This window comes from Nicotiana tabacum, chromosome 5, assembly GCF_000715075.1.
Source record: "Nicotiana tabacum cultivar K326 chromosome 5, ASM71507v2, whole genome shotgun sequence".
Taxonomy (NCBI): Eukaryota; Viridiplantae; Streptophyta; class Magnoliopsida; order Solanales; family Solanaceae; genus Nicotiana; species Nicotiana tabacum.
This window is the reverse complement of record NC_134084.1, coordinates 106,426,589-106,498,677: the sequence shown is the minus strand read 5'-3', so window position 1 is coordinate 106,498,677 and position 72,089 is coordinate 106,426,589. Positions and strand designations below refer to the sequence as shown.

General features: G+C 39.0%; 2 protein-coding genes across 2 annotated transcripts; one reads left to right on the top strand and one right to left on the bottom strand.

Annotated features, from left to right (window-relative positions):
- Positions 1-24,390: 24,390 nt before the first annotated feature.
- Positions 24,391-25,222, top strand: LOC107784437 (small ribosomal subunit protein eS17-like). The gene has a single exon (XM_016605570.2). It carries the CDS (start codon positions 24,593-24,595, stop codon positions 25,031-25,033), a length of 441 nt encoding a protein of 146 aa, XP_016461056.2. The 5' UTR covers positions 24,391-24,592; the 3' UTR covers positions 25,034-25,222.
- A 625-nt stretch (positions 25,223-25,847) lies between these two features.
- LOC107784438 (uncharacterized) lies at positions 25,848-44,340 on the bottom strand. The gene is made up of 8 exons (XM_016605571.2): positions 44,019-44,340; positions 43,825-43,927; positions 43,634-43,738; positions 41,167-41,252; positions 30,435-30,676; positions 28,694-28,874; positions 27,492-27,675; positions 25,848-26,446 (listed from the first exon to the last, which is right to left on the bottom strand). The coding sequence occupies exons 1-8, from the start codon at positions 44,069-44,071 to the stop codon at positions 26,141-26,143; spliced, it is 1,260 nt and encodes a 419-aa protein (XP_016461057.1). The 5' UTR covers positions 44,072-44,340; the 3' UTR covers positions 25,848-26,140.
- Between the last annotated feature and the right edge of the window lie 27,749 nt (positions 44,341-72,089).

Sequence of the window (72,089 nt, the reverse complement as noted above, 5' to 3'; positions counted from 1 at the left end):
TGCGGAATTTGAAAGTACTATTTGATGGGAAAGCAATAAATGAATACTTGGGCTTCGATGAAGAGGATGAAACACTGTAGATGGAATTAGGTGAGGAGATCAGTCCTTGGTTGGCACAGTATCTGGCAATCCCAGGTACCACCCCCGATTGGTTAAATGCGGGAGTGAAAATCTTAAGGAGAAGTTTAAATTTTGAGGCTAAGGGGTGGGAAACATTCGTGTGCAGCAGACTGGACCCCACTACCCATGAAAACTCACTCCCTCTTCACCGGGCAGTACTGGTAGCATCAATTATGGTGGGGTACCCGATTAACGTCGGGAATGTGATGTCTCGGGTGATTACGCAGGTAATCAGTGAAGGTGACAGAAACTACCCCTTCCCCAGCTTCTTAACCATGTACTTCAGGGACCTAAAGGTAGAGAAATGGCCATTTGATATCAAAGTGAAAGCAAAGGCCCCGTTCTCATGGTACAGCATGCAGGGTGATGACAACCCTAAAAGCAAGAACTACAAAGGAACAGTCACTGCTTCAACTAGCCAGTCTGAAGAGCCAGTAGTGGTAGTGGCTCCTACTCAGCCTTCTTCCATCTCAGCGGACATGCCCCCTAGTCCATCCACTTCAGCAGTTCCAGACATACCCTCCACCCCGGCCTACCCAGTGACTGCCCACCGTTTGAGCCAGGCCCTTCTCAGCATCAACAACTGGATACAGATAGCTTCCTCTAAGTTGTCTATCCTTACTTCTACAGTGGCAGCTCAGCCGGTACCTCCGCCTCCACAGGTCCCACAGTCTATTGAGGACGCCTTCAAGAATATTCTGGACAACCAAAAGAAAATCCTTAACACTTAGAAAGTTCTTACCGACGTTGTGGATTCTCATGGGAAAGCTCTCAAGGAGCTTGCTAGGGAGGCCAAGAAGATGAGGAAGACGCGGGCTTCCAAGGAGTCTGTGAAGGAGTTGCGGGTTGAGGTTGACAGGTTGAAGGAAGATCACTTGCCTTTGGATTTATTGTTAGATGACCTGGTGCTAGCAGCCTACCCCCAGCCAGTGCAGTCGGAGAGGCCTCCCAAGAAGAAGAGAGTGATTCCCCGTGCAGATGATGCAGTCATACAGTTGGAGGACCCGCAGGGAGAGTCCTCCAGCCAGCCCCAAGAGTTAGCCCAGGCCTCGGTCCAGGTCCCAACAGCAGAGCAACAGGTCATAGGGAGCCAGTCTCAGGTTCTCGAGCTTACAAAGGACCCAGGGACCACTCAAGATCCCATGCAGACAGACGGGCCATAGGGAGTTTCTGTATCCTCTTCCCTTTTATTTTTGGTGCTTATTTTTCTTAGTTGGCATTAAGGACAACGCTAGCCTTCATTTGAGGGGGCAGGCCCTACTTTGATTTGATTAGATGAATGTATTTATTTGTCAGATTTTATGCTTTCTTTATTTTTCATCTTTGGTATGTATATAATTTTAGCACTTCATTATATTTTTTGCACTTTTTATCTCGGGTCTGTATATAAAAGTATGTTCCATTGTATATATTCATCTCCCTTATTGTATATTCGATTAAACCCCCCTCTTGTAAATATTCATTTTACTTTCCGCAATTTTTCTTTCTTAGCTTCTTATTTGTGTTCGTAGCTTCTTGTTTTTGATTTTTGCAATAAGCCTTTAGTTTTCTTAATGCCACAATTCTTTCCAAAAGTGGAATTTGTGTGAACCGGGTGGCTCTTCCTGATGATGGATGGCATGACTACCTTCTTAAGGGTTTGAGTCTGTTTTTCTTTTCTCTTTGCTTTTTATTAGTTAGTGGTTAAGGGTGCCTTAAGCAAAGCTTCACTTGGGCCTAGCATATTTGTCTTTGATCTCATGGTCAAAAGTAAAAATTGTTGTGTTTAGGATGGTGAAAGTCGTGACTTTGAGACTCTTGTGTTGACCGATAATCATCAAGTGGTTTTTCGGGACCATTGTGTGCTCAAATCTTATCTAAGGTTGTTGTGGGCCCCCGACTCTGTGTATTTAGCGATCCCATAGCTTGTGTGGTGAGAAATTTGCATTGCACATCCAAGTCCCGAGCCATTGGTCTAGAACTTGCCCTGAATGTTAGTTGAGGCGAAATCCTAAGTGAATTTTGACTTGATACATGATTATAGGTTCTCTTTAATCCAAATGATAGCTTGAACACTTCCATAGTCCACCAATGATAAAAATGTCTAGTCAACCCTTTTGAGCCTTAGACCTTTTCCTTCAAGAACCATAATACAAGCCTTTACCCATTCTAAAAGATACCGTCTCTTGGCACCCGATCTTTCCTTAGCACATGGCAAAAGTATAAATTTGGAGGGAGAGACAAGGATTGCGACAAAGTGGTAAAAAGGTGCAAAATGAAGAAAAGGAAGGGCAATGAAAAAGAAAGAAAAGCAAAAAACAAAAAGAATGTTCAATGTAGAAATGAATAAAAGGGATTCAAGAAAAGTAAAGAATGAACGGTGTGGAAAATTGAGAAAGGAGAAAAGATTTGAAATGAACAAGAAAGAGTGACAGTGTGTCTCTCTAACCCCTTAGAAAGAAGTGAAATGACTTAAAAAGTCAAATGAATGTGTGCCAAAATGAAACAAAAGAAGTGCTTAAGGGAATATGGAACCTACTTAGACCAAATATTTCCTACCCTGAACCAAAAGCCTTCACTATGTCTCCACAAAAGCCCTATATGATCTTGAGTTGAATGAAGCTTACATTAGTGGTGACTCACATAAGGGGCAAGCATATGGTACTTAGATCCGGACTTGTGACTTTTCCTTGAGAAAGATGAGTGTGATTCTATTAACCTCGTTCTGAGTGCCAATATCCTAAAGGTGAGGTTTGCTTAGGGAAAGTAGAGGATGTGTGAGTTTGGGTTCCACAATGACCAAAGTAATAGAAAGAGTTCTTTGATGTGTAGAGTCAACTCTTGATGCTCTTGTGTCCCACTTAATCCATGGTGTTTAAAAGAGTAAATGTTGTTAATGATTCATTAGTATTGAGGGCAATTGTCAGTCCCAATTGATGCTAGATGAGGTCACTTTAGGACAGCTGAATTTTCTTGGATTTTCTCTTAAGGGGTGGGTCTTATTTTGTTTGCTTGAGGACAAGCAAAAGCTTAAGTTTGGAGGAGTTGATAACTAGGAATTATAATGCATTTTACACTCCTTCATGCTCAAGTTTTGATTAGAAATGTGTACAAAATAGTCCCAAAGGCTCACAAGTTGTGCTTGATTGCAGGTTTGATCAACAAGGTGACAAGGTGTCAAAAACCAGCTCAAAAGGGGGTGAAACTTGAACAAGTACCAAAACAAGGCAAAGCTCAGTCAAACAGGGCCAGTGCGTCCGCACACCATTCTGTGTGGTTCGCACAAGTGAAGTTTAGAGAGTGTGCATCTCAGGACAAAAGGCAATGCGGCCGCAAAGGATTTTCTATGATCCGCATTGGGTTCACTGCGGCCGCATTCGATTTAGTGCGGTCCACAGAGCCAAGGTTCAGAGAGTTGACAGTTTGAAGATTGAAGCCCAATGCGGTCCACGCTCCATTTCATGCGGACCGCACTAGAAGCCACCGTGGCTGCACTCGATTTTGTATAGTCTGCATAGCCCAAGTTTAGAGAGCTGGATATTCAAGTCAAGAGCCTTAGTGCGGCCGCACTTGATTTTGTGCGGGCCGCACTAGCCCCGCAGGGGTATCTTTGTCCAGAATTGTCAGCTTAGTATAAATAGCTTCTTTTTCCATTTTTAGGTCATCAGATAGTTTTTGGACAGAGCTGCGCTCGTGACTTCACTTCTTTTATCTGTTTTGAGTAATTTTAGCTTCATTTCAACATTGAATCTTCAAGTTTAATTTAGCAATTAATTAATATAAGTTTTTCTTCATATATTTCTTTGTTTTCTTCTCTAATTATGAGTAGCTAGACCCATAAGCTAGGGTTGTGGCTCAACCCTAGCGTGGGTAATTGACGGGTCTTATGTTTTGATGCTTGATTGTCTATGGGTGTTTGATATTTGGACTAATTTCATGTTTAATTGTTGAATTAGTGGTTGTAAACACTAGTTTGCGTTTAGTTGACTTTGGCTCTTCTTGAGAAAGAGAGCCTAAATCTCTGAAATTGGTCCAACAAGGAATTGGGGCGTACTCAAGAGATTGATAGCCCTAATTAAAGGGTTAAACTTAGAGATAGTAATACCCGACTTGAACCTTGATTGCTTGTGCAAATTTGCATACTCAATTGGTCTTGAGAAAGTCAATTCGGGCAAAATCACTCGAACTACCGAGAGGTATAGAGTGAGTAGAATCGTGCAATGGTTATATCATACTCCCCAAATATGACAATCTAACTTTAGACTCTAGAATCCGTCAATTGACCACCTAGGCGAAAGTCACTACCCTAGTGCCTTTTTAATCATTTGAACAACTCGCAATAGTTTAACCTTAGCTTATTTTAGTTTCATTGAGCATTGTAGTTTTATAAAATTAGAATCATAATCAAACTAAAAATGTGTAGAAGTGCAATTTGGAGCAAATACACAACTCCACTTTAGATAGACACCCGACTCCAATATCTAGCTTCCTGTGGAAATTGATCCCGACCTTAATCGGGTAAAATCTGTTTCGACCTCTCTCGCTACTCAATAGTAGTGCAGGGTTGGCCTCGATCAGCGGCTCCTTATCCATTCTGCATCGCTGAGTTCAACTTCCTGTATGATTCTTAAAGGAGGAATCTCTACCTTGACTGGGATGACAGCCTCAGTACCATAAACCAGCATGTAGGGAGTTGCCCCGGTTGATGTGCGAACTGTGGTGCGGTATCCCAACAGAGCGAAAGGCAGCTTCTCATTCCATTGTTTGTGGTTTTCTACCATCTTCATTAGTATCTTCTTGATGTTTTTGTTGGCGGCTTCTACGGCTCCATTCATCTGAGGTCTATAGGCTATGGAATTCTTGTGCTTGATTTTGAAAGTCTCGCACATGGATTTCATCATATCACTGTTGAGATTGGCTGCATTATCAGTAACAATGGACTCGGGAACTCCGAATCGACAAACGAGATATGGTCTTTGACAAAGTCTGTGATGACTTTTTTGGTTACCGCTTTGTAAGAAGTAGCCTCTACCCATTTTGTGAAGTAATCAATGGCTACGAAAATAAACATGTGCCCGTTTGAAGCAATGGGCTCAATCGGACCAATGACATCCATTCCCCAGGCGACGAACAGCCAAGGTGAGCTTGTGGCATTGAGCTCATTTGGCGGCACCTTTATCATATCGGCATGCACTTGTCATTGGTAGCATTTGCGGACATACTGGACGTAGTCTGTCTCCATGGTCATCCAAAAGTAACCGGCCCTGAGTATCTTCTTGTCTAGGACAAAACCATTCATGTGCGGGCCACAGGTCCCAGCATGAACGTCCTCAAGTAATTTAGAAGCCTCTTTTGCGTCGACACATCTTAGCAATCCCAAATTGGGAGTTCTCCTGTACAAGTTTCCTCCATTGTGGAAGAAGTGATTGGACAATCTCCGGAGTGTGCGTTTCTGAGTGTCGTTCTCATGCTTCGGATATTCCCCTTTTGCCAAATACTCCTTGATGTCATGGAACCAAGGTTTTCCATTTGTTTCTTCTTAAATATGGGCATAATATGCTGGCTGGTTATGAATTTTCACCAGAATAGGATCAATATAATTCTTGTTTGGATGTTGTATCATGGATGATAAAGTGGTCAACGCATCGGCAAACTCATTCTGAATTCTGAGCACATGTCGGAACTCTATCTTCGTGAATCTCTTTCTCAATTCCTACATATGGTGCAGATATGGCAATATCTTGGAATTCTTGGTGGACCACTCTCCTTGTACTTGGTGCACAAGCAAATCTGAATCACCGATTACCAGTAGCTACGGATAATGTTGACCCATTTCTGATACCAAAACTGCTCCAATGCCCACTCCTTTGAAATTTGCAGCTCTGTCAAAGAACATCCTCCAACCTTCGTACGCTTCGGTAATATCCTCTCCTACGAATGATACTTCTTCATCAGGAAAATATGTTTTCAAGGGTTCGTATTCTCCTCCCACCGGATTTTCAGCAAGAAGATCTGCCAATGCTTGCCCTTTTACCGCCTTTTGAGTTACGTAGATGATATCAAACTCACTCAACAGTATCTGCCACTTGGCTAGCTTCCCAATTGGCACGGGTTCTGAAATATGTATTTCAAAGGGTCCATCCTAGATATGAGATATGTAGTATAGGCATAGAAGTAATGCCTCAACTTCTGAGCTGTCCAGGTTAAAGCATAGCAAGTGCGCTCTAGTAGAGAGTACCGTGCTTTGTAAGGTGTGAATTTCTTACTTAGGTAGTATATGGCTTGCTCCTTCCTCCATGTCTCGTCATGTTGTCCTAGAACACATCCGAAGGCTCCATCCAATATAGATAGATAGGGTAACAGAGGCTGTCTTGGCTCTGGCGGGACCAAAACTGGTGGTGTGGATAGGTACTCCTTGATTTTGTCAAAAGCTTTCTGACAATCCTCGGTTCGCTTGTCTCGGCATCTTTACTCAGCATCTTGAAAATGGGTTCACATATGACTGTGGACTATGCTATGAAGCGACTGATATAGTTGAGACATCCCAGGAAGTTCATCACGTTCTTTTTGCTCCTAGGTGGAGGTAACTCCTGAATAGCCTTAACTTTGGGATGGGTCCAACTTGATCCTTCAGCTGCTGACAATGAATCCTAACAACTTCCTTGCGGAAACCCCGAATGCACATTTTGCGGGGTTCAGTTTTAGATTGTACCTCCTTAACCTGTCAAAGAACTTCTTCAGGTCTGATATGTGATCTGCGCCCCTCTTGGATTTGATAATGACATCGTCCACGTACACCTCTATTTCTTTGTGTATCATATCATAGAAGATAGTTGTCCTGGCTCTCATGTAAGTAGCCTCAGTGTTCTTTAGACCAAATGGCGTCATCTTATAGCAGTACACCCCCCATGGTGTATGTAATAAAGGCTGTTTTCTCTATATCTTCTTCGTCCATCCAAATCTGGTGGTAACCTGCAAAGTAATCCACAAAAGATTAGAGTTCATGTTTGGCGCAATTATCGATCAGGATGTGTATATTTGGTAGTGGGAAGTCGTCCTTGGGACTTTCTCTGTTTAAGTCCCGATAGTCAACACATACTCTAACTTTCCCATCTTTCTTCGGTACTGGCACAATGTTAGCTAACCATGTTGGGTACTCAACTACCCTGAGGACTTTGTCTTTAATTTGCTTTGTAACTTCCTCCTTGATTTTTAGGCTCATGTCTGGTTTGAATTTTCTAAGTTTCTGCTTCACTGGCGGACACATGGGATTAGTAGGCAACTTGTGAGCCACTATAGATGTGCTCAAACCGGTCATGTCATCATATGACCATGCGAAAATGCCCTCATATTCCTTTAGAAAATGGATGTATTCTTCTTTCTCTGCCGGCGAAAAGTGAATGTTGATGCGAGTATCCTTGATGATCTCGGCATTCCCCAAATTTACTGCTTCGGTTTCATCCAGGTTAGACTAAGGCTTATTTTCAAAGTTTTCGGCTTCCCTGACAACTTCCTCAGGTATCTCATCTTCTTCATCCGAATCACTATCCTCAGGTTGCATTGCCTCATTACATGTCACAGTCACCGGTTCATCAGGAAAAGCAACAATAACGCTTAGGGGATGGGAATAAAGAATAAAGAAAAATAAAAAGGTAGACAAGTCAGTAAGGATTCTGAAATGTTTGCAGTATTTAAACACATATTGCGGGAATGTGAATTCACGTCCTAATTTGGGAACCTCGTTGTGCCCGAGGTAGGCCTAGCGACACATAAATTTGGAGAAATTTATTGCCAATGATTGCCTCATTTCATTAATGTAAAAGTAAACAGCCCAAAACAAAACTAAATAAGATAATGTAGCTAATGGCACTTGGCCTTATTACATTTAAAAAGAAAGCAAGTAAATCTAATCTACTTGGTCCCAGAAGGACCCCCCCCAGACTGGACGCTCTTGTCGATCAACTCTCCCAGCTCGTGCAGGTTCAGCAACAGGAATGCCCTTGCCAGATGCCCTTCTTCATTTCCTTCAGCGTTCTGGCAGTCAGTGACCCTCTTCCTCATCTCTTAGCTTCAGATTCTCGAACTCTATTCCGCAGCTTGTTGTACTTCACCTCTACCTCAGCAACCTCATCTATGACCCGATTTCCTGGCCCAGCCCTTGGCTCGGAGATCCCAGCTATGTTGTCCTCCAACCATGAAGGTTAAAGGTATGAGTGGCCCGCATGGTATCGGTCTAGCTCGATGGTATCCTTCTCTACAATAATCTTCAAGGTCCACATATGTTGTGCTTCATTCTTGTACGGGATGGCGTCCCCTTGGAAATCAGCCCTAAAGTGACACATCTTTGCGACCCGTGATATGATTTGTCTCATGCATGCTTGCCTCATAACCCTGAGAGGAGCGTAAGGGTATATGCCCCTCAACCCAATCAGCACCAAGTGTGGAAAATCTCTGGACCTGATGATGAACTCATTGGTAGGGAACCACTCGAACATCCACTGGACTTGCTCTTCGGTCAAATTTTCGAAAAGCCGTACCCATCCCACAACATCCTCCGGTTGAGCAAACATGTCTGGAATGTTGTTCATTCTTTTGGGATTGTGGAAGGCTATGTGGTCATTCCACGGCCTTGGAAACTCTTGATGGTACTGTCCCTTTTAGAGATGTTCCAACAACCAGACCTATAGCAGCAAGTTGCAACCCTCGAAGAACCTAAACCCCTTCTGACATCGCTCCAAAGCCGGGTACATGTCTGCAATGATCATAGGGATGATAGTGTATGTCTCCCCCTTGATCCCGTCCATCAAAGTTTTGGTTACCATGGCCAGCCTAGTATGGATTCTATCCCCTTGGATTGGGAATACCAGCATGCCCAAGAAACACATAATAAACACGAAGACCCTACAATGAATCCAACCCAGGGAGGTGATTGAGAACTCATCGTCAAAGATACGATAACAGCTGTTGTGACCATATCTTTCATAAAGGAACTCAAAAGGTATGTATGAGTCCTTTAGGCATTTCAAGTTGTCATTCTTCTTCAGCCCCATCATTTTCAGAAATCCCCTAGTAGTGTGATTTTCAGGTGCTAACAGATTAGGGCTATCCCAAGACAACCCAGCAAATCCTCCTATTTCTTCTAGGATGAGAGTCATTTCTATATTCCCAAAACGGAACACAACCCTTTCCATGTCCCAAAACATAGTTGCAGCCTCGATCAGCATTTTGTTGAGCTGAAGATCCATCAGAGAAGGCAAGTTTCCTAAGACTCGTTTCACATGGTTTTGATCACATGAAGGAATATCCCTCCACCAGTCTAGCAAGAGTGAGGGTGTGCTAACCATGCCGAATTTGGGGACCTCGTGCCTCATTTTCTACAAAACAAAGAGAGTTAGGACCTTTCCCCCTCCAGGTTGGTCTATTTATACAGTAATGATTAGCATATTAGCACTTATTTCTCCAAATTAATGCACATAATCATGGTTACGTCCGTTGGGATTATGAAAAACCCGATGGACTTTTGGACAAGGCTTGTCTTAAAGGGTTATTATGCAGACAACATATTAACCCGACTAGGTTTGACCAGGATGCATGTACAATTAACCAAAGTAAGGCTGCTATAGAGGTCTAGACTAGGACCCTCAAGTGGACAACTTGAGGGGGAAAGGCACGGAACCGTTGAACGCACCACTGATCAACTAGTTTTACCACAAATACGCCTTTCCGTAATTAAAGGGTGATATATAGGAATAGCGCAAACACTCATCAAATGTTTCTATAGGATTAATTACGCACGAGTAGAATATGATGTTGAGCATGATTTATGCAGCAGTAAATAGCATGTTTTCAAGTATTTGCACGTAAGAAATGATAAGTGCGGTATTTAAATAATTGAAAGATGGTTACAGAAAGGAAAACAAAGAGACAAGTCAGTTTCAGGAATAAAAGAACCATAAATGCTTGAAAATAGACAGTTAAATCCAAATAAGGGGAAAGGGTACGTGGGATAGAACATGCTTGGACTAATTCACAAAAGATAAGTTCGTTATGGTAAGAGCTTAAAAATATCCCCAGCAGAGTCGTCATGTTGTCGTGCTCCCTTTTTTCCCTTTTTGACGGGAAAGTCTGGGTTTCGACATTCATGGGGGGAGATAACTCGTTTTCTTTTGGGAATTGGGTATTTGAAGAGTCGCCACCTAATAGATTATGGTGCATTAGGGCACCTAGATCAATTAGCTCTTGGACTAGTTTGCATTACCAGAGATTAGGGTAAAGGCTCGAAATAACCTTGAGGGGAAGGTGTTAGGCACCTCTCGCGGTCCACAACGGTGGGTCCCGGCCGTACTTAAACTATGTGAATTAGTCCTTTTAGTAAATAAACAGTTTTAACACATACTTGCAAATAAAGACATGTCTTGACATTCTAAGCACATGTATGATTCAAGTAATGAAACAAGGGAAAAGGTTTGAACAAGTTGCACATATATAAAGAAAAGTAAATTCATTTAAACAACGAGAGTTGGGGAAAAGGGGTCCTAGGTTAGTTAGCCTACAGGATCATACCCACACAATGCCTGGTAATCACTCCTCAATGAGGGGCTACACGTGACATTAGCGCGTAGTCATCATATCCTTACTACTCAATTCTCTCCCCTTGGTCATAGCCTAAAGCGTTCTAGCAACCGTGAGAGACATCCTATGCATGCACTACCCGTTCCTTCCTTGTGGCCCTGGAGGTATTTAGGACCTCTAATTTAGGTAGTTCTAGACCATCCTAAGGTATTTAAAGGAGAAAAGTCTAAGCGTCAACCGAAACAATTAGGACTGCATTTAAAGAGGGAACAACTAAAGGCTCACATTTTCCTCCATAAACAGAACAAGTAAGTACACGTCTCAAACAACGATTTCAGGTATTTAAAAGAAAACTTAGAGCATGATATCTAGGTGAGCAGAGAATATGCAGTCCTGAATTTGGACTAAAGTGTCAAATACCTATTCAGCTTGCCTACTGATTTTAGACCTGTTGATTATGAGCAGTCACAGATAACATAACACAGTTTTACAATTGCGGGATTTTTAATCGTCCTATAGACTTGCCTAGACGTATACCAGTGATGTCTTATGAGCAGAATATCTATTATTGATTAAGAATGTAACTAAACAGCAAACAGTTTTAGACGGCAGTTTAGATCCTATAGGCATGCTTTCTAGCAATATTATTTAGGCAGCATCGAAACCTATTAAAGAAGTGGACAGATTAGTGAAGTAAACCAATTCAGGATAAACAAACATGAATTAAACTGATTTTCCTTACTAAACTGGTTTTAGTCCTATAGGCATGGTTTCTAATTAAATAAAATGTGAAACAAACAGAATTCATTTGACCTAAGTGAAACCCCTATAGGCATGATTTCTATTAAAGCTGATTTTAACTCTTATAGGCATGGTATCTAGTTATTAAAAGCTAATTTAGATCCTATAGGCATCGCTTCTAATTGTGTGGAAGTAAAGCTAACAGAACTTATTTTAAACCAAAGCATATCCTATAGGCATGTTATCTAACAAACACATTTGAATCAACATGGACCCTATAGGCATGGTATCTACCCAATTTTACCCACAATATATAACTACCCTCCCTTTTCACTAATCACCCCACTGTTTGTTTACAATAATTATTACATACCAATGAATACATAAGTAGAACAGAAATTAATCTATAGGGAGCCTGAAGTAGGCCCAAATGATTTCCAAGCCTCCAGTAGTCTCAAATGCAAAAGTTTCATAGCCAAATTCGTGTCTAGGTGTGTCAGAGTTCCCTAAGTACCTCAAGGATCCCGGGAAGTGCTCTAAACCTTTCTCAAATAACAACTGATTTAGGTGTATTGTGGAAATGTCAGCCCTAACATGCCAGAGTTTAGAGAGATCTCAAGGGTCTCAAGGCAGTACACATATCAGAGGGGCAGGACCTAGTATTCTAAGAGTAAGTAGAAGTGCATAACAGTTTGAAAGAGTTTAATAGACAGTATAAAGAAAGGTCTAAGGATTGAAAAGAATTTCTAAAAAAACAGTGTTGATTTTAGTGATAAAATAGTTTGAGGAAAGTGTAAAAAAATAATTTGCAATCAGAACACAAGTCATAGAATAAACAGTTTTAGGGAGCACTTTGGCAAACAGCTTTCACATAAGGGAAGAGGGGTTGGGAACACAGAGAGTACACCTTAATGGAACACAGAAACAAAAGAATACATAGAGATTTGAAGGGTTTTATAGAACTAGTAGGTCAGATAGAATGCAGCAAAGATTACAGCTGAAACATGTTGACAACACAGCTAGAATCACTTTATGGAGATTGACTAACTTATTAGAAGGGGGACAGAATAGGAAAAGGACTTAAATGAGCATGTTGGGTAGGTATTAACAAGTGAAGGCATGCTAATTACATAGAAGCAGAGTTTAGGCATCCCAGATAAACAGTATTTAATCAAATAGCTTAGTTACATATGTAGACATGTTAAACAAGATAGCAAACAAGCAGGTAAAGTGGAAACATACTAATCACGGGCTTGAATAGGCAGTAATAGGCATGCTGAGTAAGCAGTAAACAGAGGCAAGAATGGACCTAGGCTATATGAACTAAGACAGTAAATAAACACATAGGTTTAGATTCTTAAAAATTAATCAGAAGCAGACCTAGTTGAAGAAAGAAAACACAAGATGTGAGAAAGGTATTGTGCAATTCCCAGCCTTGGCTTGCAGCCGGCTAGAATAACAGGGATCACAAGTAGTAAAGAGAGCAGAGAGAGAGCCTTTTAGAGTGTAAAGTGATAGTTTTTGAACTATTGTTCGTGTGTAGTAGTTAAAATAAAAGGGAGTTTATATAGTAATCAAGAGTTAAACAAAATAAGGTAAGGGATCAATTAAGTAACAATTAGGGAAATTCATGGAATTAATCATATGTAAAATCAGTAAGTCTTTTCTTTAATCAAGGGATAATCAATCAACGGTAAAAGCAGGACAGATATTTTAAGGAAGGAAATCAAGTAAGGTAATTAGGGGTGAATGAACAGGGGTCCAATTAAGGAAATAGTTAGCAAGAATCAGTAAATAACAAATAAGGCAAGAGAAAACTAATTAAGGCAAGAAGTTCAATCAAACCGAGTAGAGTAGTGAGAATTAAGGACTTTGTTAGGGAAAAGGGCTCAATTCAAACCGAAAATAAGAACTTCAGAATAATCAAGGGTTTAACTAAGGAGAAAATCACGTAAAGAGTCAGCAAATATCACAAACAACTTAAATAAAGCAAGAAAAGAATAGTCAGAATGAACATAGACATATAGAATCAGTGGAAAAGTTGAACCTTAGTAGAGGCATATTAGGATAGGAAAATCACGAGACATCTAAATGGCTAAAGAGAAATCATAAGAACCAAGGCAAGAACAAAGGCAGTACACAAGTAACTCAGAAACCAAACAAAAGAGTCAAAACAATTAGGGTTTTTGGTGTAAATGAGTTGAGGTTAGAGAAAACCTAAAGAAATCTGTTAAAACATATAGGAAACAGAAGATTAAACACCCAAATCATCAAATGTTTTGGAAAAAGAAATTTCCGGAAAACCTAGTTTAAAGAAAGATGAAAAATCATTCAAAAATCAGACGATTATTGTAAAGAATCAAAAGGTTATTGTAAAACTCATATTAAATAGGTCCAAACCATCTCAGATCTGTAGAGATCTAAGAAGTTCAGAATGAAGAAATTAGGGTTTCGAATCACATAGATGAAGAAGCACGCTTAGAAACCCCTAGATTCATGACGATATAGGGAGATCTTACTCGGAACCAAATCGGAACAGCCTGAAACAGGCGAGAAAGGGCCAGAGATGCAAGTGGACTTACCCTGGTCCATCGAGGACCTCAGAGATGGCAATACCAGCGTGAGGGAGGCCATTAGAGGCCTGATGGTGGTGGGGAAACACCATGAAAGGCAGCGGATAACCGGCGATGTGGGTAAATTAGGGCTAGAGTTTGAGACCTTTTGAGAGGAAAGGGATTTCAGGGCAACGGTTGGTGAGAAAATGAGAGGGTTTGGGGGGTCGTTTGGGACTAAAAAGGAAGGGGGCAATTGTGGCCGTTGATCTCTATGATCAACGGCCGAGATTAAATGAGATTGGGGATGGGTCGGGCATTTAGTCTTGGGCTGGGTAGGCTTAGGTTGAGATTGGGCTGGGTAATGGGTCAAAAGTAAGGTCAAAAGTGAAATAAAATAAGGCCAGATTTTAAATAGCCACTTTTAATAACTAAATAATTTATAAAAAATAATAAATGAGTACCAAAAATACCTTTGTGTACAAAAATGATTTAAAATAGTTATTTAATGTTTAAAAAATATAAAAGACCATTTTATGCATAAATAATGTAATTATACATTAGTAAGGGCTATTATTGCAAAGATGTGCAATTTAGCTTTAAAATATAAATATAATTACAAAAGATACACTAAAATATTTAAGCATTATGTTGGCATAAATAATGAAATTTAATTGTGAAATCATCACAAAAGTAATTTGAAGGATAATTATGGGACATTTATATAATAAAAAGAGAAGAAATAAATTGATTTGGAGTTTTTATAACTATAGAGAAAAATTATAAAAATACTTATGCATGTTTATAACTGCATATGTACTATTTTGAAAGTATATATACGTGTTTAAAATATAAGAGAAAAAATTGGGTATCAATAGTGGTCACTATGCTTTGCTCACCAGTATGGATAAAGACAACGACCATGGATGGATGGAGCGGTTCGTTATATTTGCCACCAGGGATATCATCCCGGCCACAACTCCATCCTTCCCTAAGTTATGGACTCATACACGTAAGTTCAACGTCTGTCTTTCCTCTGATTAAATGTTGTCTCATGTTGTTACTGATCCTTCTATTTTCATTATTTCATCATCTCGGTGGACACTACCAAGGGTCCAGAAGATTTTGCACATTACCATGCCTGAGACCCGCCTATGGAAAGAAATGGCCCTCAAATACGGGTGGAAGTCCAAAAATCATAGTAAGTTGATTCTCGAACTAATCTTGTTTTTACCTCACGTATAAGAAAATTGGCTAACACCTTTTTCCATTGAATTTAGGTCTTCCGCGAGGCTCTGTTACCGTCCCCGATGAGGACGTTTTGGCTGATCCCGTAGATGCAACGAGGTTGCTACAGGAGGCTTTCACCTGAAGGGGCGCCATTGGACCTGCTCCCGGTTTAGGTGATTCCTTTCGGAGTCCCCAGCTGGAGAACAAGCAACAAAAAAGCGATGTTCCTCTACGGCTAAGGGTAAAAATAAAAGGATGAAGAACGTCATGCCCGACCCAGCCGCAGCCACTGTGGTAATTGATGACGATGGGGGAGCCAGTGATGAAGGGGCTTCCCTACAGAGGAGACGACAACCTTTATCAGCTCAACAGAATGCTCAATCTGAAGAGCTAATAACAACGATCGATGACGACGTCCAAGCGCTTTAAGGAGAGTGTGATATAGTGTAGGATGTCAATTCTCACTTTCGAGCCCCAGTCGCTGCTCCCGGTATTGTGAGGCTGGGTATTGGGCCTCTTCCGTCTTCAGTTGATGAGCAACTAATAATAAACACTTCTTTTGCCGCAGCTGCTTCTCAACGTACAACGTCATCAGCTTCATCTCCTTGTTCAGCCATGTCTTCACCATTAGCAATTGCTACATCATCTCCACCGGCCGCAGACACCCGGGAGGAGGATGTCCCCCCTCCCCAATCCTCGAACCATGGGAATTTGGGGTATAACTGTTTGCCCCCCTTTGTAGATCCTCAGAGGAGGAGGATCGTCTTCCTCTCTACCGAGTGCCATCTACTGTCCCGGGCAGTGGAACTTGCCAATTATCTGAAGCTGCTGGCTTCAGAGAAAGATAAGAAGAAAATACATTTTCTTTCGGGGGAGTGTATGGCAAATAATGTCATGTATAAAGCAGTTGTGGTATGATTTTTGTTCTTTTTATTGCTTTTTATCTTGTTCTGACAGGATTTCTAATTTGAGTTTTTGCTTTGCAGGCTAACTTCATTGCTTTCGAGGGCTTTCAGAAGTTGATCCTCAACAAAGAAAAACTCACGTCCGAGCGGGATCAAGTTTTGGTCGAGTGGGATCAAATTGTTGCTCGCCTCCCGACACTAGAAGCACAAGTTGTCGAAGCCGTTGAGTTGGAGGCTCGATTACAGCAGAGTGAGCAGGAGGTGGTGACCCTCAGCCAAGAAGACACCCTGTTAAAGTTACAATTTCAAGAGGCCAAGGCAAAATGGTCTGAGGTCCAAAATGTTGTTCTTGTTGCTGCCGAGTGCAATGCTGCCTCTACTAAGAGGTTGAATAATCTAGAGGCAGCCTTGAACTCCAAGACTGAAGAAGTTGTTGCTACTGAGGAGAAGCATGCCTAGATGGAAGAGAAGTATAAGAGGGTCATGGAGCACAATAAAGTTTATAACTCCACTATCTGTGATATTGATCTCAGCCTTCAGGCCTCAAGATCCAAGCGGAATAGCCTTTTGACCGAGGTTGATCAACTTAAGTCAGAGCTTCAGCACCGAGCGGATCCCTCATTGTTGAAAAAACATATTTTATGTATAGCATGAGGAGAAAAACCTTGGAAGAGGCCAAAGCGGGCGTCATTGATTTTGATGCCGAGATCGCCAAGGCCCGTGAGCTAGAGTCAACTGCCTGAAAAGGCCTCCCGGTTCAACCTGATGCAATTGACTCTTTTGGTTCCGGTTCCAACTTTTCGGGAACTGAGGAAGAACTTGAAGGGTATGATGATGAAGGTCAATATCTCGAGTCGGCAGTAGATCCGCCTACTTCTCCTAGGGGCGCAGACGTTTCTCTTCCCCTAGGTTCTAGGGACGCAATAGTTTAGTTTCTTTCTTTCTTTCTTTCCCCTTTATTTTTTGTTTCATACTTTTGTACTTGTACTGCTTGGCACATTTGTTATATAAAAGTGTTTTTTCGTTTAAGCATCGCGCAAATTATTCTTTTTGCGTCAAGTTATGCAAGGCTTCGGGTGTATTTTTTTCCCCGGTAGTATTTGGATTTCAAGCATAAATTCTTTCAGAACCAACCCTTTACTGTGAGGGTTTCATAAGATAGGTCCCTCTTATGTTTACGGTGCTCTTGAAGAGGACGTCTCATGTTCATTCTGGCACTAGCATTTGAAGTACTTGATTAACTTTCAAATGATAAATTTAATTCATCGTTTGGACAAGAAACAAGATAAAAATAAAAAGATTTTACTTTATTCCTTCCATTTTCAAAAGTACATAAGCATACGTTATGATGAAATGAAAATTGCCATTACTTGTGGCTAATTTGTAAAACTTATTTCTACGGGGCTGGTTGCGCAGTCCCCAATCCCGATGATGCATCTTTGTTCTTGGTTTCTCGTAGTCCCAGTTTGTGTGGCAATCAGGCTATCGTATTCTCACATCATCCCCCCAGTGTTTGAATGCGAAGAATTCGAATTGGAACAGTGGAAGTCTTACTCCTTTGATGATTCCACTAGTGAATGGTTGCATAATCTTTGGTCCGATATCAAGCTTTATTTCCCGTTAGGAACTTTGCTATAGAGCCAAAGATTATCTAATTACCCCCCAATGGCTTGTAGTGAAGGGGCACTCGTGAACGGTCAGGTAACCTTTGGTTGGATAACAAGCTTTATTTCCCGTTAGGAACCTTGCTATTGAGCAAAAGATTATCTAATCGTCCCGCAGTGGTTTAATGTTTCCATGCCTTGTCATTTAAAGGTCTTATTTCTGCTGATAATGCTTCCTTCGTAGTATGTTTTCCATTTCTTCATCGTTAAAATCTTGCCAGAAAACCCCAATTAGGACAAAAACTAGCCGAAGGGAAAAAGAGTGCAGCACATACATTCAGTATAGGTGGTGCTCATCAGCAATAGTATCTTTTGAGGTGTACCACATTCCAGTTGCTCGCCAATTTTACTCCGTCTTGATTTTCCAGTTCATACGATCCTTTCCCAGTGAAGCTCTAACCCAGTAGGGGCCTTCCCATGTCGCACCCAACTTCCCTTCATTGAGCTTTCGGGTATTTTGAGACACTTTGCTTAAAAACAAGTCTCCCACTTTGAAATTACGAAAATTGGTTCTTCGATTATAATATCTTTTCATTCTTTGTTTCTGGGCCGCCATCCTTAGATGCGTCAAGTCCTTGTGTTCGTCAAGCAATTCCAATCTAACCAAAAACGCTTTGTTGTTTGCTTCTTCGTATGCCCAGAAGTATATCATGGTAGGTTCTACCACTTCCATCGGTATCAGGGCTTCTGCTCCGTATACAATAGAGAAAGGTGTCTCTCCCGTGCTTGATTTGACCATCGTTCAATACGCCCATAGCACTCTCGGTAACTCTTCAGCACATTTGCCTTTGGCTGCTTCCAATATATTTTTGAGATTTTGGACGATCACCTTATTTGTCAATTCCGCTTGGCCCTTTGCATTCGGGTGGTATGGCAAAGATGTGACTCTTTTGATTTTCAAGCCTTCAAGGAATTTGGTGACCTTTGCGCCTATAAATTGCGGCATGTTGTCGCAGGCTATTCCCTTTGGTATTTCGAACCTGCAAATTATATTCTCCCACAGCAAATCGACCACTTCGCGCTCGCCGATTTTCTGGTAAGGACCTGTTTCAATCCAGTTAAAAAAGTAATCAGTTAAAATAACAAAAACCTTACCATACTAGGAGTCGGCGGCAACGGACCGACTATGTCCATCCCCTATTTCATAAATGGCCAAGGCGACAATACCAAATTCAGTAGTTCTGCTGGTTGATGGGCACGTGGCTTTGATACTTGTTGCATTTCTAAACAAATGCTTTATCGTCTTGTTCCATCCGGGGCCAGTAGTACCCTGCCCTAACTAACTTTAACATTAACGAGTCCGCACCAGAGTGATTTCCACGTATTCCTTCGTGAACTTCTCTCATGATGTAATTAGCCTCTGAGGCTCCTAAACATCGGGCCAACGAGCCTTGGAAAGACTTCCTATACAACTGGCCTCTCTTGAAGCAGTAACGAGCTGCTTTGGTTTGGAGTGCTCGGGATGCCTTTGTGTCTTCGGGAAGTTTTCCATGCTCAAGATAGTCGATGATCTCATTTCTCCAGTCCCAGACCAAATTAGTCGTATTTACTTCATAATAACCGTCCACATCCAATAGCGAATGCATAAGTTGCACGACTGTACCGGAGTCTGATTCCTTTATTTCCTTGGACGAACCCAGATTGGCCAGTGCGTCTGCTTCCATGTTTTCTTCTCTCGGGATGTGGGTGATTGACCATTCCCTGAACCGTGCGAGCAGAGTCTGGACTTTCACTACATATTGTTGCATGCGTTCTTCTTTGGTGCTGAAGATCCCCTATTTACTACTACTTGGGAATCGTATTTGATTTCAATAACCTCGGAGTCCAGTCCCCGGACCATTTCACGTTGGAAGTTCCGTCCGTGAACAAGGTCCAGACTCTCGATGTCGTTTCTGACACTATGACTGCTTCTTTGTGGCCAATGGCAGCAGTTCGGGACTGAAATCGGCCACAAAGTCAGCTAAAACTTGTGACTTGATCGCAGTCCCGGGTTTATACTCTATGTCAAATTCACTTATTTCGACTGTCCATTTGGCCAGTCGACTTGAAAATTCAGGTTTGTGAAGGATATTCCGCAGGGGAAAGGTTGTCACCCCAGCTATCGAGTGACATTGAAAATAAGCCCTAAGCTTTCGAGCGGCGACTACGATAGGACAATTTTTGGAGGTGTGGGTAGCGAGTTTCCGCTTCCGTTAAAATTTTACTAACATAATAAATTAGAAATTGCGTACCTTCGCCTTCACAAACTAAAATGGCACTTACTGCTACCTCCGAGACAGCTAAGTAAATCAGCAATTGTTCGCCTACCTATGGTTTCGATAGTAACGGAGGGTTCGATAACTACCTTTTCAAATCTTTCAAAGCCTGCTGGCATTCCGGAGTCCATTCGAAATTGTTCTTCTTTTTCATAAGTGATGACATTTTTCTGAAGACCGGGAAATGAACCTGCTTAAAGCGGCCAGTCTCTCTGTTAATCTCTGAACATCTTTCACATTTGATAGCTGATTGGGAATGTCCTTGATGGCTTTAATTTTATCAGGATTGACTTCGATTCCCCTTTGTGACACCAAGAACCTCAAGAACTTACCGAAGTTGACTCCAAATGCACACTTTTTGGGGGTAAGCTTCATGTTGTGCTTTCTTAGGATGTCAAAGGTTTCTTGGAGGTGCTTCAGATGATCACCTGCATTCAAAGACTTAACCAACATATCATCTATGTAGACTTTCATTGTTTTCCCTATTTACTTTTCAAACATTTTGTTCACAAGCCTCTGATAAGTGGCTTCGACGTTCTTAAGCCCGAAAGGTATCACATTACAGCAATATGTGCCCAAATTTTGTAATGAACGAAGTCTTTTCCTGGTCCTCCGGGTTCATTTTGATTTGGTCGTACCCGGAATAGGCATCGAGAAAACTCATCAACTCATGCCTGACCATTGCATCAATCATATGATCAATGTTTGGCAATGGGAATGAGTCTTTTGGGCATGCCATATTCTGATCTTTATAATCTACGCACATGCAAAATTTATTATTCTTTTTCGGAACTACTACTACGTTAGCTAACCAGTCGGGATACTTTACCTCCCAGATTGAACCGATATCAAGCAATCGAGTTTCCTCTTCTTTGACAAACTTGTTTCTGACCTAGTCAATAGGGCGTTTCTTTTGCCTTACCGGAGCGATGTTAGAATCCAGGGTTAACTTGTGCACAGCCACCTCTAGCGGAATACCTGTCATATTCGCATGCGACTACGCAAAATAGTCAACATTAAATTTAAGAAATTCTATAAAGCCTAACCTGAGTTCGGGGTTTAATCATGTCCCCAAGTGGAACTTCCTCTCTAAGAACTCTTCGAATAATGCAACTTGTTCGAGTTCTTCTGCTATGGATTTGGTTGCGTCCGTTTCTTCTGGTACCTGGAAATATCTTGGCACCTAATAGGATTCTGACGACTCCTCCCCCTCGTCGACTTCGTTTGGCTCAAGAGCAGGCGTCGGCTCCTATAATTGCTATGCCACATATTCCTTCCCTTTACTACTGGAAACCGAGATTGCGTTCATCTCCCTTGCCATCGTTTGATCTCGCCTTATTTGTTTAATTCCCTCGGGAGTTGGGAATTTCAGAAGTTGATGGTGTGTTGATGGCATAACCTTCATCTCGTGTATCCATGGTCTTCCAAGAATAATGTTGTAGCCCATGTCGACATATACTACTTCAAACAAGGTCGTCTTCATTACCCCTTCGGCATTCGTGGGCAGCAAAATCTCCCCTCGGGTTGCCACGCTTGCTATGTTGAACCCGGTGATGAGCTTTGTGGCCGAAATGATGCTTCCGATTAAATTGGTTTGTTCCAACACTCTCTATTGGATAGTATTGGCTGAACGTCTTGGGTCCACCAAAACACGTTTAGTTTTAAAATCGAAATCATTAAGAGAAATTACTAGGGCATCATTGTGTGGTAGTAGGAGTTCATCTGCGTCCTCATCCGTGAAGGTGATATCATACTCGACGATTTTTCGGAGTCTCTTGCTATGGGTCACTGATACCTTTGTCTTTTTCGCTGCCGAAAAGGTTAAACCATTAATCTCGTTCTCCTCGAAAATCATGTTGATCATTAGACGAAGAGGATCTTCTCCTGCTTTTGAGGGTTCTACGTTATCCCATTTGCGGTCGTAATTATTCTTAGCCTGGTCACTTAAGAACTCTCTGAGATGGTCGTTTTCAACAATGCTTCCACCTCCTTGCGCAGATGTCGTCAGTCCCTAGTCCCGTGGCTTTTAGTCCCATGATATTCACACTATAGATTAGGATCCCTCTAATTGGGGTCGGATCTCATCGGCCTCGGGAACATTGAAGTTATACTCAGACAATCTGGGGTAGGTGGAATCCCGAGAGCTCAATACCTCTTTATCCTGCAACAATCTGTTATTCCGACCGCGATCCGCTCTCCTATTGGTAGCGAACTTATCTGTCGACCGAAAACCTCTATCGCGTCCTTCAGCCCTTTCATAGGGAAAAAACTGACCTCTGGAAGACCGTCGATCTGCGTCGAAATCATCCTTCAACTCTTCTTTATTCTTCTCTCAGTCCCGACCCTTGGTTGATGCCGGAAAACCGAGCTAGTCATCTCTATTCTTATTTTTGATTCGTAGCGATTGTGGACACCTGCCCATGTTGTCGCCTGGAACTCGAATAGACTTTCTTTCAATTTCCGGGAAATGTCAGAACTCCTCGGATTCAGCCTTTTAGTAAATGCCTCAGCTGCCCATTCATCCGGCACGACCGGTAGCAACATCCTTTCCTTCTGAAATATGATCACAAACTCTTGCAGCAGTTCGGACTCTCCTTGAGCAATTCTGAATATGTCCGCCTTTCGGGCCTATACCTTCATGGACCCTACATGGGCCTTAATAAAAGAATCCGCGAGCATCTCGAAGGAATTTATTGAGTGCTCGGATAGAAGCGAATACCATGTCAGGTCCCCCTTTGTGAGGGTCTCCCCGAACTTCTTCAGCAAGACTGACTCAATCTCGTGCGGAGCTAAGTCGTTTTCTTTCACCGACATTGTGTAGGTGGTAATGTGCTCCTGAGGATCCGAAGTCCCATCATATTTTGGCACGTCTGGAATTCTGAACCGCTTCGGGATTAACTATGGTATCGCACTTGGTTTGAACGGCAACTAGGTGTACTTCTTTGAGTCTAGCCCTTTCAACATTAGCGGTGCGCCCGAGATTTGATCTATTCGGGCATTTATTTCCCTCATAAACCGCATGAGTTACGTTTTAAAGGGATCATTCCCATTATTGTTACCAGATCCGCTGTCGTTCCCCCCGGCCTCGTCGAAGCCGACTTCACCCCTCGGGGTGTTGTTATCAACCATTTGTGTTGTTTGGTTTGCGGGAGCTCCGAGAGGAATCGGACCTCTTCCATTCGCGTTGTTGGAAGCACCCGACAACACTTGCTTCAACTCTGTCATGACTTGATCTTGTCGCGAAAGATGGCCCATAATAGCCTTTTGTTGTTCCCTCAGGATTCTCACCATTTCCACAACGTGCTCGTCTTCAGCATCATCAAGAGTTGCCTCTCGAACATGTCGTGGATATTGCCCGCTATGGACCTGCGTGGCTACATCTTCCTCGTTGCGGGTATCACCGATCGAATCTTCGTGTCGAGGCGTATTTCCTTGTGCCTCAACGTTGTGTGTAATGTTGACATCGTTATCTTCCATTTTCTTACGATTTTTCGCTATGAAACAAAGAATCAAACAGATTAGTAATAGATGCAAGGATCAACTCAATTACGCAACTGTCTAAGCCTCACGGTGGGCGCCAAACTGTTTACCCGTAAAATGGTACAGTTGAATTTATAGCATGATTTATAGACAAGCGAATCGATTTGATCCCAAAATGATAAATAAATTAAATAAAAATACAAGACTTAGCGTTGAAATCGAGATAAGACAGCAGATAGCTTGGCTTCGGGAGCAGAGCTTCCGAAGGTAATAATAAGCAATAGACGAGAAATAAAGTGTTATTGAGCTTAGAATAATGTTTAACATAAGTTTGTCAAAAATTTCCTGTCCTTACAATGGTTGTTGAAATCGCTATTTATAGTTGCACCTTGGGAATAAGGTCCTGGGATCAAGTCCATCTTAAATGACAATTATTGGGGTCATTAAAGAATGTGTAACAGCAGGCTATGAATGCCAAAATTCTCTATAACGGACTGTGTATTTAATACTGCAGAATATTCCTCATTGAATGCTATCAGATAGCAGGCATTCGTTTGTCTTTATTGGCAATATTCCTTTCGGGGGTTTCCCGGTGCCATCCGAAGCTGCTGCCCCCCGTCTTGGTTTTCACCTATATCGCTTTCTGTTTGTCTCCGATTCCATGTATCGTGCTATTATACGAGTATTTAATATTTACCGATTTTACCCTATACAAAAATTATGCTCAGAAATAGATTATTTGTACCATATGGCATCCTTTGAGATCACTCTTTAAATTCTGTAAACATCAGTTCATTGAATTAAAAATAACCAAAAACAAATTTGGGCAGACAAATTTAGTTCATGGGACAGGATTTAAATAGTGACCTCTAAAAAGATGCCATTTGAGCAAATGCTCCTCAAAGCCCAAAAATGCACAAAACGTGGCCAACACCATCTTCGTAATTTAGTAGCTTCCCAAAAATTGATCTACTGTATATATTTAAGCCCTACTACAATCTTTAACCCTAGTTTCTCCTCTTCCTGCGTATTACACTCTAGCCCCTCTTTACCCCCTCCCCAAACCCCCAACTTCACCGCACCAGAAATCAGCCATGGGGCGTGTTCGTACGAAGACAGTGAAGAAATCTTCACGCCAAGTCATCGAACGTTACTACTCAAAAATGACCTTAGATTTCCACACAAATAAGAAGATTCTCGAAGAAGTAGCCATCATCCCATCAAAGCGTCTCCGCAACAAAATTGCTGGATTCTCCACTCATTTAATGAAGCGGATCCAAAAGGGTCCAGTAAGAGGAATTTCTCTCAAGTTACAAGAAGAAGAAAGAGAACGTCGTATGGACTTTGTACCTGATGAATCTGCTATTCAAACTGATAGAATTGAAGTTGATAAGGAAACTATTGACTTGCTTGCTTCTTTGGGTATGAGTGAACTACCTGGTGTTGTGCTTAAGGAAGAACAGCCCGTGGCTATGGCTGCGCCTGTTGGGTTCGGTGGACGTGGTGGATTTGGTGGTAGACGTGGTGGGTATTGATAACCGGTCTGTAGCTTTATTTGTTTAGATGGCTTTGTGTTGTTTCTTTTTGGTGTTATGAGAAGAAGTGCGTTTTGTTATATTCTAGACTTGGATGTTACTATCTGATTGTGGTTTGAAATTTGAGTGTTTTTTTAACCAACTTAGTGTATTGAACTTCGTGGGTAATGCAACATATACTTCAATTGAGATGTTGTGCATTTCCGTCCAATTTCATGTAAATAGAACTTTAATTGTTTCGCTAAGTTCCTATTACAGATTGCTTGTCGAAGTATTATAGAATTTACTTTTTTATTCAACCAAAATTTGCTTAGTATATAGAGTGTCGGCTACTAATATATCACTATTTTCTAATGACATACATTTTTAATTACATATATATACATAGAATTTTTGTCGAACTTTACCTGTGCCGGTGACTTCTCTACCTATAGCATAGGTCCGCATCTCTGTGCTATATGTTGAGATGAACTCAAATATAATAAGACATATCCTTTAATAGTACATTGCTACCATTTTCCTCCATGTTACATGCTTTCTTTCTTTGAGCAGTGATAAGCACATTTGGATACGGATGTGGAAGCTTTGTGCAGATTCTTCAACATAAGCTAGATATCCTGCGCTTTCTTATGTATGCCCGATCATAGATTTATAGCCAATTGGATAAGAATTGCTTTTACTTACCCTATAATTGATAGGACGCACATTTATCTTTCCATGTCATTTGTCCTAAAAGTTGGATGTCATTTGTCGAATGAAAAATCTTTGAAGTTACCAAAACTTCCCCAGAAAATATCATTCTTTAGTACACATATTTGGACGTAGAAATACATGTATGATATCAAATGAATTTGTTCCTTTGTTACAAATTCTGCCGGAAGCACCTGAAGAAGAGTGTTACATTCGAGATGATATTAAATAACACATGATGTTTTACTTCACAAGATAACACATCTATCAATTTTCTACTTACTTCATAGTAATAACACAATACATAATTAAACTACATGCAAGATGATAAACTCTCGAATACGCAAGCCAAACCATGCTAATTGAGCAGAAGTAACAAGTGCCTCGTTCAAATAAGTATGAGGGGACGCAGGCACATCACTGACTTGAATTGGCAAGTCCAACCATGTTAAGCATATGGCGGTCCTCTTTAAATCTGTCTAATACAGTACCTTTAAGTCGATCATGATTACCGTCTTGAACTCTTTTTGTTGCAACTCCCCAGCATTCTATCACTTCTGGGAAGATCTGGGGGGTCTTTGATAAGCTAGGACTGCCAAAGGTAGTGCATGTGAAAGTATGCCCTTGGTCAAAGTTAGCTGAGATGAACAAGCCGAAGTGGTGCACTCGTCCTCCAAAACCAATGCCATTGGGGATGCTCTCAGAACTAAAATTTATAGCACACTGCCGAAAGATAAGAGCTTAAACATATTAGCAATACAATAGTCGATAAATAAATTCCAGTTTGCAAGCAGTTATTGTTTCAACATATAAATATCCAGGCTCAAGGAATTCACATGAACCTGGAAAATTAAACTCTGAAAATTCTAATGTTCCAACTATGTGAACAATAATCAAAATGGAAATCCAATTTGAAGCTCAAACCACTCATGCAATGAAAGCAAGCAACACTGATGGAGCAAATTTTTTGTCAAGTGTACATTTCCCAGATTGCTGTACAATGTTGTGAGGCAGGAGATATATTAAAAGCTATTCCTCTGCGTGAACAATTCCAGAAGTAGGGCATTTAGGTATTTCAGGAGAGCACATAAACTACTTGATAAAAACCTACAACCACCTAGTGTTTACACCAAACTAATGGATGCAAGACATGTATTTCATACACAGTATTCTCACATAACTATGAATAGATGGTATGTATTCTCAGCACCCAAGGGTGCGGGCTAGTAGTTATGAAGTGGAAGTTGAACCACGAAATCTCAGGTTCAATCCTAGCGTAGGCAAAAACGCTAGGTGACTTCTTCTCATCTGCCTAAGTCTTGGTGGGCAGATTTTACCCATACCCATAGTCGAGGTGCACGCGGTTGGCTTGGACACTACCTTAATAAGAAAAAAAGTATGTATACTACTGCACTGAGAGAACTTGCAAAAATATTGATACATTTTTGTCTCTGCCCAAGTCTCAGAACGCAAAAGAAGAATGATAAACCTCCAGCTTCAAAATCCAAGATACGTCAAGGATCCTGGTGACTGATGGTCAAACAGTCAGATGGGGGCAATAGGTAATAACCAGTAGCAACGAGTTGCAACTTGAGAAATGAAGAGCCCACTGGATAATAGGAAAAAAATTTAAGAGTTGGAGAACTTTGAAGTTTTGAACAAGAGGAGGCCTTCTCCAATGATACCAAGTGAATCCATTATTTCTTTTGACAGCTAATATGGATAAAGTTGAATAATATCAATTTTTTCAAAAGGTTCAGAAGCTTACCCACTGTAAATTAGTGTTCGCTCCAGTAGGACGGTAAACTGATGCCTTCGGGTATAGCTGGAAGAGGAAAGACTTCATGTCCCCATAAAAATCAGCATGCTTCTCCCATGGTTGAGAAGCATAACCTCCATAAATATAACCTTCCTTATCTTTTATTATCAATAAAGTTGGTCCTTTGTCATTTCTGCAGTCCAAGTTGGGAGTTAATACTTGGATAAAAGAGTTTAACACTTGGCTCAAAGAATGATACTACAGCAACCAGACATAAAAATGAGAGGAAAGAGTGATGGCATTTATGCATCAGTATGCGCCCAAAATTTATCATTTAGCTGCTAGAAGAATCAAGGCTAAGATGGTATGTTGTGAATCCTGTGATAGGGTTCATGCACATAACATCTCTTTGTGGTTGTCAATAGCCATTCCACGTATTCAACAACCAATTCTCGAATCATCCTTGGATTCCTCTAGTTGGGTTATATACAACTTCTTAGTTTCTTGATTTGGGTTTGAGACTCTGTTTATGCAAGTTTACGAAGATATTCAGTGATTCTTGAAACTTATCGAGACTAAATGCCCATGGAGAGGATGCAGAAATGAAATGCCAGCAAGTTAGGTCCGAGTAGGGAAAACTCCACCCACAACAGAGTAGGGACGAGGGTGATGGATCTCAAAGGGAGAGTGGTGTGGACAATGAGAATTATGCAATGCCCTATCACCACCTTAAATAAACGTCGTAGCTTCTTAGAGGCTGGATCATGAATAGTATAACACTTACTCCACTCATTATCAATGCAACTGGCGGATACCTTAGGGAAGCTTCTATAGTTACGAAATGCAGTTAGCTTTGCCTGGAATCCATTGGAGAAATGCATGTTATACTACTTGATATTTCAAAGTCCATTGTACTAACAATATGTAGGTTAACTTCGCAACTGATATAAAAAAATAAAATGGCATCTATTTAGCAAGTTGTGCAAGTGGAAGTTAGGATAAACTGAAAGATAATACTATAAGCATATTCAGTGATCTGATAAGCTGAGAAATTTTTTCTGTCAAGCCCAAAATAATGATGGAAACAAGATGACTACCAAAAAATCTTTTAGTGTAACTATAACCAATTAAAGATCTTAATGAGATCAAAGATATTGATAGTTAATCCTCAAATAAGAAAATCATTTCTAAGCTAGCAAGACGCCACTCACGAAATGTTCCCCAGGAATGTATTGAAACTTAGACCATGTACTGTACTGTGATACAAAAGTCTCCATTCATGCAGCTCATCTTGTGGGAGGGCCCCCCCTATATGCCAAGCATATTCCTTTCTTAACAATAGCACAGCAGGATCAATATTCTCCAGGTGGATTAGCACAGGAACCTCAGAGCCTGCAAAAGAAATACTAATAGATTAGTAATCACTGCATACCACCTAGCTTGACTACGTTTTTGCAACTGTGAAAATATTTTACCGTGTTTTTTCCCCTTTTGTGGGCGTGGGGATGGGGAAGTGGAATGACAATTATGAATACAAACAACAAGATTTCCATACACAAACTGATATGTGTAACTGACAATATTCTAGAGCGGTTATAAGTAAAGAATTAGGTTTATACCTATTATACTGGAAAGCTGCATAAAGCTAGCAAGAAGTGTTATTATGACGAAGAAAATCCTCAAACTAAAATTGCTCTTTCATTTCATTTCATGAAGATTTTTCAATTTAAGTTTGAGAAAATAATGTGATTTCACATATGCTGTGTGGGGGAGGGAGGAGGGTTGTATATCCATGCCACACTAGCATCCTGTATGTGTAAGGAAGCAATACTCAAAATAAGCAGAGTATCATTAAACTATCAGAGAGATACATGATGAAAAAATATGTTCAAACTGAACTTAATCTTTCATTTACATGATTGAAGATTTTTCAATTTCAGCTTGAGAAAAACTGTGATAAATTTTTTAATCAGCTGACTCCATACTACTCCAGCATACTTGTTTCCTCTATATCCAAGTTTCAGAGGATTCAACATAGTTACAGACAATTTTTACATTGGCAGCCAGCCTACTGCAACCTCCTCCTTCATCTGGATTTAAGAGCAGCTATGCTATGCGAAACTCAAATACACATGGTAAAAGAAAACACGACAAAGTACTTTATAAGGGGAAAAAAGATAACATGACAACGCGCAAGAAAATGGTTCTGACTGGATATGTCCTCCTCCCTTAACTTTGCAATGCACAACCCTCAAAAATACTATAGAGTTCTATTCTGTGAAAAGGTAAGGGCGTCAAACCCTTTTTGAACCAGGTGACGCCATAAAGTTTTCGCCCCTGGTATATGGATACAAAGGAACAGGACATATTTGAGGACTCCTTCACAAGCTTAGGGAAGCATGGCGATGAACTTGTCCTTGACTCTGCTCTAGGAATAATCTTAACACCACTTCCTATACAGAAATGATTTTTCTGAGAGTAAGAAAATAACATTGAAACAAGCATTACCCAATTCTTTATTTCATTGACCATCACCCTCGTGTATTTCCCTCATTCCCCAAGATCAAACACTATTCCTATCATCCAAATGTGGCGGACTGAAAAGCTAAACTGTTATGAGATTCCCCATAACAGCAACTACACCAGTCGCAGGACTCTGCATATTTAACAGAACTCTAGAATTATGCATAATAACATAGAAATTTCAGAGAAAAAATAAGTAATGTCTATTACATGCAAAGGCCAGTATCATGCATAGTTGTCATAGAAGTTTCAGAGAATATAGAAGAAGTGGAAAATAAATAGAAAAGCTAACATTTAAGCCCACAGAAATTCACCCGGTAAGCAATATACAATATGTAGAAACATATTCCTCTTAGAGAAACGACAAATAACAAGAAAAAATGTGGAAATACAAATTAGAAAAACACAAGATGACTGTAAAGCAGAAACCTGAATCACGTGGAGACAACAGACTTCTGAGAAACTTCCTTACTGATGGAAGACGGGCACACCAACTTCTAAATTCCTCGAAAGAAATATAACTTTCAGCACATTGTTTATCATCCGTTGTTAAATTTGCAGCATTGAGGAAAATGTCGAGAACTTCCCTCTCTGAACTAGGTTCAGATTGATGGCTCTCATGAGAAGATATATTTCTGAGTACTGCAGTCAAGACAGCTTCAAGATCGGATCTGCAAATTGATCCCAGAGATGTATTTACCACCATAAAGGAGAAATAATACTGCAGGGTTTTCTTTTATCTTTCTCGTTTTGGTGTTCAATAGTACGGATATCTATATAAAGAAAAAAAGAAAAAGAAGAGGATCTAGAACTATGTTTAATGATAATTAAAAGTTAAATGTTTAAAACCGGACTAGGCAGGGGTTATTTTACGAGAGCCTCAATGAATCTATTTGACATCCAAGTTTAGGTAGTCAAGCTCATAAACTGAAGAAAAAACTTCTCATTCAACATATATCTGTTCCATATAAGAAAAAAAGAGATTCTGGAAAAAATGAACCTTTCATCTGACAACTATTGGAATAAAGGAAACAAATCCATCTTCTAATGCCAGATGATATGCTCTTTCCGATTACAAGGAGGGCTTCAAGACCATAGAAGCAATCAAAGAAGAAACCATTTCTCTTCCATCATAGAATATTATTTTGCAGAAAGAGACTATTGGAAATTTCCCAAAGGGCCAAAGGTATGGTCAGCCCCATTTGATTCAACAACTGTATTCACATACTACTTAATTATCAATAAACACCGCAAGTTTATGCTATCTATCTTGAACAATAATGCAGGAACGTCCTCGTTCTCCTCTTGTTTTTCTCAATGGAGATCCATTCTTCAGAAATAAAATTTATGTTTATGTCACTTCCACCTCAAAAAAGAAGGGATAAGTTTTAACGAAAAGGGTCCAATCCCAGATATTTCAAGTCTGGTTAACAAACATCACGACCCTATCCAGCCAAAAGCAGGTGCAGCATGGTTGCCTCATTCTGAACTTAAATATTAGCATCTCACGGAGTGTAATGCTCTGCTTGTCCTCTCTTCTTGTAATTATTTTACTTGACTATTAAAGAGGAAAGGTAGCAATGTCAAGGACAACCAGCATCACTTGACTCCGCAACTAACCTGATGGCTAAGTTTGTATCAAGTGTGTCACAAGGATTTCAAGGCAAAATAGTTAAAGTTTGCAAAACACATTTAGTTGTAATTCTTTGCTGGCATCATTTTAGGGAGAACTACCTGCGAAAGATAGCCCAAGAGAGGGGTTGGGAGGATCAATCAATGTGAAGCTTACAGAAGAGGAATACCTAGGGGGAGTAGGAGGCTATACAAAATAGGTATGCACCTATTAAAAAGAGCTAAGTTGCCCGGTGCGGGTGTCGAATACGGGTGCGGATCTAGAGGTCGGATCCTTCACCATCTAAATTTAAAATTCGGGAATACTGATTACGGGTGCAGGTTTCGGCTAAAAATAATTCAAATATCTTAAAATAGAGTTAAAAAATATGCCTAAATTATGAAACATTAGAAAACTTACAAGTCACAAGATATTTCTACAAGGAAAACCTATTGATCAAGAGGAGAATCCAAGAAGGAGATAAAAGGAAAATGACTGATATAGAAATTTCTATATAAAAGGTACTCCATTTTCTTCAATTTCACTTGGCTTTTGTTTTTATCTCAGAAATTATTGTATCTTTTCCAAAATTTCTTCGCCGATTTTGGTTAAAGTACCCAAAACCGGATGATTAAATCTGTTGCGTATCCCACGCCCACGCCGTGTCGACATGGGTGCGGCACCGAAAGTAAAGAGTCTGAGCAACATAGAACAAAAGTGATAGTATTACGGGAGGAAAAGAAACAGGATGGTCGAGGATGACTAGAAGAAACATTTTTACAAAGTCTAATAATCTGTTGACTATGGAGAACTTTGCATAAACCAAGATAACGGAAGAAAAAGAAGTCGTGTATCGCATAACACATGTTGGGTCAAGTAAAATATGTACATACATACGAATGATTGTGACAATACCAACTTCCTCATTAGTTTTTAATAATGAAATACAAGCCCGAAATTCCTATTTCCTCGAGAGGCTTACACCACAATCTTTTTCGAGATTTTCATTTTGCTTGCCAGTTCTATTTAACATTTGCTTGGTCTTCATTGACAACATATTTAGGAATTCTGATCAATCATTCTTTTACTAAGACCTCTCCTCTCTGTTACTTTAGCATCTTGATAATGATCATCTTCTCATAATTAACATTTCAAAAGTAACCCAAGAGATAGTGAGATGTCAAATTACAGCTTTCGAATCAATGTTAAAACTAAAACACCTTAATTGAAAAAAATTATTAATATCTGAATTTCGATTAATCGAATCTGCCGCCCCGGGTATTATTTTGCGTCGTCCCCTTTTCTATCGAGTAGTGAATCTTGGCCTCTTTCTGTCCTGACTCGAAAATGAACCCGATGGTCAATCTTTCCCTGGCTTGAGGTTTCATTTCAGGTTAAGCAGGGGATCAAGACTCTAATGCTTTCATTCCTTCAGCTAGATAGGTAAATCAATGGGCTCATTAGGTCTCACCGAATCATAGAGATATTGATAACACTAGCAATTTTCAAATAGATCAGGATTGCTGGATGACAGGAGAACTTGGCTAACTTTCCTACTCTAATTGCATTTCTGCACGGCACGTTCACAACCGTCGTAATGAAGGAATGAGTAGAGCTCCTCTTCCCCAATTCTTAATCCCACTTCTTATGTCTGTCAATAAGAGCCCAGCCCTTGCGGGAAGGTTTCCATCACACGGCTCACCAACTTGATCTTCCGCGGGAAAGGAATGAGTAGAGCTCCTCTTCCCCAATTCTTAATCCCACTTCTTATGTCTGTCAATAAGAGCCCAGCCCTTGCGGGAAGGTTTCCATCACACGGCTCACCAACTTGATCTTCCACGGGAAAGGGCAAAACCGTACATTCTTCGTGCTGATCAATGATGATTACAATATCGGGTACCCCTGTCATATGTTTAATCATCCCTCCCCCCTCCCCCTCCCCCAGTCGCATAAACTAAGGCTTCCGGTCAACTGATTTTCCTTCCCGGAGTCGCTGGAATTTATGCACAGCGATAAATCTCTCACGATTGCTCTGATACCATGTGAGAAGGCACGGGAGAAAATATGATATATTGATATTGTGTGTCTAATGCAATACAAGATGTGCTAATTTATAGCTACTCTATACAAAGGGCATACTACACCTATTCCAATGTGGGACAACTACATATCTATATCTAACACTCCCCCTCAAGCCGGAGCATACAAATCATATGTACCGAGCTTGTTACATATATAACCAAACGAGGACCGATGAGGGACTTGGTGAAAATATCTGCAAGTTGATCATTCGACCTCACAAACTTCGTAGTAATATCTCCTGAAAGTATCTTCTCTCTTACGAAGTGACAATCAATCTCAATGTGTTTAGTTCTCTCATGAAACACCGGATTTGATGCAATATGAAGGGCAGCTTGATTATCGCACACAAGTTCCATCTGACTGATTTCACCAAATTTGAACTCCTTGAGCAATTGTTTGGTCCAGAATAGTTCACATGTTGCCATAGTCATTGCTCGATATTCTGCTTCTACGCTAGACTGAGCAACTACATTATGTTTCTTGCTTTTCCAGGACACCAAATTTCCTCCTACTAAAACACAATATCCAGAAGTAGAACGTCTATCAGAAGGTGATCCTGCCCAATCAGCATCTGAGTACCCAACGATCTGCTCATGACCTCGATCCTCAAACAGTAATCCTTTGCCTGGAGCCGATTTTATATACCGGATAATGCGGACGACTTCATCCCAATGACTATCACAGGGAGAATTCATAAACTGACTAACAACACTCACCGGATAAGAAATGTCGGGTCTAGTCACTGTGAGATAATTTAATTTACCAACCAGCCGCCTATAGCTTGCAGGATCGCTAAGCGGCTCCCCCTGTCCTGGTAGAAGTTTAGAGTTCGGATCCATCGGAGTGTCAACAGATCTGCAACCTATCATCCATGTCTCCTCAAGAATGTCTAAAGCATATTTCCTTTGAGAAATAACAATACCTGAGCTAGATTGAGCAACCTCAATACCTAGAAAGTACTTGAATCTGCCTAGATCCTTAGTTTGAAAATCCTAGAAGAGATGCTTCTTCAGATTAGTAATATCATCCTGATCATTGCCAGTAATAACAATATCATCAACATAGACTACCAGATAAATACATAGACTTGAAGCAGAGTGCTGATAAAACACAGAGTGATCAGTTTCACTACGAGTCATGCCAAACTCCTGGATAACCGTGCTGAACTTACCAAACCAGGCTCGAGAAGACTGCTTAAGACCATAAAGTGACCGACGCAAGCGACATAAAAGGCCACGAGACTCCCCCTGAGCAACAAAACCAAGTGGTTTTGTTGCCAGTAATAACAATATCATTAACATAGACTACCAGATAAATACATAGACTTGAAGCAGAGTGCCGATAAAACACAGAGTGATCAGTTTCAATACGAGTCATGCCAAACTCCTGGATAACCGTGCTGAACTTACCAAACCAGGCTCGAGGAGACTGCTTAAAACCATAAAGTGACCGACGCAAGCGACATACAAGGCCACGAGACTCCCCCTGAGCAACAAAACCAGGTGGTTGCTCCATATAAACCTCATCCTCAAGATCACCGTGAAGAAAGGCATTCTTAATGTCCAGCTGATAGAGGGGCCAATGACGAACTACAGCCATGGATAGAAAAAGGCGGACTGATGCCACTTTAGCCACAGAAGAGAAGGTATCACTGTAATCAAGCCCAAATACCTGAGTATATCCTTTGGCAACAAGACAGGCCTTAAGTCGATCAATCTGGCCATCGGGACCAACTTTGACTGCATAAATCCAACGACAACCAACAGTAGATTTACCTGAAGGAAGAGGAACAAGCTCCCAAGTACCACTTGTATGTAAAGCAGACATCTCGTCACTCATAGCCTGTCGCCATCCTGGATGAGACAACGCTTCACCTGTAGACTTAGGGATGGAAACCGAGGACAAAGAAGATATAAAAGCATAATGGGGAGATGACAGACGATAATAGCTCAAACCGACATAATGAGGATTAGGGTTAAGTGTGGTCAGTATACCTTTTCGAAATGCAATCGGTGTACTAGGAGCAGGGTCCGCAGTAGGAGCAGGGTCAGGTGCAGGACGAGAACCAGTTGGGCCTGATGTAGCGCGCAGACAACGATGATAGGTCAAGAGTGGTGTTCCTGTGAATGGGGAACTAGGAGGAACAACACTAGACTCCTCAATGGTTAGTATAGGTGAAACCTCTGTGTTCGAAGGTGGAGGAGGAGCTATAGCAAACTCCTCAAAGGTCGGTATAGGTAAGACCTCATATATATCATGGTGGTCAGCAGAAGCAAAGAAAGGTTTAGACTCAAAAAATGTGACGTCAGCTAACATAAGGTACCTACGAAGATCAGGTGAATAACAACGATATCCCTTCTGAACATGAGAATAGCCAAGGAAGACACACTTGAGAGCACGAGGAGCTAACTTATCTTTCCCAGGGCTAAGTTATGAACAAAACATGTGCTCCCAAAAACAAGAGGTGGAAGAGGGTATAAGGCTGACTGGGGAAACAATACTGAATGCGGAATCTGATCCTTGATGGGAGATGAAGGCATCATATTAATCAAATAACAAGCTGTGAGAACTGCATCGCCCCAAAAACGCAACGGGACACGAGATTCAATTAGAAGTGTGCGAGCAGTCTCAATAAGGTGCCTATTCTTTCTCTCTGCAACCCCATTTTGCTGAGGGGTATAAGGACAAGATGTCTGATGAATAATTCCATGAGAAGTCATAAACTGCTGAAACTGAGAAGATACATATTCTAAGGCATTATCATTTATCACTGCGAAAAATGCGAATAGAGACACCAAATTGATTTTTTATTTCAGCACAAAAACTCTGGAATATAGAGAATAACTCAGAACGATCTTTCATTAAGAAAAGCCAAGTACATCTTGAGTAATCATTAATGAAACTAACAAAATAACGAAATACCAAGGTTGAACTGACTCTACTAGGACCCCATATATCAGAATGAACTAAGGAGAAAACAGACTCTGCATGACTCTCAACACTACGCGGAAAGGAAGCTCGGGTATGTTTCCCAAGCTGACACGACTCACAATCTAATGTAGACAAACTGGATAAACTAGGCACCATCTTCTGAAGTTTGGATAAACTTGGATGTCCTAAACGACAGTGGATTAGGTCTGAAGGATCGGTAACTAGACATGTTGTGGAAGGACTGAGTGAATTAAGGTAGTAAAGACCTTCTGATTCACGTCCTGTACCAATTGTCTGTCCCGTACTGTGGTCCTGCATAATAAAAAATCATCAGTAAAATATATACCACAATGGAGGGCACGAGTCAAGCGACTAACAAATGCAAGACTAAAAGGACAACCAGGGACATAAAGAACGGAATCTAGGGTGATAGAAGATAATGGGTTAGCTTGTCCAACTCCTTGTGCCTTAATTTGACATACATTGGCTAAAGTAACAGTGGGAAGAGACTGTGAATATACAATATTCGACAAAAGTGATTTATTACCAGAGATGTGATCAGAAGCGCCTGAGTCCATGACCCATGGTCCAAGAGTACTAGACTGGGAAACACAAGCAAAAGAATTACCAGCAACAGGAGTATCAGGCTGGGCAACTGAGGCTACTTGTGGAGATGACTGCTTACTTGCTCGATACTGAAGGAGCTCATTATATTCTTCTTTAGATACAGAAAAACCTTGGTTACCTGTAGTCTCGGTCTGAGCAACGTAAGCATTTTTGGGTGGACGACCATGTAAGGAATAGCACATTTCACGAGTGTGTCCAAGTTTGTGACAATAAGAACACTTGGGTCTAGATCTTCCAAAACGACCTCCTCCTCGTCTGTTCTCCATAGTTTGAGATGCCCGAACATCCACTGTCTGCGGTGCGAGAACAAAGGAATCAAGTATTTGTGATGAGATCACTGAGTGACTTCGTGCTGCAGCAAGGCAGAGCAATCGAGAGAATAATTCATCAACTGTGGGAACAGTCGGACTAGCCAAAATCTGGTCCGCACTGAATCAAGATCATTAGGAAGTCCAGCGAGTGTAAGAACTAGAAACATCTTTTGTCGATGCTCTTATTGTTTTGCCACACTAGCAGAAACTGGCATTAATGTCTCAAATTCCTCCATGACTGCTTGTACTTGACCCAAGTAAGTAGACATATCTAATTCTTGCTTCTTTAAGTTTGTCATCCGTGATATCACATCATAGAAGCGAGATATGTCATTAGTGTATAAGGTACGAGCCTTTGTCCAAACCAAATAACATGTCTGGAATGGCCGAAACAAAGGCATCAACTTGGAATCAATAGAACGCCACAAGATGCTACATAATTGAGCATCAATCTTTGCCCAAAACGCTATCGCCTTTTCATCTCCTTCGCTAGACTGTTTAATTAGATGATCTTGAACACCTTGACCTTTACACCACAACTCGACAGATGAAACCCAAGCTAAGTAGTTTGAACCTCCCATTAAAGGTTCCGAAGTAATCATAACACTAAAGCTTCCAGAACTCATGTTTTTACACCCAAAAGCATCAATTCCCAAAGATATCGTTGCAAATTATTACCATATTAGAGAAATAATCAAATGTAATCCGTTGAAACAGAGTAAGGAACAGTGAAACAGAATAAGGAAATACTGTAGCTGTCGGAATATTACTGTAGTAGTCGGAATAGTACTGTAGCTGCCGGGAAAATTCGAAGTGGTCGGAATGAAATAAAAACAGTAGGGGCAAGATCGGAATTACCAGACGACCCAACTGTTCTGAAGAAACGTTTTCAAAAAATGGCCGGAAGTCCACTTTTGAAATCACTATTCACGCCGGAAAAATATAAAAGTTGTCGGAATTTGGTGTAACCTGGATGGGTAGGCTCGGAATTGCAAGGGGAACAATTTGTCCTGAAGAGTCGTCGCCAAAAAATGGCCGGAAGGTGGCCCACGAGACGTCGGAACTTCGCCGGAAAATTTTCTTCCGGTGGCGAGTGGCGGCGCGTGGAGGGTATTCTGACGGAGATTTTTTTTTATGGGTTGGTCGCCGGAGATCGATCTACTTCGTGGTGGCAACACTGACGAAAAGTGGCTTTTTTTACTTGCGGCAGACCTGCCGGAAAAAGGCTTCCGGTCAACTGATTTTCCTTCCCGGAGTCGCTGGAATTTATGCACAGCGATAAATCTCTCACGATTGCTTTGATACCATGTGAGAAGGCACGGGAGAAAATATGATATATTGATATTGTGTGTCTAATGCAATACAAGATGTGCTAATTTATAGTTACTCTATACAAAGGGCATACTACACCTATTCCAATGTGGGACAACTACATATCTATATCTAACACCTACCATATTAATGGGATCCATGATAGGCAAGAAATCACGCGCACATGGTTTAGAGGTTTGCTGTGCTCTGTGATCTTATTCTTCTCCAAGACCCGATGCTTCATTTGTTTCTTTAGTTTAGTAGGAATTCTTTCACGCAATAGCGTGAAACATTCGTTTGGTCTCCTACTTCTTGTTGACTAAACGATCAGGTATACCACGCCACATATCATCCCCTCTTTCCATAGAGGGCGTTAGTGCGCTCCGGAAAGATGGAGCAAAGGCGAAAAAAATGGAATGTAATGATGTAGGGATCCATATGTAAACATAGTATCTATTTAGATACGCCCGAACGACCCGTTCTCATAATGAGAATGAATATAACCCTATTCCGGCCTGGTTTGGTATGGAATGAATTTATAATCATGGAATCGACTCGATCATCAGATTATAAGTTCATAACCCTAGCCCATTTACCAGGTGTTCTACCTGTGGCTTCAGCAGTGTTGTTAAAAGCGACCGCTTCCTCGCTTAAAGCGAGAAGCCATGCGAAGCGGACCATCTGGCGCTTCTTTGATCTAAAGCATATCAGGTATACTAAAGTGATCGCTTCCCCTGAAAAAGCGAGAAGCGAGGAAGCGAACAGAGCGACAGAAGCGAGCGCTTCTCTTTATAACTGGGCTGCCAACGTTAATTAATTAAAAAAGCTCTTTTTTTTTAAAAGACCATCTAGCAGCAGCAACAAGAACAACAACAACAGAGGCGACCTAGGGTTTAAGTTTTCTACACTTTTCAACTTCAAGATCATCAAGTTTGGTCCCAGGTATGTGATATCTTACTCCTCCTCCTTCTTTTCCTTTCATTGTTTCCGTGTCCAAATAGCATCGAAATGCTGGCGAAAGTTTTTTTCCCCTCTAGTTCTTATTTTTCTCACTCTCCTCTTCTTCTTCATTTTTTTTCACTGTTTCAGTGATAAATTGCAGCGAAATGCTCATTCTTCCCCTTCAGTTCTTGTTTACAATCTTGTAGAAGAATAGGATGCTCATTTTGCGCTTTAATTGATGCTACTCTTTAGTTTTTACATTGAAGTATTGAACATTTGCTTACAGTTACATGTGTTGTCTATGCAGTATTTATTTTAATATTTTTTTTTAAAATTCCGTTTCACTTCAAAAAAACGAGCGCTTCGCTTTAAGCGGTAAAGGGCTTGTCGCTTTTCCTCGCTTCACGTTCTTCGCAACACTGGGCTTCAGGAGGTATTCACGATTGGCATATGCCTGCTCTGACTGAGAACTTTGAGGATGATTCCATACTACAGTTCGGTGGAGAAACTTTAGGACATCTTTGGGGTAATGCGCCAGGTGACGTAGCTAATCGAGTAGCTCTAGAAGCATGTGTACAAGCTCGTAATGAAGGACGCGATCTTGCTCGAGAAGGTAATAAAAAGAAGGTAATGAAATTATTCGCGAGGAAAAATAAAACTAAGCATAATATTAATAGAGAGAATACCACAACTCAATTCAACATGAAGAAGGCCATAAAATGAATGTATAATTAATCCCAGGCCCTCCTAGTGGTGGAAGGAAAAAGAACGGCCTCAAATCAGCCAAAACAGAGCACAAATTATCTCAACTGCACAAAGCAGTTATTTTCCTGTAGAAAAGGGTTAACACTTAAATTGGAAAACAAAATAATTGCATTCAAAATAGAGTACCACCTTAGTCCTATGGGGCAAAGCAAAAGTTGATTTTTAATCCAAATTAATGGCAAGTGTACCACCTTAGTCCTAGTACTTTTAGGAGAGCATTCTCACTAAAAACAACTGGAGTTTAGCACATAAATCTTCAAATATCTCTAGCCCGCCCTTTTACCCAAAACCTGATCGCCACACCACACTAGACAGCACTCTATGCCGTCAACCAACCTACAGTGAGAACCTTTGCCCTTTGTTTTCGTAAATATGAAGTTTGAGCCCTTTGTTTTCGTAAATATGAAGTTTGAGCTGGTAGAGTTGTCTGTTCCATTATAAAGTTAGTTTGGACTTTTATTTTAACCCATGAATTGATAGATAATTAATACATTTAGAAAGTTGAGCATAGTTATATGTAAAAAACTATCTGGAGGGACCAAACTATATATAGCCCTTTTGTCAGCGCTTATTGTTCTACCTTCCAACAATGCCATCATCAAAGACATCTAACAACTGATAGATAAACTCTTCAATATCATCGTTTGTCCCCTTTTCATAGGTTCCCTGCAATATAAAAAGTGGAAGCATACATCATGAGTTCGTATTTTTCATGTGTTACTCGCAATAGAAGCTTCACAGGTAGAGACAGAGTGATCCTCACTTCACCGATAGACAGATGCATGTCCACATTTATGCAGTAAAGGATTAAAGGGTAATGGTTATCTGAATGAATTACAGTTTGCAAATATAACACCGTTCTCTACAACTATGTTCTTCACTCTGGATGTCCAGGAGGAGAACATCAATATGCCGATAGAAAACTTGAAACGGCACACAAGGAGAAGGCATGAATTTCCGGAGAGACCTCAAATTTCAGAAGTAAAAGATAACACGGTAGAGGGTTATTCTGGTCGTTTTAGGGGTATTACGGACACAAGAAAGCAGAAACACTGACAGTTGATTAAGTCTTAAGTCTTGTGCTAAAAAATCTCTTCATCCCTTTTAGCTCGGTCCTAAATTAGCTCAGCCATTAAGCTTATCCACTGAAGATCATGCTACAGTAATTACTACCCTGAGTATAGGGACTGCAGTTGGAGCTGCCTATGGCTCACAATGCATGGAGACAGTCTCAACATCTCTTCCCTGTTTATCATTTTGCATTCTTTTGGGGCTTCTATCCGAGCTAGCGTGGAATGCAATCTTATAAAAATGGAATTTGCACTCAAATGCAGTAAACATGTAAGTTGCATTTCCATCTGTAGATATTGCTTCAACTTTTAAGTCCCATTCTCCATCCTCCAATAGCTTGTTCACGAATATTTTGTGGGTTGAGTCTTCTAGTGCTCATCATTAAAATCTGGTTCCATATTACTCTTCTCCTTTTTTGCTCCATTCTTTTGTTTTACATGCAAGACCACGGGACTATTTTGGATGGTTTAGGTGTTCTCCTTGCATAACTTTGCTGTCCTTTTCTATTTATTTATAAGATAACCTTGTCGTGCTTTATCATGGACTTGCCGCTTCTTTTAGTAAGAATAAAGTTTCTTTGGCTATGGTTGCCTCCTCTCTTAAATATCAATTGTTCTTCTCTTTCCTTAAATTAGGTATTAGCTAAAAGCCTAAAACTAGATAATAAGCTAATGCAAAACTCTAAAACCTTCCCTTCTCCATTGCTTTTATCATAATACGTGTTATGTAGTCGGCAAGCGTTGTCACATATCTACCCACATATCCATTCCAGTCTCCTCCTATAAACATTTATCAGTCACCTAGAATTCCATGTACCAATGGATCCATATCTTCTCAAACTTTAGTTTTAGTTTTCTCATCTAATTCTATTTCGCACTAATGATATCTTTTGTTTTCTTTCCCTCACTAATCATAACAAGATAAACCAATCACCAATTCTCTTTACTTCTAAAACTTTATCTTTAGGTCCCAGTTCAACATTATTTCCATCCCGCACGTACTTTTATCGATCCCACAAGCCGTAATACCACAACTTATTTAGCTTGTTGGTCAATCTCTCTAACCTTTCTTCCTTCGAACCAAGTCTCTTATAGACACGCAATATTAGTTCTTCTCCTCTTTAAGATAGACATTAATTTCATTTACTTCTCCGTACCTAACAAAAAAGATTCTTTGACTTCCATGTCAATCAGCCTATATACCTCTACCAATTTGAAATTCACTATCTTGGAATAACATATTTAATCTATTCATTCAGTATGATGGGGAATCCTTCTTATCTAGCATCATATCCACCCACTCCGATGGAACTAATTTCTTCACTCATACCCGTGCATGATATGAGAATCCTTGCTTATACTCCTTAATGCCAATGTAGTGCATGCTAAGGGAGAACATTACCATGAGGATAAAGGATTCATCGCAATTGATAATTTTTTACACTGATCATCAACCTAACACAACCCTCTTTTTCATCCGGACTTGGAACTAGATATACTTCCCGAGCATATGGGAAAAAATTCGTATGTAGTTTTCATAAAATTTAAATGTACTCGTTTTCCATTACGATGTAACAATATTGAGGTTATTAGTAGTCAATAATGTTCAACATGTTGCAACTCTTTCAGAGTGAAGGGCAAATTATGAAAGTCGTTTGTCCTATTATTAAAACAACTATGACATGTTACAGTAATGAGGAGGAAAAGTACACTTAAGCTCGTACGCGAAAAGTCATGGATATGTGAAGGAAAATTGGGTTTTTTGCATTGTATATTTTAGGTCACAGGTCCAAGCAATTGTCTCTTAAATGAGTGATGGTGCCTTTTCCTTTTCACTCTCCTAGTAAAAGAACAAACTTTTATATCAAGTAGGTATAATTAAGTCATGTCCTTAAGGGTAAAATTAGGACAAACTAAAAAGGAACTTGTATCACATAAAAGCAATAAGAAAAAAGGAATAAGATGTAAAATACTCACTTTAGCAATCACAAGGTCTTCAAATGTAAGTTTTTGATCCTTACGTTTCTGAGTGACCAAATAGAACATTCTATCCCCCAACGACCCTTCAACTCCAATATAACCCTATACATGCATAAATATCCAATTCATGATTCAATTGTAAAAAACTGAAAATTTAACAGACGAGACATGAAATTGACAGGAAGCACCTTGAAAACAGAAGGAGAAATGTAATTTCCATTGCTTTGAGATTGTGCAGCTAGCGAATCGAAGATCGATTTCAGGTCTTCCAGTTTCTTCTCGGTGAACGCTCTACAAAAGAATATCAATTCCGTTCTGAGTTTAAATTGATCAAAAATATGCAAGTGTGTAACCAGTTGTAGTGTTATAGAGAAACTGCCACCTCTTAGCTAAAGCAAATCGCGGATTCGTGGAAGACGATTGAGAGTTGCCCATTTTCTGCTCTCCTCAACTCTTAGCGTTTTACTACTCTACTCTTCACTTCGAGCTGTTTGCTGTAATAAAAACGTGGCAGCAAGTAACCGTTTGGAGATATTTCAAGGGAAACTGCCAAAAGCTAGCGGCCCAAATCAGATCGGCTCAGGGCGACAAGTGTGTTTGCTTGCTACAAATGGAAATCTTTGTCTGGAAAAATACAAATTTCTTGTAAAATATTAATTTTTTGAAGAAATAATTAAAGGTTTATTAATAGTTTCAACAATTGTATGCGATCAGCCAAAACAACAACAAAAAAGAAATATGAAATCTAAAAGGATACTTGTTTAATTTCACCACACATATACACTCTATCATCCATAATAATTGAATGGTTAATATTTGTTCTTTTTCTTTGCTTTTGCCTTATTTTGGCGGTACGTGTAATAATAATAATGCACTGTTTTTAGCTACTTGCCTTGTGACCTATTATGATGGTTTGATAGAATTCAAAGAAAATTTGGGGCATCACCCCTATCAAAAAGAAGATGTACCTTGTAGCTTGGGACACTGTCACCAAGTGTAAGAGTCTATTTTATTTGGTCAAGCTTCTGGGAAGCCAAAATTATTTTTTTCTCTAAAAAAATATTTTTAAAAAATTTAAGTTGTTTGGTCAATACAGAGAAGTATTTTTGGCCAGCAGCAGAAGCAGTTTTTCTGAGAAGAAGCAGAAAATTTTAACTTCTTCTAAGAAGCAGAAGCAGAAGTGGAAAATTAATGTATTCAAGACAAAATTATCCTCACTATAAATTAATATTTTTCAAATTATCCCTTACTAATTTAAGTTTTTTCTTTTCATGTTTGTTTCTAGTTTTTACCATTCTTTTAAAATTAGAGATATCATATACATGAATCATATTGTAACTTTCCAACTTCTTTATTGATTTTTTTGTTTTTGATTTGTTCTTTGTGTAATGTCTTGTAACTTTCCAAATTATCTTCTTCTTTTTCACACTAAAGCAAATTATCTACGTCCTTCTTTGGATTATCAAATCTCTTCCTACAAATAATCATTTAGAATTTCTTCTGTTATATGCTATTAGTTCCCGAATCTTTAAAACAGTTGTCAAATCTAATTTATGAAAATTGCCTACAAATAGGCAATAAATTTATAATTCCATCGCATAATCTATCTATATATTATTAAAAGAAGAAGAAAAAACACCACACATTAAGCCAAGTGGCGGCCTGAAAATAGGCCACTTGGCAATTTAGGACAAAGTTAGTAAGGTTAGGTAATACTAATTAGTTTCTTTTTTAATTCAAATTTTTTTAAAAATAAATATTATATTATGTGTTATTAATAATTAGTTACTCTTTTTGAATTTGAATTTAAACATACTTAACTATTTTTAAAAAAATATTTCTATATATTTAAAATTATTTCTATTTTACGTTCAATGCCATCTTTCAAGTTTGACACTCAGAATCATCTAGTTACAATTACCATGGCTATACATAATTTCATCCGATGACATTCTTCTGCCGAGAAGGAATTCAATTATTATGCTAATGAAGACATTACTGCAAAGACTGAGGAAGGAGATGGGCTTTCTGATATTCCTTTAGAAATTCAAGGCAAGTCTTCTACTAATATGGAAGCGTTGTGTGATAGACGTAGAGATGAAATTGTCGGATCATATGTGAGTGACTTTACTTATTATTTCATGGTAGATTATCAATATATAGTAATTTGTGGAATAGACTTCTAATTTATACTGAATGATGTATTTTGATGATTCAAATCATCATGTAACAATAAGTAATTATATTAGATAATAATATATGCTTTGGTATAACTATATATGTAAAATTAATTTAAATCTTTAATATGTTTGTTTATTTTATGTTTTATATTTTAATTAAAATAAATAAAAAATAGTAAAAGTCTTTTATAATAAATATTTGAGTTCATTTTTCTCTTTAAAAGAATTATAAGACCTTGGAATTATCCTTTTTGGTAATTTGACGCTCAAAAGTACTTTTTAGAAAGATTGGCCAAACATAATTTGTTTAACAAATGTAGCAAAAAGTATTTCTTAAATGAATTGCCCAAACACAAATTGTTTTTTTTTTTCAAAAGTACTTCTTAAAAAAAAGTACTTTTCAAAATAAACAGATTTTGACAGCTTGGTCAAACGGGCTCTAAGAGTCAGCGAGGTCTAGGACTACAAAAAGCTGAAAGTGAAAACAAATTGATTTATTCTGGCTTAGCAGGGAGGCTCTTCCAAAATCCATCCTCTCTCTGGGCAAAAACTCTAATTGCAAAATATTGCAATTGAAACCACATCCAACAAAGGCCAAATCTCTTGTATGGCAATGTATCCTCAAGGGTTGGGATACATGCAACCAGGTGGGTTGTCAATAAAGATGACAGAGTTAGTTTCCTCAATAATTCTTGGATCCCATATAATACTTCCATTAAGAGCATGATTGAGGGGCCACTCACCTTAAATAACCAAAGTAGCAAAGTGGCAACCATCTACAACAATGAGATACCTCTTCCATCTCTTTTAATATCCCTGTCAATATCAAGAATCTAATTTCATCCATCTTCATCCCCTACAACTGCATCAAGGAAAACAAAATGATATGGGCCTAACAAGCAATGGCCTCTTCAGCACTAAATCAGCTCATATCTTCCTCACCACAAAAACAATCCACACAACAAATAGGGATAACACTAGTTACAACTAGATTTGAAAACTCAAAGTTTCTAATAAGATTTAGACATTTCTATGGCTTATGTATCATGGAAGGCTTCCTACAGGTGCTTTTCTTCAGAAAGTTTGTGTCCATTGTAACTCACTATGTTATTTTTGCTCATCTATGACTCAAACAACCGTCCACATATTCTTTGAATGCTCCTACGCCAAGCTATTCTAGCACAACCTCACTACCAAAAGCACTACCATAAACTCACAACACAACCACACTTTCACAAGTCTTTATTGGTCAAACACTTGGACAAACCTCAGGAAGAGATTCTTCAACAATAACTTGTCTTGGGAAGCCATTTTCCCATTCTGCTTCTGGCATCTATGGTTAACCATGAACCACAATCTTTCCAAAAATAAAAGAGACCTGATCTCAGTCTCCAATGTCAGAGCAAAGACCACAGAATTCCATGTTATCTCATTAGGAGATACGACTCGAAAAAAAGTAGTCATCTGGTTAAAATGGGACCCCCCCCCCCTTTGAGAGGTCACTACAAACTCAACAATGATGGGGCTGCACTAGGGAACCCAGTAAAAGGAGGGGTGGGGTGTCTTCAAAACTTCGAGTGGCAACTGGATTTTGGGCTATATGAGAAGCTTGTCGCACGCTACTAATACCCAAGCTGAGCTTCTTGCTCTATTACAGCGACTACAAATTGCAGAGCAAAAAGGCCTACACCACTTGAAATAAACATTGACTCCACAGGGGTAATAAGAATGCTTAAAATGGTAATTATGTTTATGACTCTATTATCTCTGAATGCAGGTCATTAATCGAAAAGATGGGAGGAACAATGGTAAAGCACAGCTATAGGGAGAAGAACAAGGTAGATGATCTACTGGCAAAGGAAGGAGCTAGAAAAGAATTTTTTAGGAAAACAACTATGCTGGCAGTTCCTCTAGTGTTTGCAAATGAAGCATTTTAGGCAGATATCCTAAGAACTATTTTTTCAAGAAATATTTGGAATGCAATAGTAACACCATGGAATAAAACTTACGGGATACTATATACCCCTCTGATGATGTACCTATTTTAACTTAGATGCTATTATAATCGTCCCTTAAACAAAAAAAAATGATGGTTTGGCACAAGTCACATTTTTTTATAAAATAAAGTAAAAATATAATTAACCACTAAAACTAGTATTACACGTAACTCGAAGAATAGAATTGAGTTCAAAATCCTTGGTCTCAAATTTTTGAAATGCCAAAAAGGGTCACCTTTGTTCTTCTTTTATTTTTTCGAAATTTTCTAATAGTTTATGAGGGAAAATAAAGTAAAAATATAATTAACCACTAAAACTAGTATTACACGTAACTCGAAGAATAGAATTGAGTTCAAAATCCTTGGTCTCAAATTTTTGAAATGCCAAAAAGGGTCACCTTTGTTCTTCTTTTATTTTTTCGAAATTTTCTGATAGTTTATGAGGGAAAATACTAATCGTAATATATATTTTTCTATGCAAATTTAATTTCCGTAAATTAAAAATCAAGCTTTTACATGTGACCTTTTTATCTCTCTTTTCTCTCGAGGTCTCGTGTTAGTGTTCCCTAACTATAAGCTAATGAAATAAATTTTTAAAAAAACAACAACTTGCTACTAACGAAATTAAAGAAAAAAAAAGGATATGACAATAGATTAGAAATTTATTCATACTCGTGTTTATACTATCCAATAAATACATGACGCATATATTCACGTGTATACTCTTTACTAAATTATAACTTAATTAATATATTTTATATTAATTTATAATTTTATTATAATAATTAATATGATTTAGTATAAATATACAAATGAGGGAGAATATGATCAAAGAGAGATATGGATAAAGGAAGTGGAAAATCTGCCTAACTTTTACAAAAGACTAAAGCCCATTGGGCTTGCTTACATGACTCGTAAAATCTTGGAATTTTTACCTCCTATAGCAAAGGTTAATATCTTATTATTTTAAATAAATATCATTTGAAAAAATTATATTCTATAGATATCTTTTAATGTTTATAGCAAAATATTTAATTTTGGTTACCTCTTACCCTTAAGCCACTAAATACGCTATTCAGTTACACTATTTTCTTTTTCTCTCTACTTTGATACATGTCATTCTCTTCCCCATTCCCTAAAAACACGATACTCAATCTAAAATTTCCTCTCACCCATCTATTAAAACCATTGGGCAAAAACATCATTAAATCTGTACAAAACAAACCCTTAATTTAGGTTAATTTTCTGTATTCTTCGATTCTTTTAACAGAAGAAGAAGAAGAGATGCCAGCCCTAGGTTGTTGTGTAGATGTTGCTGTTGTTTCCCCTCCTCTCGGCTATGCCTTCTCTCGGGATAGCTCTCTGGTAAAGTAAATTTCTTCCTGCTTGCCAATTTTATCTATACACACTGAGAACCTCTTCTACTTCTATATTCTACAAATCCCCCGCACAAAAACATCCATGCCCGGTCTCATCGTGAAGAAGCTTCAGGGGGATGAGTCAATGACTGAAGACGACTATTCGCCGGAAATTAGGGCTTGTTTTTTAACAAAGACGATGGAGTTTAGGGCTGAACAACTTGATTTTCTGTTAATATATTTCAATATATTTTCATGTATTCATTGTCTTTTTTTTCGCTGTAATCTCGCTGTATTTCATGTATTTCATGTATTTCATTGTATTCACTGCCTTTTTTTCATTGTATTTCAATGTATCCCGTTGTATTCTATATGTATTTCATTGTATTCACTGTCTCGCTATATGCTATGAATGTATTCATATATATTTTTTAATTAATATAATTTATGTATTCAGATGTATTATATAATTTTTCTGAAGATTGCTATGTTTTTGGGGTATTTTTCGATTGAAAATCTTTTTTATAACTGAAAATACAAAATTTGTGTGTTATAATTAAGTTTGTTGAGTTATATTAGGAGTCTATTATATTAATTGATTCACTTTCCGTTTAAAAACAGTGTAATCCCCTGTTTCGTGTCGTGAATATAGTCGAATATAATAATTTGTCCAGTTGTAATCCCATATTTCACGCCATGAATACAGTCGAATACACTCGAATACAACAACTGATTAGCTAGACTTCCCTGATTCACGCCTATTTTTGCTACTGTATTCATGAATACAGTAGCTTAAATACATCTAATACATCTTATAACAACATAAAACATATCTACAATCTGTATATAGCAAATGGTATCTATAGATAGCTAATTACCACTAAAAGATAGTGCTTTATGAAAATATCTCTAAAATCTTTAGGGTATGTAATTATAAGGATAGTAATTACATATCATATAACTAAAATAATATATTGATTTGCCAGAAAGTAATTATAATATAATTCATACTGTTATATTTGATTGGACAAGTATAATTACAAAGTTAAATAAACTTTTTTTAATTAATATGTAGATAATTTTACTGTGTAACAAGCATATATGTAAATTATAAATATAAAATATTAATTTATTTGAGGTATTTAAAATAAATACTTTTTTCTGTAAAAATATATTAATAATTATAAATTAGTAAATAATATAAAAAAATAATACTCTATCTTCCAAATAAAAATTGTGATTTTAATTAATTAATAAAAAATTTAATAGCAAAATTAATTGCTTACTGACTCATGTGAATAAAAGAAAATTATATACGAGCTTAGAAAATATTTTGTATTTTAAAATATTTATTAAAAAAACTAGTAAAATACAAAGTAACTAAATAAGCTATCTTTAATGTGTGATAAATTTATGTATACATCAGAAATATCATATATTATTTACAATTGTCTTTTTAAACTACATGTTTCTTTAAAATAATTATTGTAAATGAATAACTAACATCATAAAGAATAATTGATAGCTTAACTATCTTTTAAATAAATAATATATTAACTTAAAATAATTAATACAACTTTTAATTATGAATTTAATTTTTTTTATCCAACTCGTATGCATGTAAGATGAAATTTATAATATTTTACACTTTTTCAATAACAAAAAGATAGCTATGAGTTTATAGGGTATTTTTGTCTTAATAAATATGCATACTAATGAATAGAAAATAAAGTTACTAATAAAATAGTAAATTATATTTAACAACTAAGAATAACAAAGACAAATAAAAAAAGAAATATAATATGAGAATTTGAAAAATTATATGAAAGCATACCATAAGCAACATTTTAGAAGGCTATAAAATGAGAATAGGGGAAACCAAAGAGAAATAGTGTGAAAAAGTTGTAACGATCCAACCGGTCATTTTATGTATTTGAGCCTCATTTTCCTATTTGATGCTCCCCGTATTTTATATTTCTTGTTATATGACTTGTGGAGATAGTTGGTTTGGGTTCGGAAAGGTTTTAGAATGAATTGCAACACTTAGTTACAAGGTTAGAAGCTTGAGTTATAAGGGTTGACCGAGGTATGACTTTTGTAGAAACTACTCCGAAATAGTATTTTGATGGTTCCAATAAGTTTGTATGGTGATTTTGGACTTAGGCGTATATCCAGATTTGGATTGGAGGTTCCTAGGTTGATTTGGTTCTTTTAGGCGAAAATTGAAAATTTGAAGATTTAGAAGTGCATAGGTTTGATTCGGAGTTAACCTTGAGGTTATCGGGTTCGGATTGTGGTTTTCGGAAGTTGGATAGATTCATTTTGTTATTTAGGTTTTGTGTGCAAAATATGGGTTCATTCCGAATTGGTTAGGCTTGAATCGAATTCTTGGTTTGAAGTTTGAATGTTCTTGAACTTAAGAGATTTGCGTTATGGCATTTGATTCGTTGATGTGATGTTACTATATGTGTTTGGAGGCTTTGGATAGGTTCGGGTAGTGTTTATGAACTTGTTGATATGATTGGACGAGGTATCGGAGGGCTCGGGTAGGTTTCGGACTAGCTGAAGCATTTTAGAAAGTTGCAGATTTTGTTGGTGGCAGGTCTTCACTGCGATTGCGGGGTTAGAGTCGCGATCGTGACAAGGCAGTCGCGTTTGCGGAGGGTAATTTTGAGCTGGGAAGTTCTTCTTCTTTGCGTTCGCATTTAGGGTCTGCATTCCGGAGCAGTTGGGAGCTAGGGGTCAATTGGCTATGTGTTCCAAGTTGCGTTCGCGTAGGGTCAGGTTGATTCTTCTTCGCATTCGCGAGGTGGTGCACGCGAACGCAAAGGTATATTTTGAGGCAGTCGATTTTTGACGTCGTGTTCGCGAAAGGTATTGCAGGGTAGAAGTTTAAGCTATTATTTATGGTTTTTTGAGCTCATTTGATCATATTTTGAGATTGGGAGCTCGGATTGAGACGATTTTCACCCACTTGAATTGGGTAAGTGTTCTTAACTCGAATTTGATTATTATTCATGATTCTATCCTTGAATTTGGTATTTGATTGGCAAATCTAAGTGAGAAAAATTGAGGATTTTGGCAAAACCTTTTTAAAAAGGAAGAATAGAGATTTTAACCCTGCTTCAGAGTCGGGTTTGGATGAAACTTGTATTTCTGGCCTCGTATTTGAATGGGTAGTTAAAATTTGTAATTTTTTTCGGGTTTTAGGAAGCGGCCCCGAGTTGACTTTTTGATATTTGATAAAGATCGAAACTTTATTACTTGGAATCGATTTTTATAGCCATGTTTGATATTATTAAGTTATTTTAACTATATTTGACCCGTTCGGAGGCCGATTCCAGAGGAAAGAGATTTTTAGAGTATTGATTTGACTTGTTTGAAGTAAGTATCTTGCTTAACCTTGTGTAGGATAATACCATTTAGGATTTAACTTTAATTTTTTATTCGTGTTATATGAAAAGCGACATGTACACGAGGTGACAAGCGTGTACACGAGTGCTATCTGTGGATTATGACCGATTAGACTTTAGGCTATTAATGTATCTTAATTTGATGATGTACTTTGTATGAAATATGCTTAAGAGCCCATTATCTCAATTAGCTTTTTGGAGTGTTTGGCAAAAAAAAAAACAGCTTAAAAAAGTTTAAAAGGGCTTCAAAAAAGCCACAAGTTGGTTGATCCTAACTTCTCCGTTTTTGGCTTAAAAGCCATCTTATTTTGGCCAAATAAATTACTTACTTGTCCCTTATAACTTTTATTAATCCCAAAACTACACTCATCAAATAAACTCTAAAACATCGAACTACTCCCACTTTTTTCAGTTTTGAAGCCTCTACTCATCTTTTTTCCTCTTCTTTCTCCTTCATCTTCAGTTGTTCTATATTTTCGCTCAAGTTTTCAATGAAAATTGATCCTTGTTATAAGTTTATTCTTCTTTCCTTGTTCGTTTTGTCATATGCTTTTTCTTTGAGGTATAAGAAGACTTAAATTATCCCAAACCTGATTTAAGGCTTTGCATTTAATAAAAAATATGATAACAATATTTTTGCAAGTTTTATATTTGGTGATGGTCCGCTTATATAGAAGTCGAGGTTTGACAGATTGTTACATAATAAGTAGAGGAAGATGTAGGTTCTTAATTTGTTTTAGGCAGTATGATGTACCAGAAATATTGAAAATTCAAAAGGAGATGGTGGCTTGCTGGTGGCTTTTAGTTATTTGTAAATGTGGTTTTGATCTAGTGCTTCATTTTTTTTTCTGTTGGCAATGACCTTATACTAATAATTGAAAGAACAAGAGTTGTGATGCGATATTGATACACTTAAATCACTTTTGCTCATTAATTATCTGTCGATCTATCAACTTCAATGAATGTAGAGGTAATTTTTCTAACTTTTAGTATTGCTCACGGGCGTTTTTGACAACTTCTAATAGTTCAAAGCAGTTATTTACAAGTGTTCTTGGTCTCTTATGCAAAAAACACTCAAATAAACAGTTGATATTTTATATAATGGATGGTTTTCTCATAAGGTTCAAAAATTTGATAAGAAAGGCTTAAAAAATTTGTTATATAAGCAAAATGAGGTGGGTAAAATTATTTTATATATTGCTGTTGAGAATGTCCTATGTCTAGTTGCCACATAGTTTGATTGTTACAATCACAATTTGGTTGTTGTAGCAAAATAGAAAAAACATATACGAGTCCAGGGGATTATTTGCTTTATGGACATACTGATATCTCCAGGGGAAGGACAAAAAAATAAAAAGTCTGCTCGCTAAGCTTACTTTCCTTTCTTTTCTAGTTGGTTTGAGACTTTTTTTACAAATTGTTTATCAAGTAGTAATTATTTAAGAATTCGATTTGAAGGTTAATACCTAGTTCTTGATTGTAATTATTTGAGAAGTCACAACTAGTAAGAAGTTAAAATTGCTACTGTATGCCTTTTTAAGAAGTTAGAATTCCTAGTGTATGCCTTGATGGTTCACTGTGTTGTTCTATGGTGTTGGTATCATATAATTGTATATTTAATACTCATATCTTTCTTGTCAATAATGTAAATTAGATATTTGTTTCTCCTTTCTTCAGATTATTTACATTCAATCATGCCAGAAAATAGTTTGGGACAAAATAATGAAAAGTGGGATGATAATATCCATAGTATATTTATCGAGTCATGTGAACAAGAGATTAGAAAAGGAAATAGACCAAACACTTGCTTATCTAAAGATGAGTGGAAAATATTATTAATGAGTTCTCTAAGAAGACGAGAAAAGAGTGTAATAAAAAAATAAAAATTATTGGGATTACAAGAAAGCCGAATGGACTCTTTTAAACAGTTGATGAGGGGAGAGACGGGTTTAGGATAGGATGCCACGAAAAAAATACAATTGTGGCAGATGATGATTGGTGGGAGCAAAAAATTAAGGTACATCTCTTATATTGCTTATATGTCGTTCATTTCTTTTTTCATTGTTAAATTTATCTATTATCTTAAAGTGGCTTTGATTTTTTTTAAAGGAGAATGCTCAATATAGAAAATTAGGAACAAAGATCTTTCGCTCATATGGTTTCGCTACGACGCTCTGTTTGCTGGTGTTGTCGCTACGGGAGAAAGAACATGTACAACTAATCAAGAACAAATGTCTGCATCGGATTAGTGTCACGACCCCAAAACCAACCCGATCGTGATGGCATCTATCATGGAACTAGGTCAGCCGACACAAACCCAAAACCAATCAGTGTTTCCATTCTTAAGATAAAATTAAATCTATTTAACAATAAACCTTTATATATTGTTTAAACAAAACAACAGTGCGGAAAGAAAGCTCGACATCGGGGTGTCACTAGTCATGAGCATCTATTACAACTGTCTGACAATCTCAAGACCAACATGGTCGGGGAAAAGTCACAAAATACGCTAATAGAGAATAAGAAAGGAGAAAAGCAGGGCTGCGATCGTCGCGCAACTACCTTGCTAACTCCGATAAACCTGCCACCGAGCTCAAAAATACTTGGATCTGCACACAAGGTGCAGGGAGTAATGTGAGTATGTCCACTAAGTAAGTAATAAAAATAAATAAAGACTGAGCAGTAAGAAAATACATAATCCACATCATAACACCACAGTAAGTACAGTGTGCTTCCACAACGGTGTATAAATCAGATCATTTCGTCAAAATTCAGTTTTTGGTGGAAATCATTGAAGATGTGTAAAAATCCACTTATCTTTCAGCAGTTTTCAAAATAAGTGACGAAACAGTGAGAAAAAATGATAAATAACGTATTTGGCCCCTCGGGCAAAACTCACTCGTATACAGCCCCTCGGACAACGTAAATCATAAATAGCCCCCCTCGAGCAACATAAGTCATAAATAGCCCCTCGGGAAATCACTTATACATCTCTTAACATAAAAATCACGGTGAAAATGACAAAGCCAAATCAACAATTAAATTTCGAACATCTTTTGAAAACTCCAGTTTCAATGAAAGTTGTTTAAAATAATTGTTCAACATTTGCAACAGAGGCTCAGTATAAAGAGAAGTGAAAATAGTAATTTCATAAAAATAAGCCTCTCGGGCAAAGCATCACTCAAATATATAATAGCCCATCGGGCAAGCCTCTCAGCCACTCGATACTCAACTCTCATCAATCAGCGCTCACACTCAGCACTCACGCTCAAAAGGTACCATATAATAACCGTTGTGGCGTGCAGCCCGATCCATAAATATATAGTCGACTGCGCTCACTGGGAGTGTGCAGACTAAGTAAACACATAGAACAGTACCAGCACAGCTGCAGCGTGCAGCCCGATCCATATATCGTTGCGGCGTGCATCCCGATCCATATATCTTGTCAACAGTGCTCATTGGGGGTGTGCAGACTTCGGGCCATAAATATATAATCCTCACAACCAGGCCCTCGTCCCCTATCTCAGTCATCAGCCTCACAAGCCATTCGGGCTATTAGAAAAAACAGAGTGCTCAGCCCAAAAATATCATTTATGCATCAAATTAGAGTAAATAAGACTGAGTTATGAAATCAGTAAAACATAGCATGACTGAGTACAGTTATCAAATCAAAACAGTGAGGAATTTCAATAAAGAAAACCCCTAAGGCCCAAGCAATTGGCACGAGGCCCAAATATGACATCCAACCCAAAACATAGTATACTTTCCAAAACACAATAATATCAAATGGTTTTCAATCAAATAAGCGACATAATAGTTGTACGGGACAGACCCAAGTCACAATCCCCAATGGTGCACGATCCCACGCTCGTCATCTAGCGTGTGCGTCACCTCAATATAGTGAAACGAAGTGAAATCCGGGGTTTCATACCCTCAGGACAAGATTTACAATCATTACTTACCTCAATCAGGATAAAATCCTACTCCGCGACGCCCTTGCCTCTCGACTCGGCCTCAACTCGCATCGAATCTAACCAAAATCAGAATCATAACATCAATATATGCTAAGGGAACAAAGCCAATGTGAAAATAATCAAATTACATTAAGAATCCCGAAATTGGTCAAACCCGACCCCCGGGCTCACATCTCGGAATCCGATAAAAATCACATCAATAGAATCCTTATCCTCTCACGAGTCTATTCATATCAAAAGCATCGAAATCGGACCTCAAATGGCCGCTCAAATCCCCAATTTTTACTTCTCCAATTCAAGCCCTAACTTCCCAATTTTTCACCTTTAATCCCATAAATTTCATGCTTAAACAATTGAAAATCAACATAAAATAGAGTTTTAGGCTCAAAGACCTTACCTCCAAGTGTTTCCCTTCAAATCCCTCTTCAATCTCTCTAAAAAAGCTTCAAGGTCGAGCAAAAATGGTGAGAAATGGCCTAAAAATCGCGAAAGCAAGAATTTATATGTTCTGCCTAGGGGTTCCGCATCTGCGGTCCAATACCGCACCTGCGAAAAAAAGTCTGTTTCTGCGGAAATTCACTTAACTCCTCATCCGTACCTACGATCAAGCCACTGCATCTGCGATGCATGCCCAACCAACTGGTCTTCGCTCCTGCGATAAAAATGCCGCTTCTGCGGCTCGCACCTGCGGTCCCCAATCCGCAGGTGCAATTATGACAGAAACTCAACAGCTTCAGCTGCAAACTCTAACTTTCAACTTCCCGATAACCATCCGAAATCATCCCGAGGTCCCCGGGACCTCAACCAAAAGTACAAACAAGTCATATACCATCGTTCAAACTTATACCAACCTTCGGAACACTCAAAACGACATCGAATCATCAAAACACCCTCGAATTCAAGCCTAAGGTTTCCAAATCTTTCAAATTCTGCAAATGATCAAAAAGTCTATCAAACCTCACCCGAATGACCTGAAAGTTTGCACACACGTCACAATTGACACAACGGGCCTACTCCAACTTCCGGAATTCGATTCTAACCCCGATATCAAAATTTTCACTGCCAACCGTAAAATGCCAAAATTCCACTTTCGCCAATTCAAGCCTAAATCTGCCACAAACCTCCAAAATACATTCCGATCAAGCTCCTAAGTCCCAAATTACCTCACGAAGCTATCCGAACCATAAAAACCAAGTTCCGAGATTATTTACTCACAAGTCATTTTTCGGCTGACTTTTTCAAGTAAAAGGCCAACTTAAGAGACTAAGTGTCTCGTTTCTCTCTACAATCATTCTGAACCCGAGCCAACCAACCAACCCAACACAATATAAAAGAGTTGAACCACACAAAAATAAAGCAGAAATGGGGGAAACAGGGCTAAAACTCTCGGAACGACCGATCGGGTCGTTACATTCTCCCCCACTTAAACATACGTCCGTCCTCGAACGTGCCCAAAGTTGTTCCAAAACCGCCAAAATTACCGTGTAACCTACCATGCACATACCCGGGGTGATCCCACGTCACCCTATCCCATATAGGCTCGATGGCATAATATAACTGAAATTTCGCAATCCAACCAAGTCCATGAACCTTAGAACCAAATTTTCATTTTTGTGCTTATCTATAATATCAGAATCTCTCACCTATATGCTGGATAAGTCCGAACAAGCTGTAGCAAACTATATCTGCAACTCAAGATGCAATTACACAATATACCACACAACTCAATCACTCGTAGTGATAATTTTAACTCACGGCGGCTGCACACAACAACCGAATACCGGTAATAAACCTCTTATGAAATAAAGTCTCATCCCGACTCTTTCGTATACTGCCAATGATGCATGAAACACGCAGAAAGTCATAACCATTCCTCATATCAACCATTTATGAAGCTCCTTCTCCTTCGACAAGGACCTCAGTAAATTTCTAATCCGAACATCGATATTATCCTTCCAACATGCTGAAATCGAATCCGTTAGTATCCATTCTAGGTCCAAGGACCTCATCTCATCCAGCACGACTAGTCTTATGACATGACACATCAATACAATCTAAAGCCACAACCCGTGCAATCCGTTCACCAATAAGCAACAATCCAAACGTACTCAAATCATGAATAATGACTCAAATGAGAGAGTTGTACCACAAGCTTACCGATACCATCACAACACAATGCTAAGAACCCATTACACACTATAGAACCAGAACACACAAATCTAACCCAAAGGATCATACCTCCACATAACTTCGATGCAATGTGTGATCCTATTCAAATACTGATCCACATGAATCACCTCAAGTCACTATGCTTAAGATCAACGACCACGTGCAATTTGGTGTCTAATACCAACAGTTAATCACCATAACCACGGAGAGCAAACGACATAATGTCATACCAGTCCGAGAGAACATATCCAATGCGCAATCAATCATGCAACACCCAAATACCCATCTCACTCAAACTCAGCTATAAAGCCCAAATGGAACCGCACCATATGTGCATATAATCAACAAATCACAACTCCTCATAACACAGAAGAGTAACTCATAGATCACCCTAGAACACGAGTAAGCTCAACAACAATCGAACGACACATCTCTCAACAATAGCAGTTCGGAGTCAACATATCCGGCTCGATGCAGAACACACATCCATATTGGCCTACCAATGGACCCCAATCCACTTTAGTCACCCACAATAGATAACCAACTCTCCGAAAGTTCGCAATGACTAAATCATAGCACATACTATCATCCGACTAGCTTGCCCACATCTTCAGAGTCCACAACTACGAAACCATCTACTCACAAAAACTCCCAGTCTCCAAATCCACTAGAACATTCGAATCACCATTTCTGGTCTCAACTCCCCCATCTGAATACCCACACTTCTCCGATTACACGGTCATCCTACGAGGAATACTCCTGAAACTTTTTTGTGCCACAAGGCAAAAATCTAAACTCCATGAATCGATCAAACAAGAGAGTGACACAATACCAATGAAGTATCCATAACTCAAACACATCGCCCTTTTTGAAATGTATACCCTCATCAAGCCACGCCAATCAGTGATCTCATTTATCTAGTCATCTGAAACTGTCCATGCTGCCTAAGAATTTATAACCTTCATTCTAAAACTGAATCGTAACCTTACACATGCAATCTCAACCTTACACAACATACCACATATACCATGCCATCCTATGCCAAATATGAGGACTTTATAATCCATTCCGAGCCACAAGCTACTACGTACTCAACTAGCCAAGAACTTTCCATTTGATCCCATCTAGAAGAAAATCACTATACATCACATGTTCCTCACGCCAATAGAAAAATATACATCTCTAACCATGGTAGAAATCATCAAGAACTCTTCGAATCCCATTTGCACAAAACCAAACCGTTATGACTGAATCCTTTTATCTCAACCAAGCTACGCAAGCCATCAAAAACCTAAAAGCATTGCCACAAAATACCTTTAGAAACTCATTACCTCATAAGCACCCAAAGAACTAATCATATCCCTTACCATGTCGATCCGACCTATTACCAATCTGTCCTATTTATCCCAAGTTTCTTCTAGCTTACCTTCGAATTGATACTTCTCCTTGCCATAATATCGCAATCCTCCACTCAGACTCACCACACGAGACCCAAGCATGAAACCACACTGACTAAGGCTCGTAAGCCGCTGAATACTCTCTTAAATATCCCTACAAGTACCATACTCAAAATACTTATCCTGAAAGGACTTCCTGCGAACTTAAAGCAATGACCTTCACCTTCCTGATACTGATATGTAGAATCCATGCCGATATAGAAATGCCACAAGTCTTGACACTCTCCAATGTAAACCTTGTCACACCTCCTTTTTACCTACCCCGAAGGGGTATAAGGGAATTTTTTCCAATTAAAGTGACAATCGAAACGAGATTATTTATTTAAGATTTAGAGTCGCCACTTGGGATAATTTATGGTATCCCAAGTCACCGATTTTAAATCCTGAATCGAGGAAAGATTGACCCTATTTTCCAGTCCGCGAAACACAGAAATTCGGGTAAGGAATTCTGTTAACCCGGGAGAAGGTATTAGGCATTCCCGGGTTCCGTGGTTCTAGCACGGTCGCTTAAATTATTATAATTGGCATATTATCTGATTTTAAACACTTTTAAACCTATGTGCCTTTTAACTTTTGAAAATCGCTTTTACTTACTTAAAGAATTAATTTAAGGTTATTTAAAACACATGGTAAGCCACGCTACATGAAATGCACCCGTGGTTCACGACACGTTCTGTTTAACCTTGTTGAAAATTAGAATCGGGTCACATGAAATGCACACCCGAGTTTGCAACATGTTTATCTTATTATTATTATTATTATTCAAAAATATGGCAGGGTCACATGAAATGCACACCCGAGCCCCTTTAATCTAATTTGACGTAGTTTAGTTGACGAACATCAACCGAATTCCTATACTATGACAAAATCATGTCCAATACCAAGAACAATGGGGTGTCCACTTAACATCTAGCAAATTGAATCCAATTCCAATGTTGGCCCATTAAATGCTACGAAAATCTCTAAAGAATTAACATTTGACCATAGTTCTTCCATATCATTAATTTGTAGCTCCTAAGATAATCTAACGTGAAAGCAAAACTATAAAAATGTTAATGAAACAAATAATAGTAATGATGCAATCCCACTTAAACCAATTACATCTAGATATAATGTTCTCAAATAGTAATTAACAAAATAGTTTTCCTAACATGGATAAACATATCAACTAGAACAACACATTATAAATCAAATAACAAAACTAAAATATTGACATAAGAGGCATCGAGGAAGTCAGTATACGAGTTGTAAAAGAAGAACCGGACGGACCTTTTTGGACTAAACTTTCTTCACTCCATTGATACAAAATCTCAAAGTTAGAATTATGGAAGGACGGTACCAGTTACAACTCGAAGGCGGACAGAACTTACACGGAGTTCAAACAACATCGACGGATCCGGATCGCGGATGAACGAGAACCTCACTGGATAAGATCTCAAGTAGGAGCTTCTCGACGATAAAACCCGAACGACCTCAAACAGACCTCTCTTTGGCACAGAGAAAACTTTAACACGAAATAGTAGCAAAAGCCCTTATGTTAAACTCTTCGTCACTGCTACTGTTTACGATTGTCACATTTTCCTCTGTTACAAATCACATGAAAGTTTCAGGGGGTGGGGTTCTTGATTCTCTGTATATGCCGCTGAGTTTTTGAGAGGATTGGTTGTGTGAGGAAGATGGGTTTCAAGGGGGTGGGCTATTGTGAAAAACGGCGCCTCGGATTTAGCTCTAGGGCAGCCTTTTTTTGTGTGTATTTTTTGCCTTTTTCTTCTGATACTCCTTAGGGTCTTAGAGTCTAGTTGATTTATAGGGTTTTTTTTAGATTAGGGGGTATGAGCCTAGGAATTATGGGCTAGGTTCAAAAACTAGGCCTAAAATGGGTCGCTTGAGCCCGAATTTTATTCTTTCTCCGCGAACAGGACTAAAATACGACCTTATTTATTAATTAGTCCTACTGTTAAAATAAGACTGACCATTAAAACAAACTATTTTTTTGTATTTTTCAAGGTTAAAAATGACTAACAAAACATTAATGGAACAATTTTTGTAATTTTTATTTTTCTTGTAATAAAAATAAAGCAAAAGCGTAAAAATTAGTTGAAATAGATATATTAAGCCTAAATTAAATATTTACGTGCTAAAATATGAAAAATCTTGGGAAGGGTAAAAAATCACATGTCTACAACAGCCCCTCTTTGACTGGAAATACGAAGTATTTTCAGACAAAGAACGACTAGACATGTTTTTTGACCCGACCCTTATTTGGGAGACCAAAGCTAAAAGAAAGGGGAATGTGATCGAGCCCTGGTATCTGAACTGCCTACATATCCTTGGCTATAAAGGAATCAGGCCACGTGTAGTTCAGAGGTGAGTAAGATGATGGAGTAACCGAGGTGGAGAGCCAGTCGAGGTGCCGTTCCGCCGAGGTTCCGGTCTGCGGTCCTGTTATTACATCAAAATCACCATAAGAAAAACTAACTAAGCCTGTCAACTACAGGTTATAAGATTCCTATCTATATCTTCAAGCTTGATCTTGTGATTCTTGTTGCCTTGTTGATTTGTATTCTCCAGGTAATATCCCTTTGTTGCTGACTTGAATTGTAATCTAAGATATTTTCCCTTTTCTTCAGGCAGGCGCTTGATTGCTGAACTTGAACCGTCTTCTTTTGAATATTGTTGCTTTCCCTTCGTTCTCCAAGTGGGCTCCTGATTACCAATACTTTGAGTTGCTTTGTTCTCCAGGTGGGCTCCTGATTACTGACACTTAAATTGTTTCCCTTCCTTAAAACTGGTGTTGTTCTCCCTTGCTCTCCAGGTGGGCGTCTGATTGCCAAAACTTTAACTGTATTCCCTTGCTTTCCAGGTGGGCGCCTGATTACCGAAACTTGAATTGTATTCCCTTGCTCTCCAGCTAGGCGCCTGATTGCTAAAACTTGAACTGTATTTCCTTGCTCTCCAAGTGGGCGTCTGATTGCCAAAACTTCAATTGTATTCCTTTGCTCTCCAGGTGGGCGCCTTATTGCCGAAACTTGAACTGTATTCCCTTACTCTCCAGGTGGGCCCCTGATTGCCAAAACTTGAACTGTATTCCCTTGCTCTCCAGGTGGGCGCCTGATTGCCAAAACTTCAACCGTATTCCCTTGCTCTCCAGGTGGGCGCCTGATTGCCAAAACTTGAACCGTATTCCCTTGCTCTCCAGGTGGGCGCCGGATTGCCAAAACTTGAACTGTATTCCCTTGCTCTCCAGGTGGGCGCCTGATTGCCAAAACTTTAACTGTATTCCCTTGCTCTCCAGGTGGATGTCTTCCTTTGAAACTTGAACTGTATTCCCTTGCTCTCCAGGTGGGCGCTTGATTGCCAAAACTTGAACTGTATTCCCTTGCTCTCCAGGTGGGCGCCTGATTGCCGAAACTTGAACTGTATTCCCTTGCTCTCCAGGTGGGCGCCTGATTGCCGAAACTTGAACTGTATTCCCTTGCTCTCTAGGTGGGCGCCTGATTGCCAAAACTTTAATTGTATTCCCTTACTCTCCAGATGGGCGCCTAATTGCCGAAACTTGAACTGTATTCCCTTGCTCTCCAGGTGGGCGCCTGATTGCCGAAACTTGAACTGTATTCCCTTGCTCTCCAGGTGGGCGCCTGATTGCCGAAACTTTAATTGTATTCCCTTGCTCTCCAGGCGGGCGCCTGATAGCCGAAACTTCAACTGTATTCCCTTGCTCTCCAGGTGGGCGCCTGATTGCCGAAACTTCAACTGTATTCCTTTGCTCTCCAGGTGGGCGCCTAATTGCCAAAAATTTAATTGTATTTTCTTGCTCTACAGGTGGGCGCCTGATTGCCGAAACTTGAACTGTATTCCCTTGCTCTCCAGGTGGGCGCCTGATTGCCAAAACTTTAATTGTATTCCCTTGCTCTCCAGGTGGGCGCCTGATTGCCGAAACTTCAACTGTATTCCATTGATCTCTAGGTGGGCGCCTGATTGCCAAAACTTCAATTGTATTCCCTTGCTCTCTAGGTGGGCGCCTGATTGCCAAAACTTGAATTGTTCCTCTGAAACTGCTGCCTTTGAACCTGATTACAACAAAACAAACAAAAAAAAGAAATTTTCCTGCCCCAGTTTGGTGTTGGGCACATCTGTGAGTGTTAATTGAATCATGTTACCAAATATCTCTAAGAATTTGAAAGCTAAATCTCATTATCCAGGAGGGTCCTGAAAACTCCTAGTTAAATGATAGCTTTAAATCTAAATTATATCTTCTAAAGGTATGACCCCCACTAAACCTTGTTATCTAAGAGGGTCTTAAAACTACATCCCATTATCCAGGAGGGTCCTGAAAAACAAAAATCAAGTCTTATCTTAAGAGTGACAACTTTTACGGCTGAATTATACTACCCTACAACAGGACTTACGATAAATCTTGTTATCTAATAGAAATCTTAAAGCTAAGTCCCATTATTCAGGAGGGTCCTGAAAGCTCTTAATTGAATCCTATCTTAAGCATGAAAACTTTGAAGCCAATTTATATTCCTTTGGGGGTGCATTTATACTAGATTTTGCTACTCATGATTGTTTTGAATTTTAAACTAGGTCCCATTTTCCAGGAGGGTCCTGAGAATTTACGGTCAAACCTGTCTGGTGCTTGCTTTTCCTTACGGAGGGTTTCTTCGAAACAACGAAATTTTCTGCCCCTGTTTTAAATCAAGAAAAATCTTGTCAGTTTTAAAAATATGGTGGTTGGTTTTTGGCCTTGACTTTGAGGGCGATTGCTCCTTCACTTCCCACGATAACTTTGATTTCCACTCGAAGACCCTGCTTGTTTATTGACTAACCACTTTCTTTGTCACCTGTATCACAGAAAATACCTCTTCTCCGTTCAGAGCCCATACCTTCTATCTATTGTATTGCTCATGAATTGACATTTACCAAACCTTTGTGTCTCACATGAATCCCAAAGCACGTCAATTGCCACCCACTCAATGCTTATGTTGTTCCTTCTTGACTTAAACCACTTGCCTTGGCCTTGAGGTCTATTGCTCCATCACTTGCCATGATAACTTTGATTTCTGCTTAGAAGACCTTGCTTGTCACTGGTTAACCACTTTCTTTTGTCAATTTTATCACAGAAAATACCTTTGATCCGTTCCAACCCAACACCCTCTATCTGTTGCATTGTTCATGAATTGACATATACCGATCCTTTGTATTTCACATGAATCTCAAAGCACGTTGATTGTTACCAACTCAGTGCGTTTGCTGCTCTTTTCCTGATTTATACCACTTTGATATGCTAGCGAGATCCTGTTTTGTGCAATTGGAAAGATGGTGGCAAATTTTGAAGTCATTTCTCACTTGTTCTGACCAAACAAACTCAGGAAGAAGAAGTAAACAAGACAAAAGGAACAGAGTAAAGGACAATGGAACGAGACGATTCCTAACAAGAAAACTACAAAGTAGAAACTTATCAGATGTGGATACCAACTCTAATGACCATGACATGCACCTTTGGAGTAAGTGGCCTAATCTGTCAAGCAAGTCTGATGTTCAACTCTTGTTGTGCCTTTTCGCCATGAAACTGGGCTTCAATGCTCCGATTATCCAATCCGATTCCTGATCCTTATTCGACTTGTAGTGCCCGAAGGGTTTTCACTATCAAGCCTCTCTCATTTTGTTATTTCTCTCGACTTACCGTCGCCTTATGGTGCCTGTGAAGGTTTTCACCAATAAGACTTTCTCATTTTGTTCTTTTCTTCTTATTTCCTCCGATTCTGCAGATGACAAGGCATTAACCATGGTAAAAACATCATATACTCTTGGCATGTCTAACTCAACACTCTCAAAAATTATCTGGGAGGTCTTTTTTGGATTGTAATGTGGCTTTTGGATAGGATTAGAAATAAAGGATATCATAAAGGCTCAAAGTAACTATGATAACGAGGTTATTTATTTACAACTTTTGGAATCCGTTCTAAAAACTTTGCCCCAATTTCTAAAGCAAGGGATTTGATTATTTTCTTTTTTAGATGGAATTTTTGCGCACTCTCGACTTCGTGGGATCATGAAATATTTTATTTGGTGCGACCGAATCGTGAGGCTGCCTACGTATCTTGTGGTGACAAGAATCAGGTCGAACGTAGTTCACACGACTACTTTTTGTTACTATTTTCCTTTTCTTTCTTTTCTCTTTTTTTTTTCTTTTTCCTTTTCTTTTCCTTTTTCCTTCTTTTGTTTTTCCTTTTTTTTCTTCTTTATCTCTATTTTTATCTCCTTTTTTTTTTGAATTTGGCTTTTGGAATGAACTTTGTAAAATAAACCTATGGGGACATGAATTCTTCCCTTTTTTTTTCGTATGACTCTAACTCGATTCTGAAAGAGGGGAGGTCAAAGAAGTTAGTACAAGCTCAAAAAGGTATCAAATGGTATAAGTGTTTGGGTAGCTGAAAGAGGGCCTCCCAATCCCTGAAAATGCCAAGTGCAACACATGCAACTTGAAATGAAAATTGAAGATCATGCACAATATTTCTTTTGCAGTTTCGGCATTGGTATTACTGATAAGCCTTCCACTTTTCTTTAGCGCCTTGTCAAGTGCAGAACCCTCGTTGGGTGATTCCCTTTTCACAATGGATATCCTCCGTCAATTCAGAGACAACTTTCTTGACTTTATCTTGTAACTTGAGATGCAGTTGAACTCAAAGTTGCTTGCTTCAAATCGTCCGGGATGCACTCTTCTTTTGACGAATTCTTGTTAGCCTATTAACTTCCCAAATTATCTGCCCCAGTTTCACACAGTTCGGGCTTCAAATGATCTCAAAATTATGTACTTATTTCCTTCAAATGCCCCAGTCATCTTCAAAATTGCTTCATTGCTTCATGAGTAAACTAACTTTTAAGACTAGGCCTAGAATTATATGTGCATGTCATGTCACTAGAGCGAGCAAGAAGAGAACTATAAAAGGAGAAGAGAACTAAACAGAAATGACTAAAAATAATAGAAAATAGGAAATTGCATTAGGCAAACGGTGAAGGGGTTCGAACACCAAAACAAGCAAACTAAACTAGGGTTACAACCCTGGAACAAACCTAGACAATACTAAACAAGCTATTACGACTAAACAAACTAGGCAAAATAAAAGGATAGAAGGGTTGAGCCACAAGACAATGTCCGAATTACAACCCTGAAATAAACCGGACAACAGAAATGACAACAAAATAAACCATCAAGACTCCTCCCTGGCTAGCCAAGAAAGGAGCGTCTTTCCAATTACCAAGTTCGGCTTCTTAGCCACTGAGTTCCACATCAATATTACCAAAACCATTACCAATTTCAATATCATTAATTTCACCAAGTGGCTCCTTGACTCCTTTGACCAACCCTTCGTCATTACCAACCATTCCAATAATTTGTGCGTTGTCATGTACCTATAGAGGATTACGTGTGACACTTGGGGTATTACTGCCTTGGACTACAATTATTCCTTCTTGAATCATTCTTTCTATTTCCCTTTTCAAAGCACGACAATCTTCAACATTGTGCCCCTGGGTATTGGAATGGTATTCACACCTTTTAGCAGGGTCAAAACTTCTCGCACGTTGGTCTATATAAGAGGAATAGGTGCAATCATGTCGTAATGCTTTAATCTCTCAAACAAACTTGCATAAGACCCTCCTACCGGTGTAAAATTATCTTTCAACCTTTGTTCCCTTCTACACGCTTGGCTTGAATGTGGGTTATAGGGTACTTGGAAATTTTGTGGAGGTTGGTGGGGATTCTGCGGTGCTCGTGCTCGCCTTTTGGAGTGACCCAGTGGTTGGACAGATGGCCGGACATTGTTCGGAGGATAACACTGGGTGGATTATGTGGAGTTCGGGGATATTCATGGGGTTGGTATTGAGGCTGAAAGCGTCTAGCAGGAATGCCCACTGGATCCTGTCGTTTGCGGGGCTCAGCAACATCTTTTCTATCAACGGGAGGACTGTCCCGAGCAACTTGTTCGTTCCATCTGAACCAAAATTCCCTAAAACTTTCCTTGGGTTTCTTTTCCACCTGAGATAAGGAGGAGCAGTCTGGGACACTGTCTATATTGTTCTGAAAGTGTCGCATAAAATCTTGAGCCATGTCATCCCATGTATGCCACTTACCGACATCTTGACGAGTATGCCATTCTAAAGATGACCCAGTCAGGCTCTCACTGAAATACGCAATCAACAGCTCATCTTTCCCGCCAATATTTCTCATTTCACTGCAATAACCCCTCAGGGGGGCTACTGGATCTCCCCGCCCATCATACAAATTAAACTTTGGCATCTTAAACCCTTTCAGCTTTCTGGATATCTCATCTTGCTCCACTGTCTTAGCAAGCTTTGTTGTCTCACCGGGAGGCTCAAAATGAGGAGCGTAAGAGTATGGACCCGAGACCTTGAAAATTGGTTCTGGAGCATAATGTTGGGCATCGGGGACTGATGGTGGAGGATGCCCACTAATCCAAGCTTGGTATATTTCGGCCATCTGTCTTTTCAACCTTAAGACCTATTCTTTCAACTCAGATTCTGATTCAACAATTCCCTTAAACAGATCAACAACCCATGTGTCCAAGTCTTTGCTAGCCATGGCTACCTTGCTCTTTGACCTTGTGTTGTATGGATGAGTTACTTAAAAACCACAAACCAACCACCCTTCTGCTCAATGAAGATAATAAAAGGAACAAAATGGGTTCATCCTGTTAGCGTTAGGGCATTTAATAGCTAAAAATATCACATTGTGTGTAATGCACCTAGCAACAATTAACGGTTCTAGAATGACTTCAAAGGTCACAAGGTCACTTGGCATCATCCCGATTTTGTTCATTTCAATCTTCCCTTTTCTTTCTTTTTTAGCACTTCTTGGCTTGCTCATTTTCCTTCTTTTTTTTTTCTTCTAATTATCACTCTTTTCTTTCCTCTCATTTCTCATGTCCCATAATTTCACCATTTTTTTCTTCTCCCTTTTTTTCCTTCTTTTTCTTTTTTAAAAAATAATTCGATCAAACCCTATGTAGGTTGCCTGCGTATCGTAACCCCGCATGAATCAGATCTTTGCGTAGTTCTGGAAGATCGGAAATAAAGTAAACAAACCAACATTCTCTTTTTTTTTCTTTTTTTTTACCTTAATGACTACTTTGATAAGAAAAGAGAAATAAAAGAAGCAAAACCCTTTTTTTTTAATTTTCTAGACTCAATGACCTATAACCTATTCTAAACTCAAGCTTAACGAGCAAATATTTTTGTTCTTTTTTTTTTTTGAAACAAACACTCTATGGGAAATTATTAAAGAAAAAACCCTAAAAGAGAAAAATATTTTTTGATTCTTTTTTTTTTTTTTGAAAAATGATGGAACATGTAAACTTTTTTTGTATTTTTTTTTGATTTCTGATTTTCGGAAAATGATGAAATAGTGCAAATTTTTTTTTTTTGAATTTTCAAGCTCTTTTTCCTTAACAAAAAATGTGACAGAAAACATAATTTGACCCAACTCTCTTCACACTTCACCCTCTCTTTTTTTTCTTTTTTTTTTCATTTGCCCTCAACTATCATTAGTCCGTCAAATGACCTTTTTACCCTTGAAGAAATGCAACATGTAGCACATAGGATGCATCAAGATGGTCTGTTATTTTGGGTACACCTGTCCTAGACGGACCTAACCCCTGTGTTGAGTCCCCAAAGTCAAAATGCACATGATGCAAACAAGCATTCCTACTAGGGATCCGGCATGAGACTATGTTATACTAGATTTGAAAACCTGGGTTTATTGTTCTAGACCTGGCTTATCCGAGCGGACAGCTCGAGCCAAGGGGGGCAGCGTACCGGGAATACAGAAGCTTCACCGGCTTTGCAACTTGTCCGAACCTCGTTCTAAAATTGGATAAGACTCTAGACAGAAGAGAAGTCACACGAAGTGCACACTCCCCAAATGATTCAGAAGACTCAGAGAGAAAAAGGGTTTTGTAGTAGTTTATATACAGTTCACAGAATATCGAAGCGGTAAAAGCGGCATTTAGCACATTAGGCCCAAACATGTGAATAAAATCAGATAATAAATAAAGCAAAATATAACAATTCCTCTAAGCTCGAATTCTGAACCCTGAACCAGAGATTTTGGGTTCTATTCCCTAGTGGATTGGCCAGAGATGTCACACCTCCTTTTTACCTACCCCGAAGGGGTATAAGGGAGTTTTTTCCAATTAAAGTAACAATCGAAATAGGATTATTTATTTAAGATTCAGAGACACCACTTGGGATAATTTATGGTGTCCTAGGTCACCGATTTTAAATCCCAAATCGAGGAAAGATTGACTCTATTTTACAGTCCGCGAAACACAGAAATTCAGGTAAGGAATTCTGTTAACCCGGGAGAAGGTGTTAGGCATTCCCGGGTTCCGTGGTTCTAGAACGGTCGCTTAAACCATTATAATTGGCCTATTATCTGATTTTAAACACTTTTAAACCTATGTGCCTTTTAACTTTTGAAAACCGTTTTTACTTACTTAAAGAATTAATTCAAGGTTATTTAAAACACATGGTAAGCCACGCTACATGAAATGCACCCGTGGTTCACGACACGTTCTATTTAACCTTGTTGAAAATTAAAATCGGGTCACATGAAATGCACACCTGGGTTTGCAACATGTTTATCTTATTATTATTATTCAAAAATATGGTAGCGTCACATGAAATGCACACCCGAGCCCCTTTAATCTAATTTGACGTAGTTCAGTTGACGAACAACAACCCAATTCCTATATTGTGACAAAATCATGTCCAATACCAAGAACAATTGGTTGTGTACTTAACATATAGCAAATTGAATCCAATCCCAATATTGGCCCATTAAACGCTAAGAAAATCTCTAAAGAATTAACATTTGACCATAGTTCTTCCATATCATTAATTTGTAGCTCCTAAGATAATCTAACGTGAAAGCAAAACTATAAAAATGTTAATGAAACAAATAATAGTAATGACGTAAGCCCACTTAAACCAATTACATCTAGATATAATGTTCTCAAATAGTAATTAACAAAATAGTTTTCCTAACATGGATAAACATATCAACTAGAACAACACATTATAAATCAAATAACAAAACTAAAATATTGACATAAGAAGCATTGAGGAAGTCAGTATACGAGTTGTAAAAGAAGAACCGGACGGACCTTTTTGGACTAAACTTTCTTCACTCAATTGATACAAAATCTCAAAGTTTGAATTATGGAAGGACGATACCAGTTACAACTCGAAGGCGGACAGAACTTACATGGAGTTCAAACAGAATCAACGGATCCTGATAGCAGACGAACGAGAACCTCACTGGACAAGATCTCGAGTAGGAGCTTCTCGACGATAAAACCCGAACGACCTCAAACGGACCTCTCCTTGGCACAGAGGAAACTTTAACACGAAATAGTAGCAAAAGCCCTTATGTCAAACTCTCCGGCACTGCTACTGTTTACGATTGTCACATTTTCCTCTGTTACAAATCACATGAAAGTTTCAGGGGGTGGGGTTCTTGATTCTCTGTATATGCCGCTGAGTTTTTGAGAGGATTGGTTGTGTGAGGAAGATGGGTTTCAAGGGGGTGGGCTATTGTGAAAAACGGCGCCTCGGATTTAGCTTTAGGGCAGCCTTTTTCTTTTGTGTGTATTTTTTGCCTTTTTCTCCTGATAGTCCTTAGGGTCTTAGAGTCTAGTTGATTTATAGGTTTTTTTTAGATTAGGGGGTATGAGCCTAGGAATTATGGTCTTGGAAATGATGGGCTAGGTTCAAAAATTAGGCCTAAAAATGGGTTGCTTGAGCCCGAATTTTATTCTTTCTCCACGAACGAGACTAAAATACGACCTTATTTATTAATTAGTCTTACTGTTAAAATAAGACTG

What these genes read in the sequence shown, in the direction of transcription:
- LOC107784437 (XM_016605570.2), top strand. Translation starts at nt 24,593, where the DNA reads ATGGGGCGTGTTCGTACGAAGACAGTGAAGAAATCTTCACGCCAAGTC.
- LOC107784438 (XM_016605571.2), bottom strand. Translation starts at nt 44,071, where the DNA reads ATGGGCAACTCTCAATCGTCTTCCACGAATCCGCGATTTGCTTTAGCT. An exon ending in CGATTTGCTTTAGCTAAGAG is followed by an intron (nt 43,928 to 44,018) that starts GTGGCAGTTTCT and finishes ATTCTTTTGTAG; the next exon opens with AGCGTTCACCGAGAAGAAAC. An exon ending in CGAACACTAATTTACAGTGG is followed by an intron (nt 26,447 to 27,491) that starts GTAAGCTTCTGA and finishes ATCTTTCGGCAG; the next exon opens with TGTGCTATAAATTTTAGTTC.